Here is a 72,089-nt window from a genome sequence, read left to right on the forward strand (position 1 = left end):
ACTCTGTGCTGGGATTAGCAACAAGGATGCCAGTTTTGAGGGTGAGTTTTGTGATGGGGCCATCCCTCCACCAGGGACTAGCTGAAGACCACCAACTAACATTTCACCAGAAGCGCCGACTTTGAGATTTCCCTGAGGGTGCTGGACCCCCACTCCTCCCTAGACCATGCCCCTACTCTGCCCCCTTCTACAAGCCCCACTTCACCCCCTCCCCTGAGCACGCTCTGCCCTCACTCCTCCCCCTCCCCCCACAGAGCCTCCTGTAAACTGCGGAACAGCTGATCGCAGTGGGCAGGAGGTGCTAGGAGGAAGGGGGAGGAACTGATCAGTGGGACTGCCAGTGTCTGCTGAGCACTCACTATTTTTTCCCCGTGGGTTCTCCAGCCCCAGAGCACCCATGGAGTCAGCACCTCTGCATTTCACACAGATCATCAAGCAGGCACCAGATAGCCACGAGTTTTGGTACATACCTGCTTGGGATATATATTTCAATTAATGGCGTAAATGTGAAAGGCTCTGTGATAAATAAAGGGGGGGGCGGGGTTGTAGCTCCCTTTGATGGACACCCAGCCAGCCAGTTAGCTATAAAATCCCTCTTGGTAGCTGTTCTCTACTTGCTTTACCTGTAAAGGATTAAAAAGTCCCCCAGGTAAAGGGGAAAAAAAGTGGGCACCTGACCAAAAGAGCCAATGGGAAGGCTAGAACTTTTTAAAATGGGGAAAGAAACTTTCCCTTTGTCTGTGGTTGCTCTCTCTGGGCTGCAAGGACACGGAGCAGCATGGCTATAAGCAGGAATGCTGTGTAAGGTTTGAACCAGGTATGAAACATTATTTTCCATACCTGGAAGGAATCATTTGGATAGGGAATGTTTAGATAAACGCGATGAGGTTTATTTTTTTATTTTGGCTTGTGGATCTCCTCTGTGCTAACTCCAGACACTTTTGTTTGCTTGTAACCTTTAAGCTGAACCCCCAAGAAGCTATTTTGGGTGCTTAATTTTTGGAATTTCTCTTTTAAAATCTAGCAAAAGCCTAAGTTCCAAATGTATTTTCTCTCTTTTTGTTTTTAATAATATTTACCTTTTTAAGAACAGGATGAGATTTTTGGAGGTTTGTGCATATGTTGTTTAATTAGCTGGTAGCAACCGCTAATTTCCTTTGTTTTCTTTCTCAGCTCTTCCCCAGGTGTGTGTAAAAGGGCTTGAGGGTACCCTCAAGTGGAGGAATTCCCAAGTGCTCCTTCCTGGGTCCAAAGGGTTTTTTCTTCATTTGGGTGGTGGCAGCGTTTACCAAGCCAAGGTCAGAGAAAAGCTGTAACCTTGGGAGTTTAATACCAGCCTGGAGTGGCAAGTATTAATGTTTAGAATCTGTGCGGGCCCCCACCTTCTGCACTCAAAGTGCCAGAGTGGGGATTCAGCCTTGACAGGCTCTGCATCTCATTATTTGAGCCATTCAGTGCCCTCAAATTTGAAATCAAAAGATACAGTTTACTGACATCAGATCAATTTTAATAGTACATCTTAGAATTGCTAAGAATTATTGACCATACATATTTTACTCTAGGATATAATGTTCATACAACGTGCGTGGCAACAGTAACATATGAAAGTTCTTCTATTTGTTTTTTGGGGAAGATTAGCTTATTTATCCAGTCCACATATTTGGTCACTCGGGTATAAACTCCAGGTTTGTTGACCCTGCCACATCCATCTCCCCAGCTGATAATCCCATAGAGGTAGGATATTTGATTTTTTTCACAGGCCAGAGGTCCACCAGAATCACCCTGTGTTAAAATTAAGGAAAGATAATCTTAATTTGCTAATCTTGTTACAAAACATTTTTAATTTAATCAGTCAATTTAATCAGTCCCAAAAGGTGACCCATTTAAGAGAATCAAGGATTAGGTTTCTCCTACCCTATAAAATAAGACAATATTTTTTACAAGGAAAATGTTTTCATCTTATTAAACTGTGCATTGAGCACTCAGATGGTATAGCAGTGAGTGCTAAATAAATGTTGATTTAAAAAAGTAATAAGAAACTGTATAATACGGATTTAGTAAATATCCGTGCTTCAATGAAAGACAGATTAAGACACCATTAAAATATAAACCCCAGTTGTAAAAATTGTGAATTGTGATATGGATCTTTTCCCTTAATGACCAGAAGAGTAGGGTGGGATTGTCAAAAATACACATCAGTGATTGCTTTTGAAATCCTACCATTAAGGCTCAAGTGACCAATGCTCTTTCCATTGAAGACAATGGAAGTTATGCCATGAGTTTCAATGACAGCAGGCTCAGGTTAACAATTTTCATATGGCCTCCATTACAACCACATTCATGGACACAACTGAGGTACTTGTCATGCAAATCATGTAGTTAGGCATGTATACAATTTGCACACCCAGATGTGTGATTTTGAAATTCTACGTAGTAATGCCTGGAAATTTTGAATGCACTAGAATTGCAGCTATTTAAAAATTTGGCCCTGAATATCAATGTTTTCATTACAACTGTAACCACAAGTATCTTTGGACCTGAAAACATTCAACCTGTTAAATACACAAGTACAAATTCATGCCTGCTTTGACACTACTCCAGTGTGAATTTGGTACAACATGATGTATGCAAGCTTTGCAATCATCTAGCAAGGGCATTTATTTTTATTTTAAGGAAAAGAAAACTACACACATTTCTATTCTTAAGGCTGAAAAGAAACTCTTGTTAGCAGCACTGGTGAAAGGAACCACTGTTCCTTAAGTACCTGAAACCTAATGTAACAAATTAAAAATATTTTTTTCCCATCAAAAAATTTCTCTGAGATCAAGGGAGAAAGAAAAAGTTTTGATGCATTTACATCAAAATGTTTCTGTGAGCAGCAATGTCATCAAATGAAGTTTGAGCTCTCCAAAGATTAATTTACTTCTCAGCACCTTGTTCATTACTCTTTACAAATAATAAATGTCACTCATAGCTATTTGTGTATCAATGCACTGATGTAAAAAAACCCACATTTTCTTTCCAAGAAAATCTCTTAAAATCAAGCAGAACATGTCTGTCTAATCTCTTACTTTAGAAATCCTAAAAGATACCAACTTGATAAAAAAAAACCTCTCTCATATAAAAATCAAATGTAATAAGAATTTATCACTATTTCTACTTAGGCCCTACGCAAGTCTGTATTGTAAAGCAAATAAGGGAAAATGAGTGATTGATTTCTTGATAAGGATTTCAAGCCATGAATGCAGCACAGCAGCAAAATCTGTAGCTCTAAACGTTCCCAGCCTCTGGTAAGCAAGTTGCCAACTGCTCTCCAAAATAGTGTCCCAAAGGACTAACAACCTGCTCCATCAAAATGAACCAATTAAAACAAAATCTGATGGTCTATGTAGAAATAATCCCTTTAATTTTAAGGACACGTTAATCTGTTGCAATAACAAGTCTGTACCCTCACCCAGAGCCAAAATGTGAGAAAACCAAAAATGAGAAACAAAATAGAAGAAAAAAACATAAATATGAGGGTTTAAAGCTTTTTTAATACTGTAATATCTCTCTCACACATACACCCACCCCGTCAATTCCATAGCATTACCTGGCAGGCATCTGATTTGCTATCAAAGTAACCAGCACAGAACATGTATTCATTAACTTCATCACCATAAACTTCATAGCTTCTGCACTTATGCTCAGGAACAGTGGGAACCAATGCTTCTTGCAAAACGTTAGAATAGTTGGATGCATCTTTTAAAAAAAAGTCAAAAAATTAATTCCTTTTAGCTGTGGAGTAGCTTATCAGGGAAGCATGCTGCACCATACAAGTTTAAAAGCGACTGAATATTTTGGCCAAACATTCAATGGTTCTCAAACTTGTTTATATTGTGGACCTCTTCTGAAGATAGTGATTACTGTGGTGGACCACATGGTCCCCTAACCTCTCAAACAGGATTCCATATCTTCTCTTTGGCAATCAGAGTATGTAGCTATGTGACAAAGAAATAGCCACATTTTTCAAAAGCAGCTTTTGGTTTTGGGTGCTTCCGTTTTTAGATACCCAGCTTGAGAAACGAGGTGTCTTTTGAAAAATGAGGACAGTATTAGAGAAATACACTCAATCACTTTGGTACAATGGCTATAGCTGCATAGTTATGGTCTCTCAAATTTTGTATCTGTGTTGATGTACTACCCAACATTGGATGTACCTGACTTTACATTTATTAGCAACAATTCTCCCATCATCTCCTGCAGTCCCCAATCACTCCTGGTCCATTTACAGTTTAGTTCTATACTCCTGTGCAGTGTTTCCCAACGACCGGTCCATGGACCAGTGCCGGTCCCGGAGATCTCCCTGACAGTTTAGGAAGGCAGCAAGACAATCCCTGGTAACAAAAGGTTTGAGAAACTTCTCTGTATTTGCTAACCCTCCACATTTAGTGTCCTCCACAAATACGAACATAGCTGAGTTTTCACCACAAAATATCCATCAAAGAAAGCCATGAAGTTCCTGCACAGAGTGCAGAGATGGACTTGGAGGTTTTTTTCAGCAGAGGGAGGGGAGACTGATGACATGCACCCAAAACCACCCGTGACAATGTCTTCGGCCCATCAGGCATTGGGAGCTTAACCCAGAATTCCAGCAGAGTGGATAGCTTCCCACAGTGCACCGCTCCATGAGTTGATGCTAGCCACGGTAGTTAGGACACACTCCACCGACTTAATGCGCTTAATGGGGACATACACAATCAACTGCATAAAATCGATTTCTAAAAATCAACTTCTATAAAATCGACCTAATTTTGTAGTGTAGACACAACCTAAGAATTGTACTGGAGTACAACTAGCAAGAAACATCACAAGCTTGAAGACTGACACGTTTCATAATCACCTCCAGTAACCAGTTACATAAGCTCAGCTTATGAGTCAGTGTTTGAGAACCACTGAAATGTCAGGCTTGGGTTATGATCAATTTATTTTCCTCACATCAAATTTGTCATTCAACTCACTCTCACGCCTGTGTCCCCATCCAGCAATCTGACACTTGTGTTGATCAGGGAAGGACATGCCACTTTCTGGCAAGCAGATTGGCTGAACAAACTGGGTCTTGACAGCACAACGCTGGTTATTCTTTTTGAGCCTAATTAAAACTGCAGGAAAGAAAATACAGCAGTAGCAAAATTGGAGTTGTTTCTTCTTAATTGGAGTGATAGCAGTAGATCTCAGGTACAATTCTAATTAATCCCTAGCCTCACTTAATTAAGATATTTCAAAGACAGACTTATTCCCAACAGCTGCTGATTTCACGGCCAATTGACGTCTGACACATATTCGACTATTCCTATTCCAGAAGAGTTTTCTTTTATATTACAGAATAGATTTTCCTGCACCTCCTTAAGAGGGGTGGGGGAGACAAAGAGGTGCTGAAACAATTTTTATAGTGGGGGTACTGATTATGGAAACCATGTATTTGGTGATTGTTATTACTACTTCAAGCCAGGGGGTGCGGCAACACTCCCAGCGCTCCTAGTTTCAGCATCACTGTGGGGATGCAGGGTTATGAAAGATAAAGTATGCACCATTTCTTTTTACAAAGCAAGAGTCAGGTTTCCAGAGGTGCTGAGATGCCCACAACTTCAGCTGAAGTCAATGGGAGATATGGGTGCTCAGCACTTCAGGACATGACCCTAATTCCAATCTCACCAACACTGATGTCACTTTTGATTTACACCAGCATGAGCAGAATGAGACCTCAGATCCAGATTAATCTCTCCAGATTCTTATACCACATCAGTCAACACAGTACCTGAGCACCTACTGTTAATGCCATATCTACTAAAAAACATTCACCAGCTGTGAGGGGAAGAACCTATTTCATTCTTGTGCCAAGGTTTCCCATGTGCCAGTCTATTAAATAGCCTCAAAGCCAAAGGGCTCTCATGTTTGGATTGTTAATGGAGAACCTGCAGTTTAACTTTTAACTGAATTAATTGCATAATAGATTATTTCCAAGCCTATCCTCTCTTTAGTGTTAAAAAGATGCACAGATTCATAGATTTTAAGGCCATAAGAGACGATTATAATCCTCTAGTCTGACCTCCTGAATAACACAGGCCAGAGAAGTGCACCAACTAATTTGTGTCTCAAGCCCATAACTGCTGGTGGAGTACAGCATATGTTTTAGAAAGATGTTGAATCTTGATTTAAAGAGTTCAAGTAATGCAGAATCTACCACTCATCTTGGTTAACTGTTCCAGTGGTTAACTACCCTCCCAGTAAAAAAAATTGCACCTTATTTCTAGCCTGAAATTCTCTAACTTCAGCTTCCAGCCACTGGATCTTGTTAGGCCTTTCTAGAATTAAGAGCCCTCTAACTACAGTATCAGAAATCTTCTCCCAAGGCAGGTACTTACAGACCACAATTAAGTCACATCTTGACCTTCTCTTGGATCGACTAAATAGATTGAATTTCTTAATTTTCTCACAGTAAAGGCACTGTGAGGCAGTATATTTTTTCCAAACTGACTGAACTCTACCAGCATGAAATAAAATGGTAAAAAAATTCAAATACTCACCAATATCCTGTTCAGTTGGGCTGAATACTGAGTAATCTGGGTGCAAAATGTATTTCTCTATTTCAAATGTTTGCGTTACATCTGTTGTTTTATTAAATAAATGCTGACCCAGAACAATTCTAATACTGGACTTCAGTGGACTAAATAAAAGGAAAACACAATTAGTCAGGGACAGATGCTCTCCTTTTGTAGAAAAAGAAAGATGTGCTTAAAGTAAAAAGAAAAGGAGTACTTGTGGCACCTTAGAGACTAACCAATTTATTTGAGCATAAGATCTCGTGAGCTACAGCTCACTTCATCAGATGCATACTGTGGAAACTGCAGAAGACATTATATACACAGAGACTATGAAAAAATACCTCCTCCCACCCCACTCTCCTGCTGGTAATAGCTTATCTAAAGTGATCACTCTCCTTACAATGTGTATGATAATCAAGTTGGGCCATTTCCAGCACAAATCCAGGTTTTCTCACCCTCCGCCCCCCCCCCCCCCCACACACACACACACACAAAACTCACTCTCCTGCTGGTAATAGCCCATCCAAAGTGACCACTCTCTTTACAATGTGTATGATAATCAAGGTGGGCCATTTCCAGCACAAATCCAGGTTTTCATAAATTGGTTAGTCTCTGTCATAAATATAAAGGGAAGGGTAAACCCCTTTGAAATCCCTCCTGGCCAGGGGAAAGCTCCTCTCACCTGTAAAGGGTTAAGAAGCTAAAGGTAACCTCGCTGGCACCTGACCAAAATGACCAATGAGGAGACAAGATACTTTCAAAAGCTGGGAGGAGGGAGAGAAACAAAGGGTCTGTGTCTGTCTGTATGCTGGTTTCTGCCAGGGATAGACCAGGAATGGAGTCTTAGAACTTTTAGTAAGTAATCTAGCTAGGTATGTGTTAGATTATGATTTCTTTAAATGGCTGAGAAAAGCATTGTGCTGAATAGAATAACTATTTCTGTCTGTGTATCTTTTTTGTAACTTAAGGGTTTGCCTAGAGGGGTTCTCTATGTTTTTGAATCTAATTACCCAGTAAGATATCTACCATCCTGATTTTACAGGGGGGATTTCTTTATTTCTATTTACTTCTATTTTTTATTAAAAGTCTTCTTGTAAAAAACTGAATGCTTTTTCATTGTTCTCAGATCCAACGGTTTGGGTCTGTGGTCACCTATGCACATTGGTGAGGCTTTTTATCCAACATTTCCCAGGAAAGGGGGGGTGCAAGTGTTGGGAGGATTGTTCATTGTTCTTAAGATCCAAGGGTCTGGGTCTGTAGTCACCTAGGCAAATTGGTGAGGCTTTTTACCAAACCTTGTCCAGGAAGTGGGGTGCAAGGTTTTGGGAAGTATTCTGGGGGGAAAGACGCGTCCAAACAGCTCTTCCCCAGTAACCAGTATTAGTTTGGTGGTGGTAGCGGCCATTCCAAGGATAACGGGTGTAATATTTTGTACCTTGGGGAAGTTTTGACCTAAGCTGGTAAAGATAAGCTTAGGAGGTTTTTCATGCAGGTCCCCACATCTGTACCCTAGAGTTCAGAGTGGGGGAGGAACCTTGACAGTCTCTAAGGTGCCACAAGTACTCCTTTTCTTTTTGCGAATACAGACTAACACGGCTGTTACTCTGAAACATGTGCTTAAAGTGTGGTTCTACACTGAACAGTAAATGCAAAAAACAGTAACATGAGAGCCTTGGATTTAAGGGACCACTCCAGCCAATGGAAAAACTCCAATGGGAGTTGAATCAGGTTCTTATTCTACATACAAACAGTGGAGCGCGTGGGACAGCCATTCACAAGTGATCAGTAGGGCCATTCACAGTCCATTCTGTTCAATCTCACAGTCGTAGGATTAAAAAAGCCAGTTTCGTGGTTGCAGATGTTTACATCTGAAATTTCACAGAGTTGTAGCCGTGGGGGTCCCGGCCCAAAGAGGAGTCATGGGCAGAGGGGTGGTGTCTCAAGGCTATTGTGGGAGGGGATTGCCACCCTTATTTCTGCACTTCTGCTGGCAGGGATGCTGCCTTCAGAGCTGGGCAGCTGGATAGCAGCGGCTGCTGGCTGGGTGCTCAGCTCTAAAGCCAATGCCACTGCCAGCAGCAGCACAGAAGTGAGGGTTGTGGGTCACCATATGTCCAGGTTTCCCAGCAGCCTCCCGCCCGGGTTGGGAGCTGACAGCCGAGGCCACAGATTCCCACCCGGGTCAGGTGCTGACAGCCACCCTCATTTCTGCACTGCCTTCAGAGCTGGGCTCCCAGCCAGCAGCCATGAAGCTTCCTGCAGCTGGGGGCGGTTCCTGGAGGTGGGTCTGACCCAGCTCTGGCAGTGGCCCCTGCAGGGAAAAGGAAGTCCTATCCCTCCCATCCTGGGACTAGCAGCTGGACCCTGGCGCACAGTTGGTGCTCTGGCTCACAGGCACCGACTTTCCTTGGTGCCAGTGGGTGCTCACCCCACCCCCACTCCTGGCCCTGCCCCCTCCCTGCCCCATTGGACCCCTCTCCAAATCCCCTCCCCAGCCCCGCCTCTTCCCAGAGCGTGCCACGGTCCTTCTCCTGCCCCCTCCCCCCCAGCACCTGCCACGCGGAACAGCTGTTTCACGGCACAAGCGCTGGGAGGGATGGGGGAGAAGCAGAACGTGGCAGCGTGCTCAGGGGAGGAGGCGGAGGTGAGTTGGAGTGGGGGAGCTGCTGGTGGGTGCAGAGGACCCACCAATTTTTCCCCGTGGGTGCTTCAGCCCCAGAGCACCCACAGAGTCAGCGCCTTTGCTCTGGCTAGGTTGCCCCCAGCTCTGACACTCCCCTTGAATAACTAGATATCATGGGGGAGATCAGATTTCACAGTCCGTGACGCATTTTTCACAGCCGAGAATTTGATAGGGGCCCTAGTTATCAGGAAGTGTCTGGAAGCATATTAAATACTCTGATGTTGAAAGCAATGAGATTAAAATTCACTATTGCTGTAAACTCAATTGGAGTTGTACATGCATCCATGCTTAGAGGGTTTTAAGGCCCGGCTTGACAAAGCCCTGGCTGGGATGATTTAGTTGGTGTTGGTCCTGCTTTGAGCAGGGGGTTGGACTAGATGACCTCCTGAGGTCTCTTCCAAACCTAATCTTCTGTGATTCTGTGCAAAAGTCAGCAGTAAATTTAGCCATTACTGTTTTCAACATCAGAGAATCTGTGTTCCTCAAAAACACTTCATTATATAAGCCAAGCATATAATATGCCTACTGTCATGGAATGTGCACAAGTGGTTAGCCAGTAGTACCAAATTTCCCTTATCCTCATGTCTGTAGCCATTTCCTTCCAGAAATAGAGGCATGATGCCTTCTCCTCCAGTGCTGAATATTGAACTGGGAGAGGGGCCAGGGTGTGGTTGGTGAACTCTAGTATACAATGAAAACAGCTTTAGTTTAACAATTCCTGTATGCGTGGTGCAAGAAGGAAGATCAGGAAGCTCTTTTTTTAAAAGTAAGAAAGAGACAACAAAGTAAAAGAGGATATTCCAAAGAATAGGGAAGGCAGGGAAAATGATTTTCTTCTTCTTCTTTCCCAACAGCAACCTAGTCAATATGCCCCACTGGAAAGAATTTTGTGGCCCTCAAAGCAAATTGGAGGCCCACCACTTCCAGGGCAAATATCTAAAATATATCTTATTGATGCTAAACTGACATGCTATGGCTTATACATATCCTGCTATTTTATACATCCACGGTCAGAAGAAACAAAAGAGAGGGTTGTCATGCAAAAAGTGAGCAGTACGGGTATCTGTTGTCACCTGGCGGAGAACAGATGAGCTGAACTAGCTGATCAGCAATCTCATACTTGCTAATCATACATAAGGGTGCAGAATATGATGGAGCAACTATTGAAAATCTGCATGTTCCAAGCCACCAGCTGGAAGTGGGCGGAAATGTCTTGAATAGCTGCCAAAGTTAGTAGCTATTTCACAACATTTGGAAAACAAACGCATTGTGGCTGAAGATCCACATGCTTCACCACAACATTCAGGATGATATTATTAGCTCTAGAGGCTATCTGCATATTTATTTCTGTTACTCTTGGCTTCCTCACTAAGCAAAGGAACAACAGGTACGAAATTATGTAACACTTTTCTCAGTTGATGTGATCAGTTTTACCTCTGAAAACAGAGTATCCTGCTTGTATGGCAAACGGATTATTCAGAATGAACTAGGTGCATCTGATATTAAATGTTTTCCTTACCTAGTACATCTAGAAATTTCAAAAAGACTAAGGAAATCAGCTTCTAAGTCCCAATAAAATTCAATAGCAGCTGGCCATCTAATTCCCTAAGGCTCTTTTCCAGACTCCTCTCTATTTTATTTAATGGCAGTCAAATTTAATTTATTTTATATAATAAATCATTACTCTGCTGTTTTGAGCATTTTGAACTAAACATAAAACGCTACAGTAGGCACCTAATTTCATCTACAAAGTGTGTATTAACATCCAGCCAAATAACTGAATGGGGGGTAGGGGGAATGATGTGCCCATGCAAAACTAGTTATTTGTCCAAGTAAATACTTGTGTATGCAAGAGCTCATTTTGCATATTCTTACATTTCAAGTGGACCCATTAATTTCAGTAATGCTATTTAAGAAGTAAGTAAGGGGTAAGAGTGGGAGAATAGGGACACAAATTGTTAGCTCATGCACATGCATTGCAAAAATCTACTCCTGAAAATGTAGCCTTTTCTGTCCTTCAGGAATAATAATAATAATATCCCTTGTATTTATATAGTATGTTATCTCAGAGCATCTTACAAACATTAGTACATATTATCATCTCTTTTTTATGGACAGGCGGAGTAAGGTACAGAGAAGATGAATGACTAAACAATGGGCATAAAGGTAGTTGTAACTGAGCTCGGAATACAGCTCAGGCCTTCTGACTCCCAGTGTTGTGCTTTCCCTATAAGACCAATGCTGCCTCCTTACAATAGCTCCTAACAATACATTCTAAATATCCTAAACTGTTATTGTGGACATCCAGTTATTATATATTGTTCAATTATATTTTGGAATTCTAAAATAGAATGTATTTACTAAAATTCCAACCAAGTGCAATTTTATCTGGAGATTTATTCAAAGAAATTGTTTCTTTATATAATCCCCCCCCCCAGTTTACTTTCTGCTTTGTTCTGTTTTTCCTTCTATCCAGTTTATTTCATCATCATCTTACTGATGTCAGAGAATAAACATGTGCCTGCCTGAACATAGTTACATAGCAGTATCAGAACGAAAAACAGGCCCTAGGCCTTTTACCTATAGAATGGCTTGATAGTAACTTTACCATCTCCACCCTATAAAATTTCAATTCTGCTATCAGATAAAGATCTAAAAACACCTCCACGTTTTTAAGCCTCTTGAAAAAATGGTGGCTATACTCCCTCTGTGGATCAGGGATTCAGTCAATATGCCCCACTGGAAAGAATTTTGTGGCCCTCAAAGCACAGGGCCGGTGCAAGCATATTTTGCACCCTAGGCAAAATTTCCACCTTGCGTCCCCCCTTTACCTATGCTCCCCGCCTGCCCCTGCTGCCAGGGAGGCTGCCGCCACCCTGGGCTCAGGCCACCCGGCTCCCCCCGAGCGGCGCCCGGTTCCTGCTGCTCTCGGCCAGCAGGTGCAGGGCCCCAGCCGAGCCCGGCCCCCTGCGTCTCCTCCACGACGGCACCCCCCGCCCACGTCCTCCCAGGCAACGGCCGGGGAGCCTGAGAGGAGGAGTGGCTCCCGGGCAAGCAGGGGAGACTCCGAGGTGAAGAGGCTGCTGGCCCTGGCGCGGCCGAAGCGCTGGAGAATGACAGGTACCTGCCCCTAAGCAATGGTGTAAAAAAAAGATTTGGGTCACCGCTTTTTGGCATTCCCAAATCTTGGCGCCCTAGGCGGCCGCCTAGTTCACCTAGTGGTTACACTGGCCCTGCAGGGATTGTCTTTTATAGTACACTATGTGGCACAAATGATGCCGAACCTGGTTGATCTCTAGGCATGACCATAATATAAATGTTAAATAATAATCATCCTTGCTATAACTGTAATGGAATACTAAATTGTATTATATTGTTCAGGCAAAAGGTGAGGCCACATGTAACAAACTTATCTGAGCATAGAACAGTACATTTAAGGCTCTTATAGTGAATACATCTGCAGTGTATCTTTCTGACAAGTCTCTGTAGCCAGTCCATATCTGATTCATAGCCTGACCTGCAACCTACCATATATAATGTGTATATTGAATAGAATCATAGAATATTAGGATTGGAAGATTAGCTGAAGATTTATGCAGCTTCAGATGACATAATTATTTGATCATTGTGGACTGTTTTTCCAGGTATATAGAAATTATATAATTGAAAAAGACATCATATGTTGCAGCGCTATTGAGAAACTGTAGTGCACTTTTGCTCATTTCAGTATTCCAGAACAACTAGTGATGGACAACGAACCATAATTCATTACGGCAGAATTTAAATCATTCTGAACAAAATATGATTTTGATCATATTACTAGCAGCCCACATTACCCATAAGCGAATGGAGAGGCTGAGGGAGCTGTACAGGCAGCCAAGAAAATCCTATGGCAGTAAGATCCATTTCTTACTCTCCTGAACTACAGATCAACACCAGAAGTAGCTACTGGATATAGTCCAGCAAAACTCCTGATGGAAAGACAACTCAGAATTACTGTTTCAGCTTTGGAAACGAATACATCTCCAAATTGGCTAGACATGAAGAGAGCAACCAAATCAGATAGAAAAAGGCAAAGAAAGCTTATGAACACTTTGACAATAGACTACACTCAGAGAGCTGTGAGGGCGATAACCTGATGACAATATTCATGTCAAACTGGATGGAGAAAAAGCATGGACAACTCCAGCTGGCATAAAGAAAAAAGAATTCATCGCCCAGACCATAGGTGATCAAAACCGACAGAGAAAAGTTCAACAGAAAGCCAGCATGTACTATTTGTTCCTCAGAAATAACAATCAACAGAGAAAACGCTACAGCTGACAGATGTGAAACAAGATTTGAAATTGACCTGACAGTTATTGCAACTAACGGACAGCCAGATGATCAAATTGTTATGCATTCAGGTTGTGTAATTAGAAAACTTGTATTTTCAAAGGCACTTAACAGGCTGATGCATGCTGAACTTTAAAGATAGCATGATAGTGTACCTTTTGTACAATTTTGTAAATGGTAGGAATGTAGAACTTAGAGGAATGCTAAACTGTATTATACTGTTCAGCCACAAGGTGGTGTTGTGTGTAATATACCTTATCTTAGCATTTGACAGATCTACCTGAGAGTACACCAAAGGATCTTATGTATCAATTTGATAATGGGAAGCTCTGGACCCAGTTCATATTTGGTACAGAACCTGACCTGCAACCTACCAGGTACAAGGTGTACATGACCATATTTTCAAGATTATCTCTTCTATCCACTATCACCACCTCCATCTTGATTAGATTAATCTTCCTTTTCATTTCCTGTGTACTGTTGCTGTGTACACTTAAAGAGCTCCTGTATTCCACCTCTGAAGTGGGAACATTCCAAGGCTTTATAAAGTGATCTCTTTTTTTTATAATATGTAAGTCTTCTGTGTTTCACAAGCATTCGGGGAAACTGAGATATAAGGGGCCCTCTAACTGTAAGATATTATTAAAACATTGAGTTCACCTGTTAGCAAAGCAGTGGGCTGCTGACACTACCCAACAAGGATGAACAAGGCTGCCAGCACAGAAGCTATTTCCAATATATATGGCTGCTAGCCAGGGGTGAGAGCCTGGTAAAGATGAAGAGCCGCCAATAATCCTAGGTCTGATGAAACTTCGTTTTTTGTGTCTTCTTCCACATGCTCTTTTGACAACTGCAAAGGTCTCCACAATATCTGGGACTACTGGTGTCCTTTTCCTGGTGTCTGAGACAGAAATTGGTGTGGTGAGTATCAGACTACATATACTTACAATTTCCAAAACTTGGATTTTCATAGGAGCCTAAGGAAGTTAGGTATCCAAATCTCATTGAATTTCACCCAATTAAATAGCAGAATTGGGGCCTACACTCTGATTCTAGGCTCATTATTACTGGGGAGATTGGTGATGATGCATGAAGCAGAAACAACACACCTTAGTTTTCCAGACACCACCTTTAGCTTTGTAGTTTAGAGAGTTAGAAAAAAAATGGTATCATGAGTAGAATATATTTAAATCACTGATGGAGAATAAATTGTCACTTTATAGGTTCAGATTACAACTCCATTTTAGCAAAAACGAGGAGCCTTGTGGCACCTTAGAGACTAACAAATTTAAATTTGAATTTGTTAGTCTCTAAGGTGCCACAAGGTCTCCTCATTGTTTTTGCTGATACAGACTAACACGGCTACCATTCTGTAACTCCATTTTAATAACGCCTATTAACATTAATGGCAATTAAATATGAATTTAGGGGAAGAACAGACTTCTTAGTTTTTAAAATCCATTTAGTATTTGCCATACATTTTTAGTTTAAACTGCTGAAACAAGTATCAGTAAGGACAGAGATTTGCTCATTGAGGGCCTAATTCTGCTACCTTTACTGACACTCGCAATCTTTACTCAAATAGCCACATTCATCTATATGGGGCTGCTTGCATGAGTAAGGATAAGTGCTGAAGGATGCAAAAAGAAAAGGAGTACTTGTGGCACCTTAGAGACTAACCAATTTATTTGAGCATAAGCTTTCGTGAGCTACAGCTCACTTCATCGGATGGTTAATCGGTTAGTCTCTAAGGTGCCACAAGTACTCCTTTTCTTTTTGCGAATACAGACTAACACGGCTGTTACTCTGAATGCTGAAGGATGGTGCACCAACAGCTCCATTAATTTCTGAAGTCTCAACCATATGATGGCCTGGCAAGGACAGCTGTAATATCGTGATCACTGTGCAATAAACTAAGGATGCATAACTGTATAACACTCTACATGGAAACTGTAGTTTTTCTTCCAAGAAAACATATTGAGCGTTACAGTAGCAAAGGAAATAAACTTACTCATTCGAGACCACCAGGACTTAAGAAATGCAAATGAAACCTAAAATTTCGGTTAACAAATGAAAAAGTTCCATTGATACTAGAAAAAAAGTTTTCACTGGATCACACTGAAATGAAAAATGAAATCTATTATCAGATCACATAACCTAATATTTACCTACCACAAGATGTAACATTACAATATTCCCAAGACAAAGTATTCTCCTTCATGATGTAACACCAGGGCTTCTCATCATTATCTGGATTTCTAATAAAGTTTGGGGAGAGTAAATTAAGCAGTGTCAATAACAATACTTAGCACTTTACAAAAAAACATTTACATACTTACTCTTGCACCACTCATAGGATCGATCCTGCAATGTGCTGAGCAGTCTGGACTTGATCCAGCAAAGCATTTAAGCATGTGCTTAACTTTAAAGCTTGTGATTTGTCCCATTCACTTCAGTAGGGCTATTCATTGCTTGAAGTTTAGCATGTGCTTAAGGGCCAGGTTTTAAAGATGCAGTTAGTTGCCTAGTGTAATTTTCAAAAGCTCCTAGGCTCCTAACTCTCATTGATTTTAAATGCTTTGCTGGACTGGGTCCAGAGTGCTCAGTACTTTACAGGATCAAGTCCCCATGCGATGTATGCATTAATTAGCCCCATTCTATAAAAGACACAGATGGGTTAAGTGACTTGCTTAAGGACATAGAGCAAGTCAGTAGCAAAAATAGCTAGCACTTAAGAATCTAAAACACCTAGCCTGTTTTCAGTCCATTAGACAACTCTGCTAATACATTGAGGTAATGTGAGGATAGGTGAAGAATCTTATTACATTCTTTAAAGCAAGAAAAAGATGGGAATATCAGGATGAACTCAGTTCCAAGTTTCATCAGCATTAATCTGGAGTAGCTATTTGGACACAATGGAGTTACTCTAGATTTACAGCAGTGTAAATGAAAGCAGAATTTGGTCCTTCAGCTGTCTCTCTCTGTGAGTAAATGCAAACATAGGAAAAACTTTGCAAATGTATTTGAAGGCAAACCAAACACTCTTAAAAAGTAGATTAAAAGAAATATTCAAGATTTCACTAGAGAATAATGAATGTTGTTTTCTTAAAGGAACTGACTGCAATTGATTGGTTCCAATATGCTTCTCTGAGAAACAGAATTATCTTTGTCAGTGCTGCAGAAATAACCAGAAATATGTCTGATTTGCTCATTCCATAATATAATGGTAGCTTTCAAAGCCTCAAAAAGATCTTCCCTATAACTAGTCACAATGACAAGATAATACAGGGCTTCAGGTAAACAGGGAGCCTAATTTGAATATGACTTATCCTAAACCACACACTTTCTTTTTAAGATTCTTCAGTAGCTTTCTGAGTCTACCTTCTACTCTTCAAAGACTAAAACACTTTAAATTCTCAGAACAGAAGCAGCAGCATGGGTTGAGTCATCCACCGCCAACTATGTTTCTAAATTAGAATATTTGAACAAGAATATATCTGTGGGATTACAGAGTGTATTGGAGATACCCACCTCAAAATTAAAATCTGCTAGCAAAAAAAGTGGGGAAAAAGGGGCTTTACTGTTTCTTCTCTGCATTATAGAGGGCATGATCACACCAGCCCCTACACAGGTATATGATTTACTTCTTGTATTTTAAATCTTTAAGTGAATGCTGTGCTCAAAGGGACAAAACTGACAAGGTCTAGATTCAGCAAAGTGCCTAAGCACATGCTTAAAGTTCAGCACATGTTTAAACCCTTCTGAAATTAAATTGGTTTGATCTCCTGAACTGGCTTCAGTTCAGCAAAGCACTTAGGCATGTGCTGAACAGGGATGTTTTCAAGTACGTGCTTAAGTGCTTTTGTGAGCGGAGGAATAGTACCGCTATTGTGGGGAACTTTCCTGGCTTCTGCACTACCCCGGTGAAGTGGGCTAGTGAAAGGATCGGAGTCCTCGCTCCCACTTCCTTTACCCAGTGGCCTCCCTGCCCTTGAGGACTCCCCTTCCACTCTCCTGTCTGGCAGAGTCCTTGTAACCCCAACAAGGCTGGGCCCAGGATTCCTGGGAGGCTTGACCCCCAACCCTGCTGTGGTCACCTAGGACAAGGGCTAGGGTGTCCCCACTCCGGGGTACTCTCTCTGCACTGGGCACTTCTCTGACCCACTGACCATTACATACAAGTTAAAGCAAATGCAAGTGATTTAATCAACAATTAATTTTAAAAAGACTAAGGAATAATTGGAAAGGTTAAAGGAAACACATCAACCCGCTCTGTGGCAAGGAACTTCACAAACAGTGTCTCTGGAACGTCCGGGCAGTTCACAGTCTGTTCCTTGTAAGTCCCAGGCCTTCTTCTCCGGCCCTGGCTGTGCTGCAGGGATGCTGTGGGTTGGACACTTGCTCTGGTGGTGGCCACACGCTCTCAGGCTCTAAGTGGTAGGACCCTTCTTCCCAGTGTCGCCCCCGCCCTGTCAGGGTTATGATCCAAGCCTGGCCTGCAGAGCCTCTTGGCTGAGGCGTCTCCCTGTGCTGGGCCCACTGCCCAGGGTCCCCCTCGCTCTCCCCAGCTGCTCACCGCACCCAGCTCCGGACTGCTCCAGCCCCAGCCCCACCACTCTGTCTCTGCACTGCTGCTGCTGCTCTGCCTCCAGCTCCCTGGGCTGCTTCTCTGGCCCCTCTGGCTCTGGTTGCTGCAGCTCTGCTCCCAGGACAGGTCTGCTCTGCGGGCTGCTTCTGTGACTCTGCTCGCAGCACTGACCTGCTTCCTGGGCTGCTTTTCTGGTCCCTCTGGATCTGGGACAGCTCTGCTCCCCAGCTTAGCTTCAGCCCCTGCTTTCTCCTTAGCTCAGCCCCACTCTGTCTGACCCAGGCAAATCCAGCTCACACGGAGGACGGGACCTCCCTGGCCTCCTGACTCTCTGATTAGCCTGCGCACCCTGTCATTCAGGCTGACCTGGAGCATTGGCCTCTCCCCATTGTTCCTGGGGACTATCAGTTTCAGGGTCCTGGTTTCCCATAGACCCTTCCCCTTTTAGTACTGGGAGCTAGCCAATCAAAACACCCCCACTGAATGTTAGTAAGGGGCCAACAGTCCCCTTACACTTTGTTAAATCTAGACTCTGCTGTGGAGATCAAACTAATTTGGATAAAAGAAGAAACACTTTTTTGGAGATTCAGAAAGCAGATTTTATTAATTTATTTATGGCTCTCTGCACTCACTGGCTTTCTGCAAAAGAAGGGCTACTGTGAGAAATGATGCTTTCATAATATTTCCAAATAAACCAGGGTCTATAGGAAATTTCATGAGAAATTCTGATCTCTGCAGATTACTAGCCTGATTTCCAAACAAAACAAAAAAATCAGATAACAGCAGGATAAGCATCTGAACCAATCTCTAAAATGTCTGATATTTGCCCATCCCCACTGTTTGCCATAAAATGGACATAAATTGTATGTCTCTTTGTTTTGGTTATCTGAGGCCTGGAGAAAGGCCAGCTGCTGAGAGAGGGCATAGGAAGGGATAATTCCTAAGGCCCAATCGCAACAGATGATCTGACTAGAGCTGGTCAGAGAAACGTATAGAACCATATCCCTCCAGAATATGCAGTTCCATTGAAATCGATACATTTCATAAAATTGTATTGATTTCATTGGAATTTCATTGCAGAAGAAAACAGGAAAAGTTTGGACAACATCAAAACATCCTATTTTGAATTTTTTAGAATAAAACATAGATTTTTTGTTTTGAAATAACTTAATTTCCATTTTGTTAGTTTGTAGTATACTTAAAAACATTCTAAAAAGGCAACACTGAAATGTTTTGATTTTGTCAAAACAAAATGTTTTTGACCTAAAATAGTTTGTCTCCTCCCCCCAGAATTTTCCTTCATGAAGAATTTCACAATTTTCTGTTTTCCTTCCAATTCAAAGTGAAACTAAATTTCAAAATCTCTAAATCCTTTGAGAAACAGAACTTCCATTCTCCATATAGCTCTGATTTTCATTTTTACATATACCCTATTCCTGGATGGACCCTCTCGTCTCCATAGCTGCAGTGACTGCTGAGAGTGCTGATGATACGCTACAGATAGAGGCAGAATGCAACATCAACATGGAGAGGGGACAATTGCCAGAACACTGAGCATCATGACAGGTTTCAGAGTAACAGCCATGTTAGTCTGCAAAAAGAAAAGGAGTACTTGTGGCACCTTAGAGACTAACGATGAAGTGAGCTGTAGCTCACAAAAGCTTATGCTCAAATAAATTGGTTAGTCTGTAAGGTGCCACAAGTACTCCTTTTCATTCAGCATCACAGTCGCTCTTTGGAGGAGAGGATGAAGTTAACTACGGGCCCCTGGGGTGACTCTATGAGGTATTGTTTTTGTTTTTTGGGACTCGTGTGGAAAAGGTCACAGAGATGAGAAAGCTAAAAGGCCCCGAACTTTCTAACATTCCCTCAAGTCTAGACATTCTTTTGGTGGTCCTAGCTAGCTAGGTATTTCAGTTGCAAGATCCTACACTTTCTAAATGTAGATCCCTTTTGAGGACCTACTTCTCCTAGGCTGCTTAAAGTGAGTCTATGAATTTCATGTTCTGAATAGACTCTCTGAAGCTAACCAGTGTTACTGCAACAAAAGATAACTGCTGAACGCATATCACTGGTAATCCACTCTTCCAAGATCACTGCTATGTTCAACGTATACTTCAGTTTACAAACACTGAGTGTGCCAGAAGTTCTTACCTGCAGTAAGAGTAGGGTCCCAAGCCCAGCTGCACAGCTTTTTCAACACTGTCAACGTGAAGTTCTTGGTAAAGCAAATCTGAATTCCAGGGTACGCAGCTGTGTCCAGAAACAGTCGTCTTCACAACCCCTCTGTACTCTGTACCATTGCCACTGTAACATCGTTGGCGAGGGACTGGACAAAACACAATATGCTGATCAGAAATCAGGGCAAATTCAGTGCTCAAGAAATGTTTATTTCATCACCAGTATCCTAAGTGATATCTCTGTGAATTACAAGTCCAGTGCCTTGCACCTCGTGTATTTATTTCTGCTGTGCAAAGAGGGTGTACAAAACCTCCAAATCAAGTTAACAGTGGCATTCATTTTATACATGTGTAAGTGAACACACAACATAGGCGCCGACTCCATGGGTACTCTTGGGCTGGAGCACCCATGGGGGGAAATGGTGGGGGCTGAGCACCCACCGGCAGCCCCCCTACCAGCTTCCTCCCACCCCCACAATGCTTCTCGCCCTCCAGCAGGCCCCACAGATCAGAGTCTCCCCCTCCCTCCCAGCGCATCCCACTCACCATGAACAGCTGTTTTGTGTTGTGTAGGAGGCCGGCGGGGAGGGGAGAGGAGCAAGGATGCAGCATGCTCGGGGGAGGAGGTGGAACTTTGGGGGAAAGAGGCGGGACCAGGGTGGAGCGGGGGCAGGAAGAGGCAGGGCATGGGTGGGGCCCTGGGGGAAGGGATGGAGTGGGGGCGGGGCCTGGGGAACAGCCGAGCACCCCCCAGCACTTTGAAAAGTTGGCACCTGTGATACACAAGGTGCAAAGCAGTGGAGAATCAGGCCTAACGTGGTCACCATTAATGAAAGCCTTTCATCAGCAAGGTGCAGCAAAGTACGCACTATCAAACGTTTAAAGCACCTGATTTGTAGAGGGTCTTGAAAACCTGGCTTCCTGTCACTACATGTGCAGCTCCACACACCCAGACATACATGTGCTTTTCAAGCACTAACAGTTGCTCAAATTTACACATACAAAACCTCATTTTTCTATTACCTTCACACTGGTTATGTGTCTAGATGGGATTGGCACATGTATCTTCGACCACCTATATGCGCAGCTGTTAGAATCTGTCAGTGCACATCCAATTATTAGTGCTCGACAAGCATTTGCAGGGATGTTTGTATACACAAACGTGAACAGAACACAGGGGCGCTGGACCATGGCCCTCCCACTTTTGAAAGTGGATGGACCTGGCCTGTCCACTTTTTACCATGGGCCTGCCCCTGCTGTCTCTTCTCTTCCCCGCAAGGCATTGCCTTCAGGCCAGGCTTGAAGCCAGAGCCAGGTCGGGGTAAGTACCGTGCAGGCAGCTATAGGGAGCCACCTGCCCTGGGCAGGGGGCTGGGAGGGTGGGGATACGGGCCGAGGACTGCTCTCAGGCCCAGACTCCCCTGCCCAGCTCCGGCTGGGCTGGGAGGCGGGGCTTCAGGGGGAAGAGGAGGGGCAGGGATAGAGTAATGGAGGGGTTGGGGCCTCGTGACCCCCATAGCTTTAGGAAGAATCCTTCGCCCTGATAGAACAGGAAGCCAGCCTCTGAAAATCCAACTCAGAGAAACTCAAAGTAAGCACAGAATCCTCAAAAGTACAAACAGGACTAATTATGACCAGTTCCTACAGTCCTTCATTGCCCAGCAATTTCAGTAAGAGTTACACAAGCTTGACATGTGCAGGACTGAGCTCTAAGGGGGTCTATTCTTCCATCAGGAATAAGGGATTTAAAGATATAACATCACAAGCTGCTTAACTGCTGGTACATCAACCACAGCATACCACATGGGCAGCCAAACTTAGCAGGTATCTGCTGATGTTCTTCCGAGAATTTGTGTTTATTGCCCATGACCTGTCCCTGACTTTTACTAAAAATACCTGTGACTGAATCTTAACCTTAATAATGAGTTCTGCTTTTGCTTGGTTGGCGGGGCAGGCCTGGGGGTGGAGCAGAAACAACAGGCAGCATTGGTTAATAACCCCCCTAAATTTTTCGTGGTCCCCAATAAAACATTCTGGGAGGGGGAGTGGGTCCGGGTACGCAGCCACAGTACATGCCCCTAGTGCAGCATTCCTTTCCTGCAGCTAGGCTGCCTGCTTTCGTAGCATCTGGTTATCGGAGGCATGCTCTGCCAGTTGGGCCTGCAGTGCCACCTTGCCATTGTGGAGCTGGGTGGATTGCCTGTGCAGAGCTTGGTTCTCTGTTGTGAGCTATGATACATGGGCTCAAAGGGTGGGTATCTCCTCCTGGGAGTGGTCAACTCATTCAGACATCTCCCATAGCCTCTGGGACATGCCAGGCAGGGAGTGGCCTGCTGCCTCCATGGTAGGCCATCAACACAGGCTAGGGTGATCCAGGAAAACTGTCAGGATACTGACAACGGCAGCCAGAACCAAGGGTCAGAGCAGGATCTAACCTGAGGCTGAGAGGATCAGAGGCACTCATAGTCAAATTCCAGGCCAGAGTCAATACCAAAGATCAGAGTATGAGTTAGGTTTCAGGATCCAGGTCAGGAGGCAAGGTCCAAATCAAGGCAAGGTCAAAGCCAGAAGTTCAAGAACAGGGAGCAAGAATGATCATCCAGCTACAGGAGATCCGTACCGCTGCCTGGATATTTTCTGGAATGTCCCTTGGGTTTATATAGGTCAGGAAGCCAATCAGGAGTCAGGAGTCTGCTGCCTGTCAGACCCCTTGAGGCAGGACTTCCGGTGGTCTGTGTCTGCAGTGGGTTGTGAGTAGTTGAGCGCAAACTCATTATAACTGCTGCTGGGGACAGCATGGAGCGGTCTGCTACCTGGCTCCTCTGCAGGCCTGGATTCAAGACCTGCTGGGCCATTTGCAAAATTGGATCTGTAGCTGCATTTGGATTCCAAACACCTCTGTGTGATGTTCTGATATGGCCTTTTGGATCAGGCCCATTTCTACTCAAATTCTTCTCATCCCAATAATTGCTAATAAAACTTATTTGAAATAAATTACCTAAGTTTTAAATAATAATGATAAGAAGTGTATGCTCTTTTTAAGGTAATTTGCTGATCAAGACTACAGGATAATGAAATATCATCTCTGTTTGACTGAAACAGGCAGGTTCATGGAAAAAAACCCACTGTGCTTTATGTTAACAATCTCCTGTTACATTTGGCCAGGGAAGTGCCAGGTGCAAGTTTTATTGGTACTGTATTTATTACATTCAGAAATGATTTAGAGATGTGAACTTTTTTAAGAATGAAAGAGGAGAGGGGCCCATCTATTAACACAGTATCAGGGCCAGATTCTGCAAGGTTCTAAACACCAAGAGCCCTCAATTCTCACTCAAGTCGTTTATAGGAGGTTTTCAGCACCTCACAGGATTGAAATCTAATGTACATACATTGTTGCATATCTGTAACTCAATGCTACAGCTGCGGAAAAAATACAACTGGATGTCTTTGGCTGTTTAGATAGTTTTCTAAATTTTCGCTTGTGTTCTAGTCTTTAAAAAAACAAGAAAACACCATATTCAGTCATATCTATCCATCAGTCTACCTAGTGTGGACTCCTTTTGTCCACAATCCAATCTCCATACAAAGTCTTTGACAACATCAAAACTCATTGGGCGAGTTGAATAGCAATATCTCTGAGTATTTTTTTAAATGCTTCTTGTGGAAAGAGGTCTAGGTTATTCATTCTGTAATGTCCTGTGGCAGTAAATCCACACAAACCCAGTTAAGCTATTTTATTAGCAGACATCCACCATCTGCTCCACACTCCAGCAACTCACTGACGAGACAAACAGTGCTGTGGTTTGCAGATCACAATCCAGAAGCCCTTAAAAAGACACATCATTGTATTCCTCACCAATGTTTTAAAAACACACCAAGGCCTAAGAAACATTAGCTTCTTCAATTCTGACCTAACAGTTCTCATAAAAATCACTGGCACTTTTTTAGAACAGTCTTGTTTGCAGCTCTTCTTCACTGGTTGTCTTCTAACTATGGTCAGGTTGAAAAGGTTCCTTTGTCCCCACTTTAATGGTGCTAAGGCAGTCTGCTTTTCCACAGTTCCTAAAGAATTTCTCCAATTTGGAGTTGTTTTCCCCAGATTTTTTGTGGTTTTGTGCAACTTTTCCTCCTTAAAGTACTTTTTATTTTTCTCTGTTGAGTTTCTGAAGAACTGGGAATGGAAGGTTCTGTCTCTTTTGTATTTCTAGTGTCAATGAACATTGGGAGTCCCTCAAACAGTTTCATTCTGTGTATCCATTTGCCACCACACCTTCACTAGCACTCTCAGGAGCTGCATGTTTGAACAGATTTTTAAACCTCATTTTTTGAAATCCATCAACTTGTTCTTGTGCCTTCTTGAATCTTTTTCAGACACTTTATTTGGAGTCTGCAGCAGCTTGTGTCTTTATTCTGCTTTGTCGTAGTGTCCTCCAGTCTCATCCCTTCCTGTGCTTTCTGCTAGTTTCAGATGTGCATATTATGCATAATTCTGCTGGTAAAAGGTGTATTTTTCCTCTTTAAGTTTTGCTTCCAGTGCACTGCAGTCCTGAAAGGCCTGTGAGATGTAGGAGATACCAGCTTTCTCTGTTTCAGTAATATCTTCTCCTATAGACATTGCCTGACCCACCTGGAGTTCTTGCACCTTGCCTGCATGTCTCCCTTCCCCATCATGGATGGATTTCCTTCCCCCCACGAGGGGTGAAAGTAAATTAAAGGATTTACCGGTACACCGGAGTCTTGAGCAGTGGGCGTGGCCTTAACCAGAAGAGCCAGGGCCTTAAATCCCCAGGCCCTTTAAAGGGCCCGGGGCTCCAGCTGCCGTAGTGGCGGCTGGGAGCCCCGGGCCCTGTAAATCACCCCTGAGCTACCAGCTGCAGAGGCGGCTGGGAGCCCCGGGACTCGGGGCGATGTAAAGGGCCCAGGGCTCCAGCTGCCGCTACTGCAGCGGAGCCCCGGGCCCTTTAAATCACTGAGGAGCCCTGGGGGCTCCCGGCTGCCACCGCCACCCCGGGGTTCTGGGCTCTGGCAGAGCTTTAAAGGGCCTGGGGCTCCACTGTGGTAGCAGCTGCTGGAGCCCCGAGCCCTTTAAATCCCCGCCTGAGCCCTGCTGCCCGAACCCTGGGGTAGCAGCGGCAGGGCTCTGGCGGGCATTTAAAGGGCCCTGGGGCTCCAGCCACCGCTACCACCCCGGCCCTTTAAATCGCCGTTGGAGCCCCACCGCCGCTACCCCAGGGCTACGGCAGCAGGGCTCTGGCGGGGATTTAAAGGCCCGGGGCGGTAGCGGCGGCTGCAGTTCTGGGGCCCTTTAAATCCCTGCCAGAGCCCCGCCACGCTACCCCAGGGTTTTAAATTGACGTCTGGGAAAGCCGGTCCCGGAACAGCGCACCGGCTCTTGCTTACTGGCTTACTTTCACCTCTGCCCCCCACCCACTTGTGTGTGTGTTTGAACCCTTGTGAGGGCCTACTAATACTAGCAGGTACAGTACAGGTCTGCGAGTCAGGAGTACGAAGCTCTGTTCCTGGTGCTGCTACTGGTTTCCTATCTGACCTTGGGCAAGCTACTTAATATTGCTGTGTGTTCGCTTCCCCCTCTGTAAAATAAGGCTGGATAACTCTTACTGGGGAGTTGTGATGGTTCACAAATCAATGTTTATAAAATGTTTTTAAAATTTTGCATGAAAACCACTATAGAAAATAATTCTTTCCACTTCTATGAGTCTAATTTATTTACCATATAGCTCTCTGCTTGGTCACATGATTCTATACAAACAAAAACAATCGAATTAGCCCATTTATGAAGAAAAAAATGGTTCATACAAAGTGCTGCTTTCCACTGGTAAATGGCAGTACGACTGCCAAGAGCACAACAGTCTGACTGAGCTTATCACTGGAACAAATTCACAGTGAAAGCATAGTCTGATTATGAAAAACAAAAAAACAATTTGTTGTGGGCCAAAAGCTATGCACAAAATTGGCAGCCTCTTGAAATGAATTAAATCTAATAGAAGGCTGATATGTAAAACAGGAATGGATCTGATCATGGAATGAAGTAATTTATAACAAAGGAATTCTTAGTTGAACATTTGCTTAAAGAATGCATGCTGTAGTCACTGCAAGTAAATTTACTGTTTAAAATGTTTCTACTGTAATAAAAAATACCTTATCACTTTGACTTGCAAATATTTAAAAGCTCAACTGAGCTAGAATTCAGGAGATTAGTGTTTACCAAAAAAAAGTCATAAATCTACCTATTGTGTAAACAGAATCCTTTTATATACAATTTAAATCCAAAGTTCTATAAATTCCACCAGGAGTTCATTAGGGCCTGACAAAATAAACTGAATACATTCTACAGTTAACAGGGGGGACTAGTTTATCTTTCATTTGATTTTTCTAGTGACATTTTAGACTACAATTTCAGCACAGCAATAATAATTCACACTGATGGCCATGTATGATCTAACTCCACGTAGGTATTTATATTTCATAACAAACAAACAAAACAAACAAAAGCTCTTGAACAAAGAGTTTGTTATTAGAAAGGATAAAGAGATACAGAAGTTTTGGGCAGGAATGAACAGGATCTCAATAGTGCTATGTTTTGTTAACAAAAGGATGCCTACGTAAGGAACACATCTGCAAATTCTAGGATCCAGCTTAACCAGTCGGTTCATCACTAGCCTCTCACTAATTCAATCAATTCACTCCCAGTCACTAAGGTCCAGATTTTTAAAGGTGTTGAGGTGCCTAAAGAAGCAGTTAGGTATCTAATACGATTTGAAAAGCTACTCTTAGGCACTTTTGAAAATCCCACTAGGTGCCTATCTGCTTCTTTCAGCACCTAAATACTTTTAAAAATCTGGCTCTAAATCAATTTGCTCCGATTCTCTTGCCTATTAAGTCAATTCACACACACCCACATACTAAATCTATTGACTCTTCTCCTCCCACCTAGTCAGTCTATTCACACCGCCTACTAAATCAGTTCATCTGCATCCTCCTCTACATTAAATCAATTCACACACACTTTCCTGTATATTAAATAATTCCCCCCCTCCCCCGCCGCCGCCCCGGCCTGCTCACTCAATTCATAGAATCATAGAATATCAGGGTTGGAAGGGACCCCTGAAGGTCATCTAGTCCAACCCCCTGCTCGAAGCAGGACCAATTCCCAGTTAAATCATCCCAGCCAGGGCTTTGTCAAGCCTGACCTTAAAAACCTCTAAGGAAGGAGATTCTACCACCTCCCTAGGTAACGTATTCCAGTGTTTCACCACCCTCTTAGTGAAAAAGTTTTTCCTAATATCCAATCTAAACCTCCCCCACTGCAACTTGAGACCATTACTCCTCGTTCTGTCATCTGCTACCATTGAGAACAGTCTAGAGCCATCCTCTTTGGAACCCCCTTTCAGGTAGTTGAAAGCAGCTATCAAATCCCCCCTCATTCTTCTCTTCTGCAGGCTAAACAATCCCAGTTCCCTCAGCCTCTCCTCATAAGTCATGTGTTCTAGACCCCTAATCATTTTTGTTGCCCTTCGCTGGACTCTCTCCAATTTATCCACATCCTTCTTGTAGTGTGGGGCCCAAAACTGGACACAGTACTCCAGATGAGGCCTCACCAATGTCGAATAGAGGGGAACGATCACGTCCCTCGATCTGCTCGCTATGCCCCTACTTATACATCCCAAAATACCATTGGCCTTCTTGGCAACAAGGGCACACTGCTGACTCATATCCAGCTTCTCGTCCACTGTCACCCCTAGGTCCTTTTCCGCAGAACTGCTGCCTAGCCATTCGGTCTCTAGTCTGTAGCGGTGCATTGGATTCTTCTGTCCTAAGTGCAGGACCCTGCACTTATCCTTATTGAACCTCATCAGATTTCTTTTGTCCCAATCCTCCAATTTGTCTAGGTCCTTCTGTATCCTATCCCTCCCCTCCAGCGTATCTACCACTCCTCCCAGTTTAGTATCATCCGCAAATTTGCTGAGAGTGCAATCCACACCATCCTCCAGATCATTTATGAAGATATTGAACAAAAACGGCCCCAGGACCGACCCCTGGGGCACTCCACTTGATACCGGCTGCCAACTAGACATGGAGCCATTGATCACAACCCGTTGAGCCCGACACTCTAGCCAGCTTTCTACCCACCTTATAGTGCATTCATCCAGCCAATACTTCCTTAACTTGCTGACAAGAATATTGTGGGAGACCGTGTCAAAAGCTTTGCTAAAGTCAAGAAACAATACATCCACTGCTTTCCCTTCATCCACAGAACCAGTAATCTCATCATAAAAGGCAATTAGATTAGTCAGGCATGACCTTCCATTGGTGAATCCATGCTGGCTGTTCCTGATCACTTTCCTCTCATGCAAGTGCTTCAGGATTGATTCTTTGAGGACCTGCTCCATGATTTTTCCAGGGACTGAGGTGAGGCTGACTGGCCTGTAGTTCCCTGGATCGTCCTTCTTCCCTTTTTTAAAGATTGGCACTACATTAGCCTTTTTCCAGTCATCCGGGACTTCCCCCGTTCGCCACGAGTTTTCAAAGATAATGGCCAATGGCTCTGCAATCACAGCCACCAATTCCTTCAGCACTCTCGGATGCAACTCGTCCGGCCCCATGGACTTGTGCACGTCCAGCTTTTCTAAATAGTCCCTAACCACCTCTATCTCCACAGAGGGCTGGCCATCTCTTCCCCATTTTGTGATGCCCAGCGCAGCAGTCTGGGAGCTGACCTTGTTAGTGAAAACAGAGGCAAAAAAAGCATTGAGTACATTAGCTTTTTCCACATCCTCTGTCACTAGGTTGCCTCCCTCATTCAGTAAGGGGCCCACACTTTCCTTGGCTTTCTTCTTGTTGCCAACATACCTGAAGAAACCCTTCTTGTTACTCTTGACATCTCTTGCTAGCTGCAGCTCCAGGTGCGATTTGGCCCTCCTGATATCATTCCTACATGCCTGAGCAATATTTTTATACTCTTCCCTGGTCATATGTCCAACCTTCCACTTCTTGTAAGCTTCTTTTTTATGTTTAAGATCCGCTAGGATTTCACCATTAAGCCAAGCTGGTCGCCTGCCATATTTACTATTCTTTCGACTCATCGGGATGGTTTGTCCCTGTAAACTCAACAGGGATTCACTCACACCTATTAGCTCAGCAGTCCCCTGGCCAGTCAGTTCACCTATTGGTTTGCACTCAGCTCATATTTAGAAGAATTTCTTCACAACCATAAAAGTATAAGAATTTTTTTAAAAGTAAAGTTCAGCTTCTTAACTTGGTCCAGCTTGTGACCAGCCTAGGAGCTGCCATGGACAGCCATAAACTCTGTAAGGACCTGGGTTGTGTTCTGTTTGAAAAGGCACATCCAGCCATATGAAATCCAGAGAGGTTTGGGTTTATGAGACGCTGTAGTTTTCAGTAAGGTCAGTTGTGTTCAGAGAATACAGAAAAGCTTTTTTTGCTTTTCGTTTAAATACCTACTGAGCTACAGTATCCAGACACAGCAGGGGTGGTTTTCTCGCTGCTTATCATCATCATAATTTGTTATCTATATAACAGTATCACCCATAATATGCTAGTTGCTGTACAGACATCCAGGAACGCACAGTCCCTGCCTCAAAGAGCTTACAATGGAAAAGGAGGAACAGATGAAAATGGCAGGGAGAGGAGCTGAAAGACATAGAAGCTAAGTCTGGGCCCTTTCTGCACATCTCTAACACAAATTATATGAGGAATCCCTGCTCATGATTCCCTGATTCCATAGCTAAGGATGAGTTTTGCACCAAAAACAGGGATTCACAGTTTTGTCATATATGAAAACAGTGTATCCTCTCCAAAATTACAGCACTCACACGCTGAATAAGAATGATTTTTCTGAGAATTTTCAAGTAAATTGGGTAATTATTTTATTAGTTAAAATTAATTGCAAAAGGGTCCTTTAAGAATTTCAGCACCCAGGCTCAGACTGTTTCTTTTTCTTGAATTATCTTAATTATGGATCAGCACGGGTGCTTCAAACTTCTCTTATAGTTAAACTCACTGAAATCTTATGCTACATTTGAAGGTGGTTGTTTTTTTTTTAAATGATGGACATTTTTTCTTTATTCCTCATAACTGAAAGTGTCTTCTTTAGCAAGACTGCCAAATTATGTTCTGTGGCAAAGAATTCCACATAGAACTTCTCTCTTTCAAAGTGGCTACCATCTCTCATCCATCTCAGTGGGGCTGAGGTTGTAACTTGTCAGCGGTTAGAAGCCCTTCTCAAAATAGCAACCTATCTCCAACAGTTCTCAGCAGGTCTGTTCTTAACAAAGATGGCTGTTGGGTTCACTCTCACTGAAAACAGTTGGAGTCAGTGGCCATTTGAAAGAGGGCCCTACCTGAGGGCAGTTATGGCCTCAAGTCTACTGAAAACAATGGGAAATGGAAGCCATTTTGAAAACTGGTAATTTTTCAGGAGTTTCTCTGAAGATTTTTATCCTCAAGCTTCTACTGACAGACAAACTTTCAGTTAGGAAAATTAATGGCAAAAATTATCATTAATCTTAAATATTTATTTTCAAATGCTACATGTTGCACCAGATCTACTCAACAGAGAGGGTGTGTGTAGGGAAACATGGGATGCAAAAGGCAGGGGGGAAACTACAGTATGTATGTGTGTAGTCAGGGAGAGCAAAGAGAGGGAAAAACTGGCAGGTATATGCAGGGGAATGTGAAGTACAGCAGAGGTTGGAGATTTGGAGGGCAGAGAGGTGTAGGAAGGAACACAAGGTTCAGGGAATTTGGAGGAGAGAAGGTCAAGGGAACCTGGACTGTACACTGGCTGATTTGAACTGCTCTGGGCATTCAAACAACCTCAAACCCTGCGCTATAGTGGTACATGAGAAGGGAATGGGGAAAAGCGAAAAAAAAATGTAAACTCTTTTTTAAAACTGAGTTCCAGGTTATCTGGGATCACAAACACCAAAATGCCTTAATCATGATCGTGTTGTTATTGTATGGTATATTCCTGTAGCGGTGGTAGGTTATTATCATTAGTTTAGTCTGTATACATTCTGGCAAAGAGCTTTTCATTTTTAAACATGTTTTCACAGCCCTGACAGATAAGCTGGATCTCTCCTTTCACATTTTGTGTGTGGGTTTTATGTATCCGCATGCAGATGGCTCACAGGCAGCTAAAGTCATTTGTTTAGCAGGCCAAGTGTTTGTTTTATTATTTTCAAGTAAGCAATCAACACCTGTTTATTTCTTGCTCTAAACAAGTCAGACACACACCAGTAGTATAGCGATACTACAGTAATCTTGGGTCTTATAATAAAGGCCGTACTGCATGCACATTTATGAAGTCACCTTTCAGCTTTGAGCCTTGGAAGTTGCCAACTAAAAGGGAACCTTAACACTGTTCCTGTTAGGACTCCATTTTGCAATCAGAGAGTTATGGAGTCACACTGCCTCTGAAGGAACTCTGTGAGGGATTGTGTCGTCACTCCCAGGGCTCCAGTAAATGCAAGTGGAGTATACTGCCCCAGTCAGAACCATGTTGCATGTTCCCATTTCCTTGGCCAGCCAGCACCAACTGACCTGAGTGGAGGAAGGGCTGGGAGATGACCCTTTGGGGTGGATGTCCTACAGAGTCAGCTAAGAACCCTGGAGGACTTTCCCCTTTTGCAAGTTTTTTTAATGTTTTTCTAAACTTTTTCATTGCATTCCTTGATAATGCGAATGGCTCGTAGTGATACAGTTTAACAGGACTAGCCACTGATACCACATAGCCCCTGATAAGCCTTCCCCTCCCGCAAAGTTAATATTGGAGGGTCAGAGAGAGAGCTGATTCCCAATCACAGTACTCAGGCGCTTGCCTCCTATCTTCCCTAGTTGAACTTCCACCGACCCCTCAACTCCTGAGTTCTTCATCTTCCTTCTAAGTGATGCAGCCTAACAAAGCCATTTCTAGAAGCACTACACACTTCTCTCACTGCAGAACCCCTCAAAACCAATGACTAAATCCTGAAGATCCTGCTTTAATCTTCCCCTGCTTGTTGCACTTCTCACACGCGACAGCCATAAAATATCACTCTTACTTTCCTTCAGGATGCTACCAGGAAAAAACGGTTACTCACTTTCTCGTAACTAGAAAAGGAGTACTTGTGACACCTTAGAGACTAACCAATTTATTTGAGCATAAGCTTTCGTGAGCTGTATAAATTGGTTAGTCTCTAAGGTGCCACAAGTACTCCTTTTCTTTTTGCGAATACAGACTAACACAGCTGCTACTCTCAAACCTGTCAATTTCTCGTAACTGTTGTTCTTCGAGATGTGTTGCTCACGTCCATGCCAGTTAGGTGTGTGCATGCCACATGCACAGTCGTTTGAAAGTTTTTCCTTTAGCAGAACCTGTTGGGTCAGCTATTGAGCCTCCTGGAGTGGCGCCTCCATGGCAGTGAATATATGACCCTGCTGATCTGGCGCAATACTCACTGCCTTCTTACCAGCTACTCCGACAGAGAGGAAGGCGGGTGGGTCTGGAATAGACATGAGCAACACATCTCGAAGAGCAGTTACGAGTGCTTGTTCATGTCAATTCCAGGTAGGTGACTCCCAAGCCCAACCCCGGAGTGGGGTCGGAGTTATGGAATCGCTGAATGCTGCATCGTCTCGAGCATGCTGGGTAATGGCATAATGAGAGATAAAAGTGTGAACTGAGGACCACATTGCCGCCTTGCAGATTTTTATACTGGGACCTGGGCCAGGAATGCTGCCGACGAGGCCTGCAACCTTGTGGAATGGGCAGTTAGTGCCAGAGCTGGAACTTTGGCTAGCTCGTAGCATGACCAGGTATCCATGACGAAATCCTTTGTGACAAGACCGGGAGTCCTTTCATCCGGTCTGCTACCACCACGAAAAGCTGGTTTGATTTACAGAATGGCTTAGTGCATTCAATGTAAAAGACCAGCACTTGGCAAAAGTCCAGTGAGTGAAGCCTCTGTTCTTGGCTATTCGCATGAGGCTTAGGGTAAAAGACACGTAGAAAAATGTCCTGGTTAGAGTGGAATTGGGACACAACCTTTGGAAGGAGGGCAGGGTGAGGCCTAAGTTGGACCTTGTCCCTAAAGAAAACCCTGTAGGGAGGGTCAGATGTGAGGCCTTTTTGCGCCGAAACCCTCCTCGCTGAAGTAATGGCGACTAGGAAGGCCACCTTCCATGACAAGTAGATGAGCAAGCAAGTCGCCAGTGGTTCAAACAGGGGCCCCATTAGTCTGGAAAGGACCAGGTTGAGATATCACTCTGGGATTGGCTGTCTAACCTGTGGGTACAGCCTTTCCAGACCCTTAAGGAAACGGCCAATCATGGGGGTGGCGAAGACGGAACGTCCAGCCATTCCCGGGTGGAAGGCAGAGATAGCTGCCAAATGCACCTTGATGGATGATGCTGCCAGACCCTGCTGATTCAAGTGCAGTAGGTATCCCAGGATAAGCGGTATGGGAGCCTGCACTGGGGGGTGTGGCTCTGAGCGCACCAGATGGTGAACCCTTTCCACTTGGCCAGGTACGTGGCTCTGGTGGAGGGTTTCCTACTACCAAGCAGGACCTCCCTAACCAGCTCGGAGCACATGAGTTCCAAGGGGTTTAGCCATGAAGCTTCCAAGCCGTGAGGTGAAGGGACTGGAGGTCGGGGTGGTGAAGGTGACTGTGGTCCTGGGTAATCGGGTCTGGGACCAAGGGCAAAGCGATCAGGGCGACCACCAACAGCTCCAGTAGCATGGTGTACCAGTGTTGGTGAGGCCACACCGATGCCACCAGTATGACCACCGCCTTGTCTCTGCAGATCTTGAGCAGGATCTTGTGCACAAGTGGGAACAGTGGGAACACGTACAGCAGATGTTCCATCCAGGGGAGGAGAAATGCATCTGCAAGAGAGCCCGGACTGTGATTCCAGAAGGAGTAGAATTGCGGGCACTTCCTGTTGCCTCATCTTGTAAATAAGTCAATCTGAGGACCTCCCCACCCCTGGAGAAAACTGTGTATCGCGTCTGGGCGGAAGGACCACTCGTGGTTGTGGAAGCATCTGCTGAGGTAATCTGCCAACTCTTTCTGGGAACCTGGGTGGTAGGACACTTCCAGGTGAATGGAGTGGGCTCTGCAGAACTCCCACAGCTTGAGGGCTTCCCGAAACAGGGGAGAGGAACGAGCTCCACTCTGCTTATTTATGTAAAACATCACAGTTGTGTTGTCCATCGTGACTCTCACACACTTCCCTTGAAGATGAGCTTGGAAGGTTTGGCATGCTTATCAGACTGCCCTCAACTTCTTGATGTTGATGTGGAGTGAGAGCTTATCTTGAGACCAGAGACCCTGCGTTTGAAGGCCTCCTAGGTGAACACCCCATCCCAGCACTGACACGTCCATTGCCAGAGACAGAGAGTGCTGGAGTCTGTGGAAGGGGACTCCCTCACACACCTCCTGCGGGTTGAGCCACCAGCGGAGGGACTCTAGGACCTGAACTGGAACGGTGAGCACTGTATCCAGGTTGTCACACCCCCGACGGTAGGCCGACACTAGCCAAGCTTGGAGAGGTCTGAGCCGCAGCCTGGCGTGCTGTACCACGTAAGTGCATGCTGCCATGTGGCCGAGTAGCCTCAGAAAGTCCCTTGCTGTGGTGATAGGGTACCATCCGAGGCCTTGTATGATGTCCATCATTGCTTGGAAACGAGCCTCTGGCAGGAACGCCCTGGCCTGGCACAAGTCCAACACTGCCATGATAAACTCTATCCTTTGAGTTGGTAACATGGTTGACTTATTCTCGTTAAGGAGGAGACCCAACCTGTCAAAGGTGGATCTCACAAAGTGGACCTGTGCTTCCACTTGGTCCCTGGACTGTCCTCTGAACAGCCAGTCACTGAGGTAAGGGTATACCTGCACCTGCAGAATGGGAGAGAATATCCCACTTCTACTGGGCAAAGGACCCAGCAGTCTGATGTTATTTGTGCCCAAGCACAGTAGAAGTGGGACAGACGGTTCAGGAAACAGGGATAAGGATCCGGTCTGTAGGCTGGTGCATCATCCCCAGATGCACCTTCAAAAGGCCTGATGATGATGAAGGGCATGCCTGGCCCTGGTCTTGGCTAGGCAGGGGCTGGGAAGGCTTGTGCCCACCATTCCTGCCACGCTTCCTAGAGAAGTCCTGCCTAGGTCAGGGAGGGTAAAAACGCTGCACGGGCTGCGGCTTAAAATGTTTGCGCTGAATGGCCGGGGTGTGAACCCCCAGCGACTTGAGCGTGGCCCATGAATCCTTAAGCCTGGAGTCAATTTGCTCCGCAAATAGGCCAGCGCCATCAAACAGCAGGTCCTGTAAGGTCTGTTGCACCTCTAGGGGAAGCACAGAGGCCTGGAGCCATGAGCTTCGCCTCATGACAATTCCTGAGGACAAGGTGCGCTCAGCCGAGTCTGCAGCATCCAGTGAGGCCTGTAAAGAGGTCCGTGCCACTGCCTTGCCCTCATTGACAATTGCCCCAAACTCTTCCCTGGACTCCATGGGCATTAGCTCCTTGAACTTTAACATAGAGTTCCAGGAATTAAAGTTATATCTACTCAGGATTGCCTGTTGGTTGGCAATCCTGAGCTGGAACCCTCCAGTCGAGTATACCTTCTGGCCAAAAAGGTCCAACTTTTTAGAGTCCTTAGACTTGGGAGTCAGACACTGCTGCCCCTGTCTCTCATGCTTATTCACCGCAGCCACCACCAACGAACAGGGCTGCGGGTGCGTGTAGAGGTACTCATACCCCTCAGAGGGGACGAAGTACTTCCTCTCGATTCCCTTCGCTCTTGGAGGAATGGAGGCGGGGGTCTGCCACAGGGTCTTGGTGGTGGCCTGAATAGTTTTAATGAGGGGCAATGCTGCCCTCGATGGCCCTTCCGGAGCCAGGATGTTTACCATTGGGTCCTCCAGCTCGACCACCTCCTCAGCCTGCAGCCCCACGTTGCACACCACCCTGCGCAGCAGGTCCTGATGCGCCCGACTGTCTGCTGGGGGTGGTCCGGAGGAGGAGGTCTCTGCAACCACCTCGTCCGGGGAGGACGCCGCCGACACCGATGCCAGTGCAAGCACAGGGTCTGCTTGTCCCTCTGGGTCCCTGGGAGCATCCTGTACGGCTTCAGGCTCCATGCTGGCCACCGCAGGGATGGTGCCGGTGGTGGGGACAGGATCCAGGGGCAGCTGTGCAACTCGCACCGGTGTCATCTCGGTGCCGCGAGGAGTGGGATGACTCTCCAATGCTCTCACCACCAAGTGAGAGCCCCTAGAGTGAGTGCCCTGGGCTTGGTGGTAGGCCCATGGGGTCCAGAAGGGCCATTGCCCACACCCACTTCCAGCCGGTGGCGGTGTGACCTGTGTCGACTACAGTGAGAGTAATGAGACTCTGCCTCCAAGTCCAATGACAAGAACCTGGAACGCGAAGGTCAGGACGGTGCAGATCAGAGCTGCACCGGGAATCGGTGCTGTGAGGCTGGGGAGTGGTGCCATGAAGTGGAGTGTACTGCAATGTAGAGCAGTACCATGATGTAGAGCAGTGCCACGACGAGCGATGCCAAAACTGGGATCGATGCCGCGATGGGGAACGGTGCCGTGATGGAGAGCAGTGCCATGGAGATGGAGTCGGGGACCGTCAAGGCGATCTCCGAATCAGCATTGCGGGCTTGCCTCTAGACAGTGTTGCATGCTGCAGCACCAGAGGCTTGTCCTGAGTGGCTGGGGTACATGGTGCCGTCATGGCGATTTAAGTCCCGCGTGGCCTCAAAGGTGTCCAGGGTGGATGGCAACTCAACGTCCTCCACCTGACACTCTTGACCAGGAGAGTTCACTGGCACCGGACTCGACGGCCCCCCTTGCGGGGCCGAAGTGAACAGTGCTGCCTTCTGGGCTGCCGGCACCGGGGGCTCCTCTCTAGGATGCACTTCAGTGGCACTGTCCGAGGTGGAAGCTCTCAGTGTGGGGCAAGCGTCCCTGTCAATCTTCCTGTGCTGCTTCTGTGGCACCGGGGAGTGGGAACGGTGCCACGTCGCCTCCATCTCTATGCCCAGAGTCCTTCCTTGGCCCCGCCTCGCGCATGGAAGCCGGAGCACTTCACACGGAGGAGCGCGGCACTGGATCCCACCGGTCAGAGGTTGGTTGTGGACGAAGAGCCACCTCCATCAGGAGCTATTTGAGACGAAAGTCCTGCTCCTTCTTCATCCTGGGACGGAACCCCTTGAAGATCTTGCACTGTTCCGTTCAGTGTGCCTGTCCCAGACACTCGAGACAAGAGTTGTGGGGGTCCCCCATTGGCACTGGCTTGCGGCAAGTTCCACAAGGTTTAAAGCCTTGGGATCAAGGCATGCCCCGAACCCCAAGGAGAAACAGAAAAGCTGGGGTGGGGGAAAAAAGCCCACTCCTACACCACTTACTCCTGAGGGAATTCTGCGCACAATATTTTAAAATTCTGCAAAATTCTGCAAATTTTGTTTGTCAAATAAATGTGGAGGCTCCAGCATGGCATTGGGAAGCACAGGCCACAGGTTGCACAGAGGTGGAAGATCACTGTGCAACTCCCTGCCCCTGGGACGTGGACTCAGCAATGAGGCTGCACCCAACCCTGACACAGCACAAGGACAGGGCCTGCCCTGCCCTTTTGTGCCAGGTGCACCAGGTATAGGCAGGCAGGCTCAGCAAGATCCAAGTATGGAGGGGTTCAGTGTGGGGGGATCCAGGTGTAGGCTGAGAGAGTTCTGGGTGGGGAAATCTGGGTGCGGGCAGCTCAGTGGGGGATCTGTGTGTGGGGGTCATCTGGATGTACAGGGGCTTGTTGGGGGGGTTCTGGGTGCAACGGTAATGGAACTCTGCAGGGGGGGTCCAGGTTGTGGCTCAGTGGGGGAGGGGGGGAAGGGCTTTAAGTCTGGAGGAGACAGTCTGAGAGGCCAGCTCCCCAGATACCTGGAAAGGGGAAAGAAAAATAAAAGGTGAAGGAATAATAAAAAAAAAAAAGACATTGGCTGAGAGGAAGATGGTCCCAAGGAGTAGTCCCTGGGAGGGAGAAAGAGTAGGAAAATCCAAGCTATTGTTCCTTTAAAGGCCTGGGACCAAGAGCATTGTTCATTGGGGTTATTAGTTCCACCTGGGAAGGGTCAAAGGACTAGTCAGATGATTATTTGGGTGAACAAAAAAGGAGGCTCCAAGTCCAGTGAAGGAGAGCTTGCTGAGAGAAAGAACTCAGTCAGGCCACAGTCCCCTGAAGGAGGGCTGTGAAAACCCTGAATTTAACGGGAGAGTTTATAGCCAGAACTGGAACCCCACATTCCTGAAATAGAGCAGCTTGGAGCCCCAAACCTAAGGTGGGGCCATAGGCAGGATCTTTTTAAGAACCAGACAATGTTTAATAAATTAAATCCCAAGAGAGAGGGAATGCTGTTTTAAAGACTCTAGGAGTGAATAAATTATTCCCAAAACAGAGAGAAACTGAGACTGAGGACTGCAATGGCATGCCACACAGCAAGGGGGTATGCTCAGAGACTGCTACCCTCTTACAGACCCTTGCCATTGACTACAATGGACCCTAGATCAGTGTACAAGCCCTCTTAGCCAATGAGATGACAAGATTGGTGTGGTATGGCTGAAGACCTATTGTAATTTGCGTGCAAAAATTGCTGTATTTGAAAGATAGTCATTGAGTTTACTTGAAGAGATTTAGTGCACTTATAAAGTTTAAAAATATACATAATCCATGCAGCGACAAACTTCAAAACTCCCTAAGAAAGCTGCATCAAAAACTATGCACCTCTGAAGCTCAAACAAGAAGCAACAAAGCAATTACATGTCTAGATGCCAAGAGTCAGATTCTCCTCTCAGTTTTATTACTGTAATCAGGAGTATCAGTAGAGTTATACTTGTGTAAAACTGGCATAAGTGAAAAGAGAATCAGGTCTCGATGACTAAAAGGAAATGCATACACTTTTATTAGAGTCTATTCCTATTAACTATATATGACTGACAAATATGGGAAACAACCAGCGGTCTTGTTAAAACAGACATTTCTTTACTTCATGTGGGAACAATATAAGATACATGCTTTTCTGTGAAAGAATTTATGCTACCGTACATGCATTGAATCCCAAACATATGCTTGCAAACATATGCTTAACTTTATGTGCATAAATAATTTAATTAGAATATTCATGAGCATAAAGTTAAGGATGTGTGTTTACAGGATTGGGGCCTTGGTGAGGAATAATGCAATAGGTTTTATTCTGGAGGAATATGGTAAATGCCTTAGCCAGGAGGGAAGTTACTTATGCTACATGACTCTTCAGATGAATACTCTGCTACATGTTGAGTAGAATATGCAAGTAACAAATACCTGTTATCAGTCAGATGATCAATCAATAACATTTGTTCTCACTGGCACATTGTTATACTTACCAATATTGCAATATTTTCCTACAAAGTTTTCTTTACAACCACAAATAGTTTTCCCAGTGAAGACAATCATTCTACAGGCACTGTCATGGAGGCAGGGATTACTGGTGCAACCTACAAACATAAATAGAAGATCAAATCCAATTAGTGTCCATAATGCAAGGATAAATTGTTGATAAATTGGAGAGGGTTCAGAAAAGGGTCACAAGAATGATTAAAGGATTAGAAAACGTGCCTTATAATGATAGACTCAAAGATCTCAATCTATTTAGCTTAACAAAGAGAAGTTTAAGGGGTGACTTGATTACAGTCTGTAAGTATCTACAAGAGGAACTAATATTTGATAATGGACTCTTCATTCTAGCAGAGAAAGGTAAAACACCATCCAATGGCTGGAAGTTGAAGCTAGACAACTCAGACTGGAAATAAGGCATATATTTTTAACAGTGAGGACAATTAACCATTGGAATAATTTATCAAGGGTCGCGGATTCTCCATCACTAGCAATTTTTAAAATCAAGATTGGCTGGTTTTCTAAAAGATAACCTCTAAGATTTTTTTTCAGGGAAGTTTTATTGCCAGTGTTATACAGGAGGTCAGTTAATCACAGTGATCCCTTCTGGCCTTGGAATCTCTCAATTCTACATGCAGTACAAGAAAATGCAACCCACTGAAACAAATATCACATCATATCTTGTTGGAATCATCATGAGAGGATGAAAGCAAGAAGAATGTAGAGATGTTCATCATGTTTACCATGGTGATAACATCTTAAGGCATCTCCTTCTCTGCCATATATACTTTTGGAATTGGTTTTCCCTTTTTTACTATTTCCACAGTGGTGCAGACCTTCAGCTAGTATAAATTGAGATAATTCTATTGAAGACAACAGAGCTATGCTGATTTGTATCAGTTGAGGATCTGGTTCACTGTTTACTTTTACCGTCAACATCAGTATAGCTTCCCCTCTGTTGCAAATATCGTTGCTTAACAAATAACAGTAATTATTATTACTACTGCTCATAATATGCTCCCCACTATTGCAAAAGTTTTTAGAAAGCAGTATAATACTTTATAATAAACAAACAGGGAGGGAGCTTGGTGTAGTTAGAGCACGTGACTGGCAATCAGGATTCCTATGGTCAAAGTTATGCCAGCAATGATTTTGGCTCCTGGGCACATTCCCAGCTCTACCATGGACTTACTATGTGAGCTTGGAAAGTCACTTAACTTCTGTGTCTCAGTTTCCACCCCTGTAAAGTGGGGGTGACAATATTTACCTAATTATAAATTTGTGAAGCTTAATTAATATTTGTAAATTGCTTTGAGATTCTGGGATAAAGGTGTAATTTAATTATTATTCTTTAATCTATTGTTTATTCTTATGGGCCCCACTTTAGGATCACATCCCTGTTCCTGAAAGCACTTAAGTGTGTTCTTAAAATAAAACACATGCTTAAGTCCATCCTTATTCAGGAAAGCACTTAAGCACATGCTCACAGGCTGAATCAGGTCCATTATCCATACGTGGAAGGAAAAATATTTTTTTCTTTCTGGATGTGTGTGTTGCAAAAGCCCGGTCCCTATGTAGAATACTGTAGCACAGGGTTTTAGCATCACTGTTTGTATTTAGCCCACTACATGCAGATATATATACACTGAGAACAAAATAATGTTTATGCTATGACAGCACAGAGTAATACTTGTGTAGCGTGTGTTTTGGCATTCAATTCGGCTGTTAACACACATGCATTCTTCCACTACTCCTTTATGGATTCTTGCCCAACTTTCGCCAGTGTCAAAGTACTCATAGCGACTGTCATCAAAACACTTCCCTAAAATAAAACAAAAAAAGATTTCTAAGGTCTGTTACAAAGAATGATACCAAATGATTTGTTATGCCCTAATCATCCCTTTTCTTATTAACTAGCCACGTGTTATTTGAAAGTATGGCCTAGATCCACAAAGATTTAAATCCCAGTTTTAGGTACCACTGCGATCCACAAAACCCCTGCTTGGCTGCCAGCTAGCCCTGTAGGCACGTACACTCACTCGCCCACCTCAATTTTTACTTTAAAAGTCCTCTGGTCAATTAAGTTTCTGCCTCAGTTCATGCACACTGCTGCCTCATTCTAAGTACCTGAACACTTATCTCCCACCTTGTCCTCAAATGTGATTCACAAATAAGAGGAAGATAGGTGTTTGCTTGCCTCTCTTGCCTGTGGAGTCCGATCCAGGAGGCATGCTCTGATCACACCTACCAGACTGGGGCCCATTCAAAATCTGGTGAGAGAAGGAGCCACCATCGGTGCCCACCATTTAGCTTTTAGCCCAGTGGTTAGGCCACTCGCCTGGGATGTGGGAGACCCTCCGTTCAATCCCTACCTCTGCCTGATGAGGAGAGAGGATTTGAACAGGGGTCTTCCACACCTCCCAGGAAAGTACGCTAACCTCTGAGCTCTGGGCATTCTAATAGGGGTCTCCCTCAATCTCTCCTGTTGTAGCTGTTTCATTTTGGATAAATAATTAAAGAGTGATTGGAGCAGGGGGGCTGGATGCTGGATCTCCCATTTCCTAGGTGGATGTCCCAACCACCAGGCTATGGAGACATTCTCACATGCTCTCTTTGGCCCAATGACTCTTCAATTAATTACCCACAGTGGAACAGCTTCAACAGGAAAGTTTGAGAGAGCCCCATATCAGAATATCCCGTAGTTCAGCAGACAGGGCACACTCCGGAGAGGTTCAAATCCACTCTGCCCCTCAGAATTGAACCTGGGTCTCACGCATCCTAAGTGAGTGCTCTACCCTCCTCCTCCAGTTATTTTGTGTATAGTGAGGCAGGCATCTAATGCATCCTTGCAAGCAGAGATGACCCGTGCCTGCCGCTAGTTGTGGGGGGCAGAGTGAGGGCAGCAACTTCAGCAAATGTTACTGAGCGTGCTCTGTCCACGTGAGCATACTCAGTACAATCCAAGCGACAACTCGAGGTGGGGGAGGGAAGGGGATGTGGCGCATGGCCCTGCCAAGCATGGCCTCTGCTTGCAAGCAGCAGATTAGGCACTTTATCTGCCTCACTCCCGGAGAGGGGGTCCCAGATGTGGATTGCAAGCAGGGACAGGCACCTCCCTGCAGCCTGCACTTAGGCGTCTAATTCTTTGAGGGGTGGGTCTTAGCACACATCCTTCTTACTGGAAACTCCCATTGGCTAGCTCTGGCAGGTCCTTGGCTAACATACTGGCTTTTGTGGATCTCATTCTTAGGCACCCATCTCTCCCCATTCATTGTATAAGGAGCCTAGATACCTACTCAGGCTTTGTGAATCACGGTGTTCCAGTGATTTTCTAGATGTCTAAAAGTTACACGTCCCAACACTCAGTGTTGCAATGCCCAAGTCCCTTTGTAGATCCAGGCTTATATGCTAATCAAACAATTTGTGCTTTAACCTTTGTAATAGAAGCACCTAGCCACCATGGTGTTAAGTGCTATGACTAATAGTAGAATAAATTAGAAATAAAAATAGAGGCCAGTTGGGCCAGATGGCCTTCTCCTGCTTTTAAAATGTCATATGCTCCTGTGAACAAGACAGTGGCACCATTCGGCAAGCCCCCTCATAGTTAATTCACGAAAAGTGAGAAAGAAAAATCAGAGTAAAATACAATGACATTCATCCCAGTTTTATGTATTCCCTCATAGCTGTTAGTTTGGCAGAATGGTTCTTACAGATGAAGGCTGTAATGGGGTGCTGCAGCCTGTACCGTACACATTGTACATATCCCATTAAGTGGCTCCCGAGCAGCAGGAAAAGAATTTCATTGAACAACAAAGAGAAACGAGTGCTTTCATGGGACCTTATTCTGTTCTTATACTGGAGAATCAGGAGCAACACCCTGACCACAGTGGAGTTATTTTGCCAAAGGCAGTGCTAGCCCATTGGGGCCCTAAGCAGGAATATTTTTGCCCCACCTCCACAATACATACTAAAAAAGTGAGTAAGGGGCCAGCCCCCTTGAGTTTCTCGGGGCCCTAAGCAAATGCTTAATCTGCTTATGCCTAGCACCAGCACTGCATACTGTTGTAAAACTGGTGTAATAGTATAAGAGCCTTATGGTCTGATAACTCCCACTTACCCTGGTGTAAATCTGGAATAACTCAAGTGACGTCAATGGAATTACACTGGTGTAAAATCACTGAGAGCATGGTAAGATCCTTAATGGGCACATGTGCACATACTCTGGGATATAGTGCCTTACCTAAAATTATTTTGGTTGTCATGTCTCTCTACCCTAAGTACCATATAATATAATTATTCTTTTCTAAGCATGTATGCTAATCTCCAAATCTGAGTACGGGGATTGGGGGGGGGGGGAAAGAGTCTTATTGTATGACTCTTAGCCTAATACTTTAATGGTGGTTCAGATCAGGTTTGAATTTATAACTGTATAATTAAGCTATTTTCAGCTGTCCTGTCAGTTGATAGTCAGCTTGTCTATCATAATCACTTGGAAACCAGCCTACACAAACATTCATGTCTTAGTGTTCTCTAACATCACAACAACATTACCTTTTCACTAACAAACTTGGACAAGTCCTCTACCTCTAATATCCATTGCTCATTAAATAAGGCACTTACCAATTTCGCAGTCTTTTCCTGTGAATGCCTCAGGACATGCGCAGTGATAAGAACTATGATCATGGGCAACGGAACAGGTCCCTCCATTTTTGCATGGGCTCTTTGCACAATAATCTGAGAAATCTATTAATAAATTATTGTTAATAACTGCCAGACAGCTCAGTCTTTGTTTTGTCAGACATTGGCCCGTTATGCAGAATAGTAACACTTTGAATTCAGATGCCTTATGGCTTTAATATCACCATTTGATCTCACTAAAACCATGTTTATTCAGCTGTTCCTTTTTAAATTGCACAATAGATTTATCTTGATCTATAAAACTACACAACTCAGTGAGCTGAATTCTCCTCCACCACTGAAATAAATGGGTTTATAATGATATAACTGAAGCAAAATTTGACACATGATCATTATTCACAATATTGATAAGTCCAGTCAAGTCAGCAGGTATCATGTGAGGATAGGGGACAAATGTCCACAAGATGGAGCTGTTCCTTTACACTAGTGATAAAAAAAAAAGTCTGAAGCTCTCATTTGCCCGGATTAATGCCCTGTGTATTTTACATAGCAACATAACTAAGTGGGATTATCAAAAAGAAAAGGAGTACTTGTGGCACCTTAGAGACTAGTACTCTGGTGCATTCTAAAACTAAGGTAAGTGGGATGATGCCGAATTTCCTAATAGGAAGAGAAGGAGCAGATCAAATTAAGTCAGAACAAACAAACTGCATCAAACTAGTAAACTATAAAGTTTCCTATTCTCCAAAAGCATTTTTTAAAAACATGAAAAAAAACCTGTCAGCACTACTTCCCAGTCAGTGGTGTCAAGTGGGACGGGTGTTGTCAAGTGGAAGGGGCAGCCAAGCCAAATTTCAGCAAGTGGCGTTGCAATCTGGCACACGAGGTAACACCACCACTCAAATGGTGCTGTGACGCCGGGCATGGAGAATCTGTCCCTCCACAGTGCCAGGCGGGGAGTCAGGCTGAGAACTCAGCTCCCAGGGGCACCTGCTCATGAACTATGGTGGTAAAAGGGAGGGCAGACTCTCCGGCGAGAGGAGACCTGGGAGAGGAACTGGAATTCCCTTCACCCCTGAAATATTTGAACTGACACCACTGCTCTCAGTCCCCATGAAGTCAATTGATGGAGACTACCTTTTACATGACAAAGTACCATATAAAGTTCATAATACTTTTTAATGGGATAACACTAGTTAACAAAAGACACTCGGTTAACTCATCAAGTGGTATAAACCAGCGTCTCACCACTGAGGCCAATTGATCTAGCTGAGAGGCTGGCCCAATATTAGTCCTACATTTGAATTCTTTATCTAATGCTTCCTAGCCAAATTCTGCCATGAAGACAATACAGAATTACACCATTGAGCTGTTCTTTGAGCAGGGTGCTGTGCTGCCAACATGCCAATTCTGCCAAGTAGACAATCCAACATGTAAAAATATACCCACACATAAAGACTGAAGCAAAGCACTTGAGGCCAGTTCCTAAAATTCACTGCATTGGTGTAAGTCTGGAGTAATTCCACTGAAGTCAAGGCATTAGCTCCAGATTTACAATGGTGTAACTGAGATCAGTATCTAGGCCTGTGTACATATACTGGTAGTCACACCCAAGGAGAACATCAAAAAAAGCATGTAAACACAATGACTATGCTGCTGCTTCTTCCATTTTATAGTTATGAAATATCTGTATTATATAGTGTTTCATCACTACATATTCCTGTAATTTTCAATCTGCTGCTCTCTCCCTGGGTCACCCCTCAGTATAGTGGAGCACATGGCAAATCATTTTTGGTACCACCCCTAAGTCAGCAAATCAGAACCCCTAGCTCTGTCCTTCTCTCTTTCATTGGAACCCCTCATTATATTCCCTATATAACCCCATATATATCCCTGGGTCATTTCCCATCGGTCTTCCCCTGGCATCCTCATCTCTTCTCCCCTCTGCTTCACTATTTATCGTTTGGACAGCCCAGGTACTCCTGCAACTTCCATATCAGGGATGTGCTCCTACAGCACAGGAGTATTCTGGCCAGATTGTTTCTTCCTGCCTGGAACGCTTCCCAGAGTTATGGATCCCTGGTAAACATGGTGCCCCAAGCAGCTGTCCATCCAGTCTGTGCCTAGAGCCATCCCAAGATATCATCCCTCCTTTGTGAGAAAACCCTCACTTGACTCCTTTCACAACTGCTAACAACCATCTTGAGTTCAACTTCTCCAGAGCCCTGCTGAAGTAGTGAGTCACCTGCTCTCAGCAGTCTGACCACATCACCCAACTTCCTGGACTACTTTCAATTTGGATAGGACACTTTTCACCATACTGATATGGCTCTTCTCTGGGAGTTTAACTAGCTAGTACATGTTTCTGATCTGATAACGCCCCTCTATTTATTAATGGTGCAGACAATTTCACAAGATCCAGCCACACATTAGTATGCAACCAACTGGGTCCAAAATCGCTTACATCTAAAAGAGTTTGCTACAGACCTTTACTTCGTATTTTATGCGGACAATCAAAATGATGTGCATACAGTACTATTGCTCTTTGCTATATAAAATCTGTGGGAAAATCCTGCCCGTGTTCAGCTGACGACCCTTTTCATTGTTCTCAGCTTCTTCTGCAATGAACGCTGATATTTCCTCATCCTCTTTGAAGAAGTCACTTCAATATCTTTTTTTTTCATATGAATCCTTCATAAGACAATCTATTTTTGAAGCTCTACTCTCTTTCTGTGCATTATTCAGGAAATAGTAGCTGACAGTAGAGTATCTGTGTGTTTAGCGTGAGGAAGAAAATATTTCCTTATTTATTAAAAAAATGCAACTGTTTAAAAGAAATTACAAACAAAACAAAAAAAGTCAGAGACACAGCCAGAACTGTTTTATCATCTGATGATGTGGTGGAGGGGAACAGGAACAGCCTACAAGTGTAACTCAGTGAGGAGGAAGGATGGTCTAGTGGCTAGAACACCAGGGCAAGGGAGACGTGGCTTCCAGTCTCTGCTCCACCACAAACTCCTCCAAGACCTTGGGTAAGTCACCGAGCCTCGGTTCCCCATAAATACATGAAGGATGAGATACTACTGTAACAGGGGCCATACAAGTACCATAAATAGGAAGATACCCCCCCAAATGGTCACTTGTTTGTGCAGAAGGCTAGTCCTGGGCACATCAATTAAAAGAAGGTGATTCCTGTAAAAACAGAGCACCAGGCACTATTCCTTCCTTCAGAAATGGCTCCTACTGTGCCAGATGCCCATGGAATAACACAGCTAGTTTACAATGAAAGGGTTGCCTGACACGGTTTACTTTGCCCACTGCTATTATTAGAAAGATTGCTTTAATTCCATAACTTACCAAATGAAACACAGTTCCATTACATAAGCGCAGAGTGCAGTGCTAGCAACCTCATGAATTCAGTGCTCCTGCAGCATGACTACATTTAGAGCCGTAATTTGCCAGGACTACTTGTGTGCCTTCTTTGTGTGCCCAAATGCTGCATGCAGGACTTGCTTTCCTCCTATCTGCTAAATCTTGGGAAGCCAAGAAAGGGAGGCAGGGAACATGTTGAACCTGGAGAGTGTGAGTGTGAAAGCCCAAAGGGAGATAGGCTGTTTTTTTCTATATAGCCTTTTGGCAGTCTAGCAGTCACGTCACTTCCATACCTGGATATTCCTACAGGGCATCTAAACATGCTGCTGATCCCTCCAGACCTAGAGCTGGTGACTGATGCAGAATGTATTATAGGGGGAGTGAGTCCAGGATTCATCCATATCCTTTCCCCAGAAAGATACTGTTTTGCATGCCTGGCAATATGAGATGAAGTTGGGCCTCACCTATAGCGAGTAGGATTTTCCCTATGCACAGGAATAGCACTGACATTTAACCAAAGAATGGGGCTCAGGCTTTAATTTCACAGCATGGGGTACTGAAAACATACATGGGAACAGAGTGCGCGAGTGTGATGGACAAATGACAGGTTTCACTTTCCAGCACTGATCCAGACTCCAGAAAAAAAGTTTAAACCCAACACTATTATATGAATAGTTCATATTTTAATATTTTTAAAATAGAGAAAGGCCCAGATCCTCAGTTGCTGTAAATCAGTGTAGCTATACAGACATCAGTGTAGCTACACCAGCCGAAGATCTGGCCTCTAGCGTGCATACCGCACAAGAAATAACCTAGTAAGTTCCTTATTCTGTGGAAATATCATCCTTCCCCTACTTCCACTTCCCTGTGTTATGTCCAACCTTGATTGTGAGATCCCCAGAACAAGGGTTTCACCTTTTACTTGTCTATAAAGCATCATGCACTCGTGATGGATTAAGAATAAATCACCATCTAATAATAATTAATAACAAAATACTGGATATTGCGGGGCAATTGTCCTTTTCAGAGGCTTGTTGCTGATGTTATTAATTACTTGCCTTACCTACATGGTCTTTGGACACAGAAGCACAATAACCCCACTTCCTGTCGCGATCATAGTTATGTGTGGTTGAACACCTGAAAGAATTAAAAGTGTAGTTTAATGCAGCTTTGTAAACAACCCTGCATCAACTGAGACAAGAACATCCTTCAAAACCACTTAGTATGAACTATTAAGAGCTGATATTTTATTTATTTTAATTACAGCAGTAGTAAGGACAGTAATACTTAGGGGTGATCTGCAAAAGGCATTTAAACAGATGTGATTAATAAAGAAGACCTGAAAAAAAATTGTTGTGGGTATTTTTATTTTTTTTCCTTAAAGTTGTTTTATTTTCTGCTTGCTTTTTACTGTGGAAACATCAGGAATGCCAAGTCTTGTTAACCCTGGTTTTGCTGGAGGAATCACTCGGGGTCTTTGAGTTGAGCATTGTCAAGGTTCCTCCCCCACTCTGAACGCTAGGGTACAGATGTGGGGACCTGCATGAAAACCTCCTAAGCTTATCTTTACCAGCTTAGGTCAAAACTTCCCCAAGGTACAAAATATTCCACCCTTTGTCCTTGGATTGGCCGCTACCACCACCAAACAAATACTGGTTACTGGGGAAGAGCTGTTTGGAAACGTCTTTCCCCCCAAATACTTCCCAAAACCTTGCACCCCACTTCCTGGACAAGGTTTGGTAAAAAGCCTCACCAATTTGCATAGGTGACCACAGACCCAAACCCTTGGATCTGAGAACAATGAAAAAGCATTCAGTTTTCTTACAAGAAGACTTTTAATAGAAATAGGAGTAAATAGAAGTAAAGAAATCCCCCCTGTAAAATCAGGATGGTAGATACCTTACAGGGTAATTAGATTCAAAACATAGAGAATCCCTCAAGGCAAAACCTTAAGTTACAAAAAAATACACAGACAGAAATAGTTATTCTATTCAGCACAATTCTTTTCTCAGCCATTTAAAGAAATCATAAACTAACACATACCTAGCTAGATTACTTACTAAAAGTTCTAAGACTCCATTCCTGTTCTACCCCCGACAAAAGCAGCATATAGACAGACACACAGACCCTTTATTTCTCTCCCTCCTCCCAGCTTTTGAAAGTATCTTGTCTCCTCATTGGTCATTTTGGTCAGGTGCCAGTGAGGTTACCTTTAGCTTCTTAACCCTTTACAGGTGAGAGGAGTTTTCCTCTGGCCAGGAGGGATTTTAAAGGTGTTTACCCTTCCCTTTATATTTATGACACGCCCCCCAAATCTCAGCTAGGGTGAAACACTGGCTGGGATTTCTTCCTGGAGCTCTAGGAAAAACACAGTTAATAAGACACATGCATCTCTAAATATACTACCAAGTACATAAAGACTAACAATATTTTCCACATCTCAAGGATGATTTTAACCAGTTGATTCTGGGAAACTTTCACGGGAGAGTACATCAGCCACTTTGTTAGAAGCTCCTGAGATGTGTTGGATGTCGATATCAAAATCTTGGAGAGCTAAACTCCACCGAAGAAGTTTTTTGTTATTTTCTTTGACGGTGTGAAGCCACTTCAGTGCAGCATGGTCGGTTTGCAGGTGGAAACGCCGTCCCCAAACATATGGGCGTAGCTTTTCCAGAGCGTAGACATGGCGTAACATTCTTTTTCAGTGACTGACCAGTTGCTTTCCCTCTCAGACAGTTTTTTTGCTGAGAAACACTACAGGGTGGAATTCTTGATCAGTTCCTTTCTGCATTAAAACTGCTCCCACACCACGCTCGGAAGCATCTGTGGTTACTAGGAACGGTTTGTCAAAGTCTGGGGCCCTTAGTACAGGGTCAGACATGAGTGTCGCTTTAAGCTTGTTAAAGGCCTTCTGACATTTTTCGATCCACTGAACAGCATTTGGCTGTTTCTTTTTGGTTAGGTCTGTCAGTGGGGCAGCGATTTGGCTGTATTGCGGTACAAATCGTCTGTAATAACCGGCCAAGCCTAAGAAGGATTGAACCTGTTTCTTTGACTTTGGGACAGGCCACTTTTGGATAGCATCCACTTTGGCCTGTAGGGGGCTGATAGTTCCTTGACCCACCTGGTGTCCAAGGTAAGTCACTCTGTTTAGGCCTGTTTGACACTTCTTAGCCTTAACAGTTAGTCCTGCCTCCCTTATGCGCTCAAGGACTTTTTGTAGATGTTCCAGGTGGTCTGCCCAGGAATCCGAAAATATGGCCACATCGTCAAGGCAGGCGCCTGCATATTCTCCTAATTCCGCTAGGAGACCATCTACAAGTCTTTGGAAGGTGGCGGGTGCATTTCACAGCCCGAAAGGGAGTACATTAAATTCATACAGCCCGAGATGTGTGGTGAAGGCTGACCTTTCCTTGGCAGATTCATCTAGCAGTACCTGCCAGTACCCCTTGGTTAAGTCCAAGGTAGAGATGAACTGGGCCCATCCCAGTTTCTCTAATAGTTCATCTGTGCGTGGCATTGGATAGTTGTCTGGGCGAGTTACAGCATTTAGCTTACGGTAGTCCACGCAAAAACGTATTTCCCCATCTGGTTTGGGAACTAAAACCACTGGAGATGCCCATGCACTTCCAGAGGGGCGGATTACACCCATCTGTAACATATCCTGGATCTCCCGTTCTATAGCAGTTTTAGCTTGAGGAGACACCCAGTAAGGTTGGACTCTAATTGGGTGAGCATTTACCTGTGTCAATGGAGTGGTATGCCCATTCAGTCAGTCCTGGGGTGGCTGAGAACGTTGGCGCGTAGCTAGTGCACAGCTCCTTGATCTGCTGTCACTGCATACGCCCAAGGGTCATGGAGAGGTTCACCTCTTCCACACCACCAGCACTTTTCCCTTCATAGTAGACACCTTCAGGCCACTCAGCGTCGTCTCCTCCCTGGGCTGTAAACTGACAAACCTTTAATTCTCTGGAATAAAAGGGCTTTAGAGAATTAATATGGTACACCTTAGGCTTCCGGTTGGAGGTGGGGAATGCTATGAGATAATTAACAGCTCCCAGGCACTCCTGGACCGTGAATGGCCCTTCCCACGATGCTTCCATTTTATGGGCCTGGAGCGCCTTTAAGACCATGACCTGGTCTCCTACTTTGAAGGAACGCTCTCTGGCATGTTTATCATACCAGGCTTTTTGCTCTTTTTGAGCATCCTGTAAGTTTTCTCGAGCAAGGGCTAAAGAGGTTCGGAGGGTGTTTTGTAGGTTGGTTACAAAGTCCAGAATGTTAGTTCCTGGAGAACGTGTAAATCCCTCCCATTGCTGCTTCACCAACTGCAATGGCCCCTTAACCTCACGGCCATATACAAGTTCAAATGGGGAAAACCCTAAACTGGGGTGTGGTACAGCTCTGTAGGCAAAGAGCAACTTCTGCAACATTAGGTCCCAATCATTGGAGTGCTCATTTACGAATTTACATATCATGGCCCCCAAAGTTCCATTAAACTTCTCCACCATGCCATTTGTTTGATGGTGGTAAGGAGTGGCAACCAAGTGATTTACCCCATGAGCTTCCCAAAGGTTTTCCATAGTTCCTGCCAGGAAGTTAGTTCCTGCATCTGTGAGGATGTCGGAGGGCCAACCTACCCTGGCAAAAATGTCTGCTAGTGCCTGGCACACACTTTTAGGTGTTGCTTAGAGCTACTGCTTCCGGCCATCGGGTGGCAAAATCCATGAAAGTCAGTATGTACTGCTTTCCTCTGGGTGTCTTTTTCGGAAAAGGACCCAGAATATCCACAGCTACTCGCTGAAATGGAACTTCAATGATGGGGAGTGGCTGGAGAGGGGCTTTGACCTGGTCTTGGGGTTTTCCCACTCTTTGGCATACTTCACAAGACCGGACATAGGTAGAAACCTCCTTGCCCATTCCCTCCCAGTGGAATGATCCCCCCCAAACGGTCTTTTGGTCCTGTTCACCCCAGCATGGCCACTAGGGTGATCGTGGGCTAAGCTCAAGAGTTTGGCCCGGTATTTAGTTGGAACTACCAACTGTCTCTGAGGATGCCAGTCTTCCTGGTGTCCACCAGAAAGAATTTCCTTGTATAAAAGTCCTCTTTCTACAACAAACCTGGATCGATTGGAAGAGCTGAGAGGTGGTGGGTTGCTCCGAGAGGCGGTGGGTTGCTCCGTGCCGCCGTCCAAGCTCTCTGGAGGCTTTCATCTGCTTCCTGTTCAGTCTGGAACTGTTCCCTTGATCCTGGAGACATCAGTTCCTCATTGGATTGTGGACCTATGCTTGGTCCCTCTGGAAGCGATGTAGGGGATGGGGCTGTTTCCGTTGACTGTGAACCGCTTTCCGCTGGTGCACTATGTTGGCATTCAGGCTCTGACTGAGCCTCTTGTGTAGGGTTATCAGCTGCTGCCGGTTCAGGTTCGGTGGGGCCCTCTTGCGTTGAGGTTGCAAGTACTGGATTCAGTGCTGACACGGGGTCTGGTGTTGGTTGTTCGGCTGGTTCCGGTTCTGGGATTGGTTCCGTCTGGGTCTCTGGGACTGGATCCACTACTGCTGTTGCAGACATTGGCCTGGGGTCCGGGTCCATCACCTCTGACTGGGTCCTGATAGAAGTTTCCAGAATAGAGCTAGGCCTCACGGCTTGCTTAGCCTGGCTGCGGGTGACCGTTCCCTCCCTCTTGGCCCGCTTCACATGATTGGCCAAGTCTTCCCCCAACAGCATGGGGATGGGATAATCATCATAGACTGCAAAAGTCCACGTTCCTGACCAGCCCTGGTACTGGACAGGCAACTTGGCTGTAGGCAAATTGAATGAGTTGGACTTGAAGGGTTGAATTGTCACTTGGATCTCTGGGTTGATTAAATTGGGGTCCACTGAGGAAGCATGGATAGCTGACACTTGTGCTTCGGTGTCCCTCCATGCGGTGACCTTCTTCCCACCCACACTCACAGTTTCCCTCCGCTCCAAGGGTATCTGGGCCTGCGGACCTCTGGTGTGATTCCGGTGCAATGAACTGTAATCTGTTGGGGTTCTTGGGGCAGTTGGCCTTTACATGCCCCAGCTCATTACATTTAAAACATCGTCCAGCTGACGGGTCACTGGGGCGAGGAGGGTTGCTGGAGAACGGGGTGGTGGGACGATAAGGGGTCTGGAGGGTTCTTTGGGAGGTATGTGGGGCTTTGGGCGGCCCCCGGTAATAGAGTGTGGTCTGGGGTTGTCCCTTCTGATCTCCGCTCCAACTGCGACCAGTTTTCTTCTTCTCGGCCACCTCCACCCATCTGGCTCCAATCTCTCCTGCCTCGATTACAGTTTTGGGCTTCCCATCTAGGATGTATCTTTCTATTTCCTCAGGACACGTCTTTCCCCGCAAATATTTTCCAAAACCTTGCACTCCACTTCCTGTACAAGGTTTGGTAAAAAGCCTCACCAATTTGCATAGGTGACCACAGACCCAAACCCTTGGATCTGAGAACAATGAAAAAGCATTCAGTTTTCTTACAAGAAGACTTTTAATAGAAATAGGAGTAAATAGAAGTAAAGAAATCCCCCCTGTAAAATCCGGATGGTAGATACCTTACAGGGTAATTAGATTCAAAACATAGAGAATCCCTCAAGGCAAAACCTTAAGTTACAAAAAAGATACACAGACAGAAATAAGAAAAGGAGTACTTGTGGCACCGTAGAGACTAACCAATTTATTTGAGCATGAGCTTTCGTGAGCCACAGCTCACTTCATCAGATGTTTACCGTGGAAACTGCAGCAGACTTTATATACACACAGAAATCATGAAACAATACCTCCTCCCACCCCACTGTCCTGCTGGTAACAGCTTATCTAAAGTGATCAACAGGTGGGCCATTTCCAGCACAAATCCAGGTTTTCTCACCCTCCACCCCCCCACACAAATTCACTCTCCTGCTGGTGCTAGCCCATCCAAAGTGACAACTCTTTACATAATCAAGTCGGGCTATTTCCTGCATAGATCAAGGTTTTCTCACATCCCCCCCACCCCCATACACACACAAACTCACTCTCCTGCTGGTAATAGCTCATCTAAACTGACCACTCTCCAGGTTTAAATCCAAGTTAAACCAGAACATCTGGGGGGGGGTAGGAAAAAACAAGAGGAAACAGGCTACCTTGCATAATGACTTAGCCACTCCCAGTCTCTATTTAAGCCTAAATTAATAGTATCCAATTTGCAAATGAATTCCAATTCAGCAGTTTCTCGCTGGAGTCTGGATTTGAAGTTTTTTTGTTTTAAGATAGCGACCTTCATGTCTGTGATTGCGTGACCAGAGAGATTGAAGTGTTCTCCGACTGGTTTATGAATGTTATAATTCTTGACATCTGATTTGTGTCCATTTATTCTTTTACGTAGAGTCTCTACGTAAAAGAATAAATGGACACAAATCAGATGTCAAGAATTATAACATTCATAAACCAGTCGGAGAACACTTCAATCTCTCTGGTCACGCAATCACAGACATGAAGGTCGCTATCTTAAAACAAAAAAACTTCAAATCCAGACTCCAGCGAGAAACTGCTGAATTGGAATTCATTTGCAAATTGGATACTATTAATTTAGGCTTAAATAGAGACTGGGAGTGGCTAAGTCATTATGCAAGGTAGCCTGTTTCCTCTTGTTTTTTCCTACCCCCCCCCAGATGTTCTGGTTTAACTTGGATTTAAACCTGGAGAGTGGTCAGTTTAGATGAGCTATTACCAGCAGGAGAGTGAGTTTGTGTGTGTATGGGGGTGGGAGGGATGTGAGAAAACCTTGATCTATGCAGGAAATAGCCCGACTTGATTATGTAAAGAGTTGTCACTTTGGATGGGCTAGCACCAGCAGGAGAGTGAATTTGTGTGGGGGGGTGGAGGGTGAGAAAACCTGGATTTGTGCTGGAAATGGCCCACCTGTTGATCACTTTAGATAAGCTGTTACCAGCAGGACAGTGGGGTGGGAGGAGGTATTGTTTCATGATTTCTGTGTGTATATAAAGTCTGCTGCAGTTTCCACGGTAAACATCTGATGAAGTGAGCTGTGGCTCACGAAAGCTCATGCTCAAATAAATTGGTTAGTCTCTACGGTGCCACAAGTACTCCTTTTCTTTTTGCGAATACAGACTAACACGGCTGTTCCTCTGAAACAGACAGAAATAGTTATTCTATTCAGCACAATTCTTTTCTCAGCCATTTAAAGAAATCATAATCTAACACATACCTAGCTAGATTACTTACTAAAAGTTCTAAGACTCCATTCCTGGTCTATCCCCAGCAAAAACAGCATATAGACAGACAGAGACCCTTTATTTCTCTCCCTCCTCCCAGCTTTTGAAAGTATCTTGTCTCCTCATTGGTCATTTTGGTCAGGTGCCAGCGAGGTTACCTTTAGCTTCTTAACCCTTTACAGGTGAGAGGAGTTTTCCTTTGGCCAGGAGGGATTTTAAAGGGGTTTACCCTTCCCTTTATATTTATGACAAGCATTCTGACCTCTCTCACCTTAATTGAAGGTTACATGATGCCAAAGTGGGGACAATTAGCATCTTTTCTGCCTGGCCTGCCATGTTTAGGGGTGAGACAGTGCCACAAAAACCACTTACCTCCCCTCTATCACATGGAAGTGGTGATCATCACAAGGACCCTCTATGCATGGCTCAAAGAAAGGGCAGGATCTGACCCCAGAAAATGATGAATGACAAGTTTCTTTTAATAGAGTCTCATAGGAGAGTGCGCTGTCTGGTCAGCAGGCCTAGTGACCAGGGCCAGCTGCTGTAGTCTCTTTTCAGTTCAATGTGTTAGGGACCCCCTAAACGGGGTTCAGCTGGGTCAGCTTTCTTTTCGGTAGCTTCCCATCCTTGGGCTATGCATAAGGGAATCTAGGGGAGGTAGGGAGAACCCAGTCCCTCCCTCTCCACCAGGTCCTGGCCCAGGGTCCTGAAAGTGTGCCAGCATGGACTGGCCTATGCTTGGCCTGCCTCCTGTTCATCTTCCCCAGGCCACTTCCTACCTCACCCAATGTCTCAGTTTGGGGCATGGATGTTGTTTGATTATAGTCCTTTGTTCCAAACCCCCAGAGTCTCAGGGCCGATGCAGGCAACCTCTGGCTCTCCCTATAGCAAGGGGAAGAGGAGAAAGACTCAGAGCTGGACCTCCTCAGTAAGAGCTCCTTCTCCTCCTGTAGCAGGGCAGTACTCCTCCAGGAAATGGCTTCTCTCCTCCCCCTGCCCCTCTGGCCTGGGTTGCTGGAGCTCTTTTTATAGTGTTCCTTTCCCCAGGAGCATTGCTCAGCTGCGCCTGAGGGGGACAGCTTTCCTAGCCCAGTACTGCTTCAGCCTTGGCTGTAATGAGGGGTCCGTAAACCCCATCACAGGTCTGAAGAGTAAATTAGCTGACAAAGATGCTCATGAGCACAGTACAGACATAGGGCCACTACAGGCTACCATAGTTAATTTACTTTATCATACCCAAAGGCACCAATATTAACTTCCTTCTTGTTGTTGCTCTATAAATTCCCATTACACATTTATCATCCTACTCTACCTTGTGAGATTATCCTTTTTAAAATTAATTAGCATCAATTTAATTCAAGCTCCTGGGGAATAAACACTGGGGATAAAAAGGAACTTTGTGAAAGATACATCCCCCCCACCTCCCTTCAGTTAAAGACAGGCTACGAACAGATGTGGAACTGAGAGCTGAGTCCTCCAGCAAAACCAAGGAAATCCTGACATTACTAAGATTAAAAAAGAAAAGACAAAAATAAACATCTAAAAGAATACATGAAGGCTGGCTTTATTCATCATAATTAAGATAGAGCCTAACCCATTTTTGCTTTTTGAAAGTAACATCTTATAAATTGTAGAGATGGGGGAAGTTGTCCACAAAGGGACTTTTCTCTGCTTTCTATGGCAAATGTGCTTTTTTTTCTGTTCCTCAAAGTATTTCCACTTTTTAGCCGCCCAGACAGGAATAATTACAAATGAGGAACTATAAAAGGGTGATTTCCAGATTCACCGACAGAATCTCAACTCTTTGCAACAGTAAGGGTCAAATGCTGCTCCCCTTTTTTGAGTGCTTCTCACTTTCTAATGGATTTCATCCTCTGTTGAGGGAACTATTATCCTTATTTTACAGAAAGGGCATGAAGGCACAGCATAGATTAAGTCATTTATCCAAGGTCACACAGGAAGTTTGCAGCTGAGCTGAGAACTGAACCCAGGTCATCCACAGCCCAAACCAGAGAGAGCCCTGGCCCTTAGCCTTTAGCCCATCCTTTTTACCCTACTCTGATGTATCATAATAAATATCACCTGTAGAGGGAGTATCCCCACAGAATAACAGCATGACAGTGGAGTGTTTTAAAGAAAGGTGCTTTTCATAGAATCCTAGGACTGGAAGGGACCTCTAGAGGTCATCTAGTTCAATCCCCTGCACTCATGGCAGGACTAAGTATTATCTACACCAGCTTTTCTCAAACTGGGGTCCATGGACCCCTCGGGTTCCGAGGGTACTCCAGAGAGTCTGTGGGCCCAGCTGTTTAACTCCTCCCCACTCCCTCAACTCCTCAGCCTCCCTCCCAGTGCCTGCTTCACACCAGGAAACAACTGTGAAACAGGCGGTGGGAGGTAGGGGGAGGAGTAGTGACCCTGGGTCCGCGCTGCTCCTGGAAGCGGCCAGCACGTCCCTGCGGCCAGACGGGGCAGGGAGTCTCCGTGCGCTGCCCCCGGCCTGAGCGCTGACTCTGCAGCTCTCATTGGCTGGGAATTACGGCCAATGGGAGCTGCGGGGCTGGTGCCTGTGAGCAGGGGCAGCGCACGGAGACCCCCTCGCCCCCTGCCTAGGAGCCACTGCCAGAGGGATGTGCCAGTCACTTTCGGGAGCCGCCTGAGGTAAGCGTCGCCCCCCCTTACTTTCTCCCATACCACAACCCCCTCCCCAGCCCAGAGCCCGCACCCAGACTCTGTCCCAGAGCCCATACCCCTTCCCACCCCCCCAAACTCCCTCTGTCATCCCCTCCGCACCCCTCAACCCTACCTCACCCTGAGCCCCCTCCAGAACCCAAACTCCCTCCCCACTCCATCCTGCACCCAAACTCCCAGAGCCCGCACCCCTGCATTCCCTCCTGCACACAAACTCCCTCCCAGAGCTCATACTCCACACCTCCTCCTGCACCCAAACTTCCTCCCAGAGCCTGCACCCGCTCCTGCACCCCAACCCCCAGCCCCAGCCTGGTGAAAGTGAGTGAGGGTGGGAGACAGTAAGTGACAGAGGGAGGGGGGATGAAGTGAACCGGGGCGTGGCCTCTGGGAAGTGGGCAGGGCAAGGGCTGAGTGGGGGGGTTGGGGTCCTGAAAATTTTTAAATCAAAATGGGAGTTCTTGGCTTGCTAAAGTTTGAGAACTGCTGATCAAGACCATTCCTGACATGTATTTGTCTAACCTGCTCTTAAATAGCTCCATTAATGGAGATTCCACAACATCGCTAGGCAATGTATTCCAGTGCTTAACCACTGTGACAGTTAAGAAGTTTTTCGTAATGTCCAACCTAAACCTCCCTTGCTGCAATTTAAGCTCATTGCTTCTTGTCCTATCCTCAGATGTTAAGAACCATTCTTTTCCCTCCTCCTTTTAACAACCTTTTATGTACTTGAAAACTGTTACCATGTCCTCTCTCAGTCTTCTCTTTTCTGGACGCAACAAACCCAATTTTTTCAATCTTCCCTCAGAGGTCATGTTTTCTAGACTTTTAATCATTTTTGTTGCTCTTCTCTTGACTTTCTCCAATTTGTCTACATCTTTCCTGAAATGTGGTGCCCAGAACTGGACACAATACTCCAGTTGAGGCCTAATCAGAGCGGAGTAGAGCGGATGAATTACTTCTTGTGTCTTGTTTACAACACTCCTGCTAATACATCCCAGAATGATGTTCAGGTTTTTTGCAACAGTGTCACACTATTGACTCATATTTAGCTTGTGGTCCACTCTGACTCTCCAGATCAGTTTCTGCAGTACTCCTTCCTAGGCAGTCATTTCACGTTTTGTATGTGTGCAACTGATTGTTCCTTCCTAAATGGACTACTTTGCATTTGTCCTTATTGAATTTCATCCTATTTACTTCAGACCATTTCTCCAGTTTGTTCAGATCATTTTGAATTGTAATCCTATCCTCGAAAGCCCTCCCAGCTTAGTATTGTCCACAAACTTTATAAAGTATACTCTCTATATGCCATTATCTAAATCATTGATGCAGACATTGAACAGAACCGGCCCCAGAATTGATCTCTGTGGGACCCCACTTGTTATGCCCTTCCAGCATGACTTTGAACCACTAATAACTACCCTCTGGGAATGATTTTCCAACCAGTTATGCACCCACCTTATAATAGCTCCATCTAGGTTGCCTTTCCCTAGTTTGTTTGTGAGAAGGTCATGCAAGACAGTATCAAAAGCTTTACTAAAGTCAAGATATACCATTTCTACCACTTCCCCCCATCCACAAGACTTGTTATCCTGTCAAAGAAAGCTACTGGGTTGGTTTGACACCATTTGTTCTTGACAAATCCATGCTGTTACTTATCACCTTATTATCTTCTACATGTTTGCAAATTGATTGCTTAATTATTTGCTCCATTATCTTTCCAGGTACAGAAGCTAAACTGACTGGTCTGTAATTCCCCGGGTTGTCCTTATTTCTCTTTTTATAGATGGGCACTATATTTGCCCTTTTCCAGTCTTCTGGAATCTCTCCCGTCTTCCATGACTTTTCAAAGATAATCGCTAATGGTTCAGATATCTCCTCAGTCAGCTCCTTGAATATTCTAGGGTGCATTTCATCAGGCCCTGGTGACTTGACATCTAATTTGTCGAAGTAATTTTTAACTTGTTCTTTTCCTATTTTAGCCTCTGATCCTACCTCATTTTCACTTGCATTCACTATGTTAGACGTCCAATCACCACCAACCTTCTTGATGAAAGCCGAAACAAAGAAGTCATTAAGCACCTCTGCCATTTCCACATTTTCTGTTATTATTTTCCCCCACCCCCACCTTGTCTACCCTGTCCTGGGTCTTCCTTTTGCTTCTAGTGTATTTGTAGAATGTTTTCTTGTTACCCTTTATATCTCTAGCAAGTTTGATCTCATTTTGTGCCTTGGCCTTTCTAATTTTGTCCCTACATACTTGTATTATCTGTTTATATTCATCCTTTGTAATTTGACCTAGTTTCCATTTTTTGTAGGACTCTTTTTTGATTTTTAGATCATTGAAGATCTCCTGGTTAAGCCAGGGTAGTCTCTTGACAGATACTTCCTATCTTTCCTACACAGTGGGATAGTTTGCTCTTGTGCCCTTAATAATGTCTCTTTGAAAAACTGCCAACTGTCTTCAAATGTTTTTCCCCTTAGACTTGCTTCCCATGGGATCTTACCTACCAACTCCCTGAGTTTGCTAAAGCCTGACTTCTTGAAATCCATTATCTTTATTTTGCTGTTCTCCCTCCTACCATTCCTTAGAATCATGAACTCTACCATTTCATGACCACTTTCACCCAAGCTGCCTTCCACTTTCAAATTCTCAACCAGTTCCTCCCTATTTGTCAAAATCAAATCTAGAACAGCCTCTCTCCCCTAGTCGCTTTCTCTACCTTCTGAAATAAAAAATTGTCTCCAATATATTCCAAGAACTTGTTGGATAATCTGTGCCCTGCTGTGTTATTTTTCCAACAGATGTCTGAGTAGTTGAGGTCCCCTATCACCACCATGTCCTGTGCTTTGGATGATTTTGTTAGTTTAAAAAAAGCCTCATGCCATCTCTTTTTCCTGGTTAGGTGGTCTGTAGTAGACCCCTACCAGGACATCATCCTTGGTTTTTACTGCTTTCATCCTTACCCAGAGACTTTCAGCAAGTCTGTCTCCTATTTCCATCTGAACCTCAGTCCAAGAGTATACAATTTTAATATATAGGGCAACACCTCCTCCCTTTTTTTCCTCCCTTTTTTCCCTGCCTATTCTTCCTGAGCAAGCTGTACCCTTCTATACCCTTCTTTTGTTTTATTTAAACTACCTGATCAATTATATTTCACTGTTCTATTATGCATCTTTTTAACATTAATTGAACAGCCTTATTTTTTAAAAATCTAATATCCTTTTTTCCCAAGGCTTCACATGCAAGATTAAAATTATTTTGTAAGGTATACATACTGTTTTAATTCCAACAGTTTGTTTGTTTCTTATTTGGATTTTAAGTAGCATTTTAGAGGTTTTAATTCACATACAGAATCTAATTAAACCCTGGGCATTTGGGTCAGTGTCCAGAATGAAATGGACGAGATAGAAAGAATGATGCACGGTAGTCCAATTAAAAATTACCAAGATTAAAGAAGCATTTTGAAGTTAAAAGAATTAGGGTCCACTTAGCTCCGTTCAGTCAATGGGACACCTTCCATGGCTTATACTGGAGTTGAGATCAGGCCCTCTTAAAGGATGGTCTATGGTTGTTCCACAACTGTTACATTAGAGTTAAATTAAGCATTAAGTTAAAAGTTGTCACTGAGACCATAGTGCTCATGATATTGTTCCTGAAATGCGCTCAGGCTCCGCATTTAATGCCCCATTTGTGTCAGTAGTGATGGGTAAAGGGAGTCTGGATCTTTACAGCTGAGATATTGCTGCAAGACTGGCTTACTAGACCAGCCCTACGTTAACTGGCATGTGAGAAGCTAATGGAAAAGGCTCTATAGAGTTCTGATTAATGACAAAAGAGCTAAATAAAGACTTTAAACAACAAAACTCTGGGGGATGGTTAGAAAAAGCTAAGATTTACCCCAAAATTAAAAAGAAAAGGAGTACTTGTGGCACCTTAGAGTCTAACCAATTTATTTGAGCATAAGCTTTCGTGAGCTACAGCTCACTTCATTGGATGCATACACCAATTTATTTGAGCATAAGCTTTCGTGAGCTTCAGCTCACTTCATCGGATGCGATGAAGTGAGCTGTAGCTCACGAAAGCTAATGCTCAGATAAATTGGTTAGTCTCTAAGGTGCCACAAGTACTCCTTTTCTTTTTGTGAATACAGACTAACACAGCTGTTACTCTGAAACCCAAAATTAAAATCACCCAACTCTGTCCTTCAGCAGATGGGATTCATAATCAACTTGTTTAGAATCTTTTTTCCTCTTTAAATATGTTCTGCTATTGAAGTTACAGGTCCTGACGTTGCTCCCTGCACTGCCCCCTCCCCATTTCTCCACCATATCGAACACAAACTACTCGTCTTCACATTCAAGGTCCTGTTCCCACCCTACGTATCATCTCCCAAGCTGCAACTCATGCTTGGGAGGCTCTCCCCATAAATATTCGTAAAGCTATTTCACAGTCATCCTTTAAATCCCTTCTTAAAACTCTCCTGTGCTGTGATGCCTACCAAACACTTGACAACACTTAGGCAATTGACATGTTATATATTACACTTAGGCAATTGACATATTATATATTATACTGCCCAATATTGTCTGAATGTTTCCCTGTGATCACCCATCTATGTGTCTGTATCCACCTTTTGTCTCTTGTTTTATATGCAGATTGGGCAGGGACTGTCTTTTCATTATGTATGTGTACAGTGCCTACTATAATGGGATCTTGGTCCATGACTGGGCTCCTAGATGCTACCATAACACTAATAATAAAATTAAAGTCACTAGGAGTTGGGTTGGGCCAGGCCCACAGCTCAAGAGTTCTGCATATAAAATCCAGCAGCAGAACTAAAAAACGGCTTATTAAGTGTCTGATCCAAATGTTATTGAAGTAAATAGAAAGACTCTGTGATGTTGCACTCAATATGTTTATGGAAATATGCTTATGAGTGTAAATATGATGTAACTGGAATATGCTTAATGCAAAAGGTCTCTTGTTAAGGTATCATTACAAAGCTTATAATCTACTGAGTGTGTTCATCCTATTTGTATGAATGTATCATTCTTGTATCTGAAGCTAGAAATATGAAGTATTACTCTGAAGTCCTATTGTAATTATGCAACGTTTGGGCCATTAATGGTGGTTTAGAATCTTGATGGCTCCCATTGACCAGGACAATGGGTTGTAAAAGGCTCTGTTTACTTATAAGCCTTCCTATGCTCGTGTGAGTCAGGCCGGAAAGAATGGAGGCTTGGGGGGGTCTCACAGGACATGTGACCCTGTCACCTGGTACTGGAATCCATCTTAAATCTGGTGCTTTTCCATTTAGAAGGAGGGGTGGGGACCCAGAGAGACAAAAGATTCCCGCCTGTTGCCAAAGCTATAAAAGGGAGTGGAACAGAACACATGGGGGTCCCAATCATGTAAAATCCCCTGCTTTTCACCTAAGATGCTTGCTGAAACTAACAAGAACTGTACCAGGGAAAGGATTGGGCCCAGACTAGGAAGGAGTCTAGTCTGTGAAAGAAGCTTCTTGGTTTCAGAGTAGCAGCCGTGTTAGTCTGTATTCGCAAAAAGAAATGGATTACGAGTGGCACCTTAGAGACTAACCAATTTATTTGAGCATAAGCTTTCGTGAGCTATAGCTCACTTCATCGGATGCATTCGGATGAAGTGAGCTGTAGCTCACGAAAGCTTATACTCAAAAAGAAAGCTTATTGGAACATCTCTGAGGGTGAGATTTACCTGTATTCAGTTTTTTAATGTAGTAGGCTTAAACTTGCGTGTTTTGTTTTATTTTGCTTGGTAACTTACTTTGTTCTGTCTGTTATTTCTTGAAACCACTTAAATCCTACTTTTTATACTTACTAAAATCACTTTTGTTTATTATTAAACCCAGAGTAAGTGATTAATGCCTCGGGGAGCAAACAGCTGTGCATATCTCTCTATCAGTGTTATAGAGGGTGGACAATTTATGAGTTTACCCTGTATCTGCTTTATACAGAGTAAAATGAATTTATTTGGGGTTTGGATCCCATTGGGAACTGGGTGCCTGGGTGCTGGAGATAGGTGACCTGCTGAACAGTTTTTGGTTAAAGCCTGCAGCTTTGGGAGTATGGACCAGACCTGGGTCTGTGTTACAGCAGGCTAGCATGTCTGGCTCAACAAGGAAGGGCTCTGGAGTCCCAAGCTGGCAGTGGAAAATGGTCTCAGAGGTAACTCTAGCACGTCAGTTGACAGTCCCAAGGGGGTCTCTGTGACTAAACCCATCACAGACTCCTCTACTGACTTGAATGGGTTTTGGATCAGGCCCTAAAATGTCAGCTATTAAATAAAGAGATAAGGTGGGTGAGGTAATATTTATTGCCAACCAAACCATGGGTGGTCAGGCCTAATGGTGAAGAGAAGAGTTCAGCCTACAGGTTAGAGCTGGGTCAAGGGTGGATGGAGTCCAGGAAATGAGCCGAGGGTCAGTAGCAGACGGGTAGAAATCCAAATGCCAGAGTGGGGGGAGGGGAAACCAGAGTTGTAAGCCAGAGGCAGAGCCAGAGATCAGTGCTGGAGACACAGAAGCTGAATGCCAGAACTGGAGGGTCAACTGGAGTCGTAAGCCACAGGCAGAGCTGGGGAAGGTGGGTCAAAACTAGAAGTCTGAAGCATAGCAGGAGCAGGGACTGGAAGCAGTCTGGAGCAGGGCTAGAACAAGGGCTGGAGCAAGCAGGAGCAGGGCTGGAACAAGGTCAAGCACAGCTGCAGGTATGGTGCACGTTGAACAACCAGTGAACTACAGTGGGGGCTTGGTCTGCTCCCTGACAACATCGTTTATTGGACCAACTTCTGTTGGTGAAAGAAACAAGCTTTCAAGCTACTCAGAGCTCTTCTTAAGGTCTGGGAAATGTATTCAGAGGATATTTCTACACTGCAATATAAACCCTGGGTTTGAACTCAGGCTCAAGCATAATCCATAGGCGCTGACTCTGTGGGTGCTCTGGGGCTGAAGCACCCACAGGGAAAAATCGGTGGGTCCTCAGCACCCACCAGCAGCTCCCCGCTGGCCCTTGCGCCCATCTCACCTGTGCCCCGCCTCTGCTTCCTCTCCTGAGTGTGCCACCACCGCCCTGCTTCTTCCCCGTCCCTCCCTCCCAGGCTTGCCACAAATCAGCTATTTCATGTGCGGCAAGCCTGTGAGGGAGGGGGGAGAAGTGGAGAGGTGGCATGCTTAGGGGAGGAGATAGAGGCTGAGCGGAAGTGAGCTGGAGCAGGGAGCGGTTCCTCTGCACCCCCCACCCCCAAACTCATCTCCGCTTCCTACGGCCCTCCCCGCACCCCCCCAACTCACCTCCACTCCGCCTCCTCCCCTGAGTGCACTGCCTCTCCGCTTCTCCCCCCTCCCAGGCTTGCTGCGCGTAAGCCTGGGAGGGAGGGGGGTGGAGGGGAAATGCCGTGTGCCCGGAGAAGGAGGCGGGAGTGGGGATTTGGGGAAGGGGTTGGAATGGGGGTGGGGCTGGGGGCGGAGTTGGGGCGCGCTGGCTAAAGTCAGCGCCTATGGCATAATCCCCCTTCCACACAAATCACGCTAACTTAGGACTCAGACTCAGTGTCCTAGGACACCACAGGGGTGGAGGATCCGAGTGTGAGTCAAGCCGGGACCTAAGGTTAAAGCCTTACTGCTTTGCAGTGTAGTTGCAGCCCTACTGGACTCATGCTATGGGAGTCTGCCAAAAGTATTCCACAACCCCACTGGCGGACTTTCTTTGTCCTCTAGACAGTCACGTTTGGTGAACAGTCAAGTTTTTCCACGTTGCTCCATAAACAAAAGGGCTAGAGCAGCCACGTTTTGGGAGTGTGCTAGGAAGTCTGGGATATGGGTAGTTCAACTTATGCCATCATAATGCAGAATAGACGCTGGTGCCCCAGGCTGGGACCTAAAGCTTTAAATCAGCAGAACAATGTGCTGCTATGAAACCTGTTTTAGTTTGTCAAGTGCTATATAAAAAGCCAGACTGTGCCCAACTCTTGAGCAGGGGGGCCAGCCACAATGACAGTCCCTGATAATGTCCCTTCCAGTATAAGACACCTCAAAAAGAGCAGGGAGGAGAAGTCTTATCTGCTCACCGGTCAGCAGAGTCATCTGAGGTCCATTATCATACATCACTCCAGTGCAGCACAGACTCATAAACACATAATCTAACAAAAACAATGCACAAGGCAGCACTCTCTCTTTGTTATGCAGTGCTAGTTTTCTGGCATCATGATCTCTGAAGACATGTCAGGTTGCTTTTAGCGTATGAGAGAAGAGCATATGTTCACTAGAAAGGTCAGAGATAAAGATGAAACAGACATGCCCTTGTCAAAATCAGGCAGCTACAGCTACCTCTTCTCTTATCTCCCAACTTGTAAACTGTATTTGAAAATAGGAAGCACAAATGAAAGCCACCCACGGTCAACTCTCAACTGCGTTCCAACCTTGGATCCCACACATTGGCTCTTTTTCAATTTCTATGGCATAGTTAGTTAAAGATCCATATGGAGGATTTCAGGTATAATTAAGAATCCTCCTGAATATGAAATAAACTGAAATGGGCCTAAAGATCAATCACTAGTGTGTTGGCTCACTTAGATGCAGGTTTCCAGAAAGAAAATTGCTCACATTATTTATATTGAATTAAGATACTCTTGAAATATTGTTTAATTGGTGCCTTTCTCATCAGCTAGTTACCTGTGGATAATCAGGATAATCAGAAGTGATCTCCGAGCTTGAATTACCTAGTTTAAATGAGAGACAAGATTGGAGAGGTAATATCTTTTATTGACCAACTTCTGCTGATGAGAGAGACAAGCTTTTTTGAGCTACACAGAGCTCTTCCTCAGGTCTGGAAAAAGCACTCAGAGTGTCACAGCTAAATACAAGATGGAACAGATTGTGTAGTATAAGTAGTTAGCACATATTCTCAGGTACAATTCAAGTTGAAGTAGCACATTAAACACCTCTGCAGTCATATGACAAAAAGGGGTGTTTTTTTTAGTGGTTATGAACTGTTGTAATAAGCCATAAATCCAGTGTCTAGCAAAGTCATGAATTTAAGCTCCCAGGCTCATCTTTTGAAAGTGTTGTGCAGGTTTCCTTTGAGGATGAGGATGGAGAGGTCACATACAGAGTGATCACTTTGTGCGAAGTGTTCACCCACAGATGATATGGTGTTTTTGTCTTTTATCATTTTCCTATGTGAGTTCATTCTAGAGCATAGTGATTGTCTGGTTTCACCCACATAGTTGTTATTGGGGCATTTAGTCACTGAGTGAGGTATACCACATGTTGTGATAAGCATGTGTAGGACACATGGATCTTGAAAGGTGTGTTGTGGCAGGTGTTGATCACTGGTGTGGGGGAGATATTTCTGCAAAGTTTTGCATCTGTTGTTCTGACAGGATCTAGTGCTGCTTGAGTTGATGTGTTCTGGTCTGCGGGGAGCTTGCTTCTGATGATGAGCTTAGAGAGGTTGGGTTGGGGGGTTGTTTCAGGAATGATTTCTTGCAAGATGGGGTCCCCGTCGAGTATGGGTTGTAGTTGTGTGAGGATACCCAGTATGAGATGGTAGATGACAATTAGGGGTATATGACCAGAGGGAGTTTTATTTATGTATTGAAGCAGGTTCTCTCAAGTTATTTTGGTGGCCCAATCCATGATGCAATCTACTTCTCTGGTGGAGTGTTCTTGTTTGGTGAAGGCAGTTTTAAGTGTGTTAAGGCGTATATCCTGGACTTTCTCTTTGGAGCTTATTCTGTGGTATCAGAGTGCCTGGCTGTAGATAACAGATTTCTTGGTGTCTTTGGGGTTGAAGGTGTGGTGATCCATGGGCTTCTTGTATATAGTCATTTGTAGGGTTCCATTATTTAAGCTGATTGTGGTGTCCAGGAAGTTGATGCTGGTGCGGGAATATTCCAGAGAGTGTTTAATGGACAGAGGATGGATATTAAAATTGTGGTGGAAATCTGTGAGGGATTTTAAGTTGTCTGTCCGGGGATAAAAATATCATCAATGTATCTCAAGTATATCATTGATTTCATGGTGCATTTTGTGGTGCATTTCTCTCTGGAACAGTCCCAACTAGTCTCAACTTCCTGAACATCACAATCAGCTTCAACAATGGATAGCTTGTCTCTCTCACCAAGAGAAGTTAGTCCAATTAATATATTACCTCACCAACCTTTTCTAATAACCCGAAACCGACACAGTTACAACAATAGTAGTTTAAATGAGTCCACATGAGAGTGACTGCCCTATGTTGCCTATGCTAGCACTTTACACCCACAATAGATATGCAGTCAAAGAAACACTATGTCAAAATCATGAAAAAAGGCACTTGTCCAAAATAAAATCTAAGGACTAGAACCTGCCTTCTACTGCATGTCTATTTACAGACACATTCTGTAACATTATCACATTTACCTACACCCTTAAATCTGCCACTTACAAATCATCTATAGGGAAAGAGATTGTCATACCCCTGTACTTCCTAGTCCAAACTCTGTTTTGTCTTCTTATGCCCACTTCTTGTGTCTGGTAGTAAACTAAGGTTATGTCTACACTGCAGACCTTACTGCATCTGTGCCACTGCAAGCTCTCCTGTGTAGCCACTCTAAACCAGCGGGAGAGAGCTCTCCTGCTGGCATAATTAAACCACCCGCAACGAGGGGCGGTAGCTATGTCACCCAGAGACACTCTCCCACTGACATAGCGCTGCCCACACCGATGCTTTTGCCAGTGAAACTTCTGTCTGTTGGGGGTGGGGGTATCTTTTTCACACCCCTGACTGACAAAAGTTTTGCTGACAAAAATACTAGTGTAGACAAAGCTTGAGGCTGTCTGCTTCTCTGTGTTTATACAATGCCTAACACACTGGGGTCCCTACTTGACTGGGGCCCTCCAGACACTACTGTAACACAAATAATAGTGAATAATTATAACAATTCCCACACGCAAGGAAGGATAGAATTTGACCTTGACTCTCTGAAAAAGATTTTGAGTTTTTTAAAAAGTAAGTGAATCTGGAATAATAATAAAAATAAATATTCTGAAGGATAGCTGTAGTCCACCTACAACTGCACCGTCCATAATGAGCTTTGCGCCAGTCTCACTGTAGTTTAAGTACAGGCAGGAAAAAGGGTTTCATCTAAAAACTTGATTGGCTTTCCTGTAGTAAACTTTTGAGTTGTTACCCACACAAAACTTGATTGCTTCTTCAGCAGGGAGATCAGTCCTGGTGCATTGATTACATATGTTTATATTCCATCTTTTATTCCGTCCAGAGAGTTAATAGTAGAGGGGTCAGATTCTCCACTTATACCACACAAGGAATTGCCAATAATCTGAATTGGAATTCCCATATATGAATCAAGGAAAGAATATGTATGATCCATGATGAATAATTCTTCTGCATTCCTTTTGTGCGATGACACGTAATTCTTCTGCACTACTTTTGTGCATTCTTTGTGCCTTAAGACACTGGCATTGCCCCATCTCTTTCTGTATATAGGGCCTGAGCCAATGTTCACTGATATCGGTGGGAGTCTTTCTGTTGACTTCAATGGGTGTTGGATTGGGCCCATAAAGATTTATGGTAAAAACACGATTAATGATCAAATACCTACTCATTTTAATTTAAAATAAAGCACCAAATATTTCTTTGCAAAGCTGACTTACCATTTCTTTCGAGAAAATAGATTTGATATACATGCGTGGTACATCCTTCCACCATACCGAAAGGGAAACGAACATAGCTGGTCATCCTCCGTAAACACTGAAATACGAGAGTAAAACCTCCATGCAGTCACACACTGACATGCAGCTCTTTGCTTACACAAAAGTAATGCTAATTTAAAGGAAAGGAATCTTCAGGTATCTCAACAGGATGGTGGATCCTGTTTCTTGTGAACTCTGGTATAGTAAGAGGAAAAGGAAATCTTAGAGTACGCTGGAGCTGCAGGAGCTACAGCTAAAGCAACATAATTTAAGCAGTCAGTGGTAGAATAAAAATTTCAGATAATTTCAGTTCATGAACATATGGCAATTCCTGGTACAGCCAGACATAATAATAATTAATAATAATACATTCATATTATTAATGTGATATCTGAAATAGTACTCTTTGGGCCTCTATACCACATTAAAAGGATGTTATAAAGTAAAGTGTCAGCCTGTAAAACAATCAAATAGACAAAAATGGCCAAAGGGGTAGGAGGGTTGTAAAGGGTGGAGGAAGATACTTAATATGGGGGCAAACATTGATTGGAACAATCAGATCATCATCACTTTTGGAATGAACAGGCTCATTACAAGTGAAGAAAAATGGACTGAGATGGATGTCTAGAAACAATGACTCTACGCCCACCACCTCAGTAGTACAGTTGCCTAAGAAGGGATGATGCGATCCCTATAAGGCAGGTAAGGCTAGACAAGATCCTCCTACTTTTTACCGGCCATAAGGGCATGTGATGGGAGGAGGGGCAGAGAGGAGTGAGCTGCGGGAGGGAACTTGGGGGAAAGAGGCGGCACGGGAGCGGAAGTTTGGGCGGAAGGGGTGGCATGGGGCCAGAGCCTTGAGGGGAATCAGTGGTGCAAGGGGTCAGGAAGAAGGGGCAGCATGGGGGCAAGGCCTTGGGGGAGGGGATGGTGCGAGGGCGGGGCCATGGTTCAGGCACCCGTGGCCCCTTCATTTTTTAGAGAGCTTCCACCAACTCCTGGGCTAGATCTACAAAGGGATTTGGGCACCTCGCTGCCACTTTAGGTGCTAAAATTCAAAATTTAGATACGCAAACCCTCCCCCTCAACTGCCACCTAACTCTGTAGGTGCCTAAAGTCCTAGGGACCTGAATTTCCACTGGTAAAGTCCCTTAGCTGCTTACAAATCTGCCACTGGGCATGTGCACAGCCACTTCAGTCTAGGTGCCCGCATATAGCTCACGCTTAAGCCCCATCATGATCCTCAGACTAGGTAAGGATCTTTCCCTATCTTATCTGTGGGGCCTGATCTGGTAGGTGTTCTCAGAAACTTCCAACCAGATTGTGTCCAGCACATAGCACCACCAGAGGAAGAGGTGGTGATGTCTCCCCAACCCCTTTATATCTTTTAGCCAGTGGCTAGAGCACTCAGTCATGATGTGGGAGACCCAGGTCAATTCTCTGCTCTGCCTGATGTGGAGAAGGGATTTGAACTTGGCTTTTCCAGACCCAGGAGGGTGCCCTAGCCACTGCACTATTGGATATTCTGAGGCAGGTATCTCTTAGTATTTCCTGTTAGAGCAGCTCTACTGCGTATAAATAATTAAAT

General features: G+C 44.5%; 1 protein-coding gene across 1 annotated transcript; it reads right to left on the reverse strand.

The window, feature by feature from the left end:
• Window positions 1-1,552: 1,552 nt before the first annotated feature.
• HGFAC (HGF activator) lies at window positions 1,553-56,414 on the reverse strand. Its single transcript, XM_075128231.1, has 12 exons — window positions 56,350-56,414; window positions 48,903-48,976; window positions 44,450-44,572; window positions 41,520-41,651; window positions 39,820-39,930; window positions 20,345-20,519; window positions 15,775-15,860; window positions 14,263-14,503; window positions 6,567-6,706; window positions 5,001-5,141; window positions 3,593-3,741; window positions 1,553-1,782 (listed from the first exon to the last, which is right to left on the reverse strand). The coding sequence occupies exons 1-12, from the start codon at window positions 56,412-56,414 to the stop codon at window positions 1,573-1,575; spliced, it is 1,647 nt and encodes a 548-aa protein (XP_074984332.1). The 3' UTR covers window positions 1,553-1,572.
• Window positions 56,415-72,089: the final 15,675 nt, after the last annotated feature.

The sequence above is a fragment of the Caretta caretta genome, chromosome 4 (assembly GCF_965140235.1).
Source record: "Caretta caretta isolate rCarCar2 chromosome 4, rCarCar1.hap1, whole genome shotgun sequence".
Classification (NCBI taxonomy): Eukaryota; Metazoa; Chordata; order Testudines; family Cheloniidae; genus Caretta; species Caretta caretta.

Bases quoted from the DNA above. Each gene is read 5' to 3' on its own strand.
- HGFAC (XM_075128231.1), bottom strand. From the start codon at position 56,414: ATGGCAGGCCAGGCAGAAAAGATGCTAATTGTCCCCACTTTGGCATCA. The intron at 41,652-44,449 runs GTAAGTGCCTTA...GTTTTATTTTAG, and splicing joins AGGAAAAGACTGCGAAATTG to GGAAGTGTTTTGATGACAGT. The intron at 6,707-14,262 runs GTGAACTCAATG...CCTTTTATTTAG, and splicing joins GCCCACTGCTTTGCTAACAG to TCCACTGAAGTCCAGTATTA.